This window comes from Gymnodraco acuticeps, unplaced genomic scaffold (assembly GCF_902827175.1).
Source record: "Gymnodraco acuticeps unplaced genomic scaffold, fGymAcu1.1, whole genome shotgun sequence".
Lineage (NCBI taxonomy): Eukaryota > Metazoa > Chordata > Actinopteri > Perciformes > Bathydraconidae > Gymnodraco > Gymnodraco acuticeps.
The window spans coordinates 76,280-147,956 of NW_022989879.1; the positions used below are offsets into that span (position 1 = coordinate 76,280).

The following is a 71,677-nucleotide window of genomic DNA, read 5'->3' on the forward strand; positions in this document are numbered from 1 at the left end:
CAGCATGGCACAGAAAGGGAGCAGGATCTGAGGTAGCACTAGTATAGGATAGCCTAAGAGCAGATACTTTTTCGATAAACATTTTAAGAAATGTATCGCAGAGAGTAGTTGATGGCACAATTGGAGAAGCATCACAAGGATTAATGATCGAATTAAGGACATTAAAAAGAACTTGAGGTTTATGGCTGTTTTTGGAGATTAACAGAGAAATATACTCTGTTTTGGCTGCTTTAACTGCCGTCTGATAATCGGAAAGGCAAGCACGAAGAATTTCTAAGGAGACATGAAGTTTATCCTTTTTCCATTTTCTCTCAGCACGCCTACAAGCGCGTCTAAAAGCACGAGTACAATCATTGAGCCACGGCTCTAAGAGAACTTTGTTGCGTCTAAGCGTAAAAGTAGCAACAGAATCCAGTATTAGTGTGCATGTCGAATCAAACAAAGAGATAAGCTCATCCGCACTAAAAGCACAGTTCACCTCTAATTTACAAATCGGATTGTATTAAAAGCATCTGAAAACTGTGAGGCAGTCAAGGGGTTAATTTCGTAGAGAAAGCTCTGTGTTTATCAATCAAGTCCTGCAGAAATGACAAAATCACACCGACAGGACATTGAAAAGAGACGTGTCCCTTTTGGAGCCACCACTCCTCAAACACCCTCCAATTACAGTCATAAAGAGACCTTCTGAGGAAGCACCACTGTACTCAAATTATACCACTCACGGGCCAGGCCCATAGTACCAAGCGTTTTGGGTGTGAGTGAAAAATCGCCCCCCCCCCCACGGTAATTTTGAGGCTGCACATGGGTAGACTTTGCGTCCTTAAAATCCCCACAATGCTTTGCGCACGGACCAATTTCAAAAACCCTTGCGGAGAATTGCTGAACCGACGCAGCGTGTTTATTATGGGGCTATGTATTGAAGTCAATGGAGAGAGAAAGATTATCTTTCGACCCCGTTTGAATTGTGCCACGAATTACACATATGATATTTGCCAATTTAAAAGATAATTTTGCCAGTAAAAAAAAAAAAAATGTGTCGTAAAACTGTGAAGTAACACATTTTTTTGTGTGAAACGCTCAATGAACTACATCTCTGCTCTCGCACAACAACACAGACGTCACCAAGATGGCCGTCACTACTGTCTTGCTAAACAAGGTATTAACTACCCTCACTATCACCACAATGAAACACGTCCAGAAGAATGTCATGCATAGCTGCCTGCCTGCCTTCCTTTGATTCTCTCTGAACTGCCTGATCTTTTTGAAGTTGAATGTCAACCATTTGTGCAGATAGCATGAAGTAGAAAAGATCACCAATGCTAATGTAGCGTTAGCATTTCTCCCCCGGGCTTAAATGGTGTATTATAGAATGATCACACCGGTGTGACAGTACTCTTCAAAGGGTTCACCAAATATGACTACTACTCTTACTGTTTAACATTTTGGGTTACTTAATCTCACTTCATGTTAAGGCCAGGGGCGTCGCCTGGGGTTTTTTCTTTAGCCCCGGACAAATTCTCCCTCAATAATATAATACATTAACCTACTTTACCTATAGGACGGACGGTAGAATTGTAATTTCCCATGTTCAGTGAATGCAACACAGAGGCAAGACGACGCCACCAGACCAATCAGGGAGTTATATGGAAATAAACGTGTTTTATTGGCTGACAGGTACCTTACCTCTCCTCTGTGACAATGTTTAAACTTTAAACTGTCAGCCCCGGACGCGGAGATTCTGAAGATGGACATTAGACATTTCTTTAATAAAAAAGACGGCAATTCTCAAGTGGTGGGTCACACAACAACCCCAGAGCCACCACCTGAGCCAGATGAACAAGGTGTCAGTAAACTTACAAGTTATGCGAACATGTAAGCAAAGCATAAATTATAGCTACGTTGACGTTATTTTGAATCGCGCGGGTAAGCTAAACCGTTAGCAAGTAGCTATAGCTAGCCAGATATATTAAATAAACACTTTGTCATACAATCTAAATGTTGTGTTTTTTTAGCGTTACTTGGTGATTTCAAAGAAAGCTCTCTGGGAAATGTTGACTTACTGTCTGTGTTCGACATGAAGCTAGAAGCTACCTTACAGTAGTACACAGTTGATCCTGAGTCCTGTCAGTTAAAGTGTTTCATAGTTAGCTTAGCTAAGCATCAACCTAGCACTGAAATATATATGGATGTTATGTGACAGTATTTCTGAGAAAAAGTCAGCTGAAATGGTGGCATAGTTGCCACTGCTTTACGTGTCGACAGCATGTTTGAACGTATTTGCAGCAGTAAATGTGGCTGTCTGGCCACTGACGTTGCCATAACAACACCTGCATTTAAATGTGCAACCTCTTTTTGTGACAGATTTTGCATGAAAATATAATTCTTCTGATTTATATTTCCTATTGACAGCTAGTTTCTATGTGAACATTATGAGATGGACAGCCAGCTAACAAGCTTTTTATACAAATATTTCAGATCAAAGCCAATCCAGTGGGGCTCCTGAAAGGGAGCAAGGGACATATGCTCCCAAATATTAAGCCTTGACCCGCATCTTAAAATTGATATGATCAAAAAATGATCTGCATTGTCAGAGGCCTTTTTTCCTCATTATCATGTCAAATTGTACAGCTTTCCTTAGTGTTGAATGCAGAAAGATGACTATATTAGAGTATTAAGTGAAAATGACTATATTAAAGTTTTAAGTAAATATATTAAGTGAATTACTCAAACTGCATTTGTATAGGAATGATTCTGTCCTATTGGCAGACAACTACTCTTAACAGTGATATCTACAAGAGATGTAAATTTAACTATTTTCAATTGGTTAGTATTACATTTTGTGACAGTGTGGTGACACTCATTTTAATGAAGACAAATGTGTGTATCTTGAAATTCATTTATTTGACAGAGCTGGAAACTGATTGACTTACATACTTGTTTGTGTTTACCAACACAGTCATCACAGATGAGCCAAACAGAGTAGAGGATGAAGAAAGGGGAACAGGAGAAAGGGACACACAAGAAGGAGATACAACAGACAAGAACAACAATGGAGACAACAATGAACAGGAACACCAGAACAGACAAGAGTCAATGGGTAACATGACTGATTTAGGGACTGCAGATACAGGGCCAAGGCAAGTGAGACATCACTGCTTTCCATTTGGCCAGCAAAAGAGATCATTTCAAACGGAAACAGCAAGAGATGAGGGATTATTATTTCCTCCTTCCATCCCTTTTTTCTGTTTAATCTGATTACTAACAACTTCTAATAATTTGACATAGTTTATGATTTAATTGGAAAATGAAGTGTTTTTAAATAATAAACCCGTTTCTGATTCTGATTCTTTGATTTATTTTTGACATATGGGTGTTGAGAGATGTATCATATCTCTTAATGTTGCTCTCAAAGTGCACAAGATTGATGCTTTTAACTTCAATATTTAAAAAAAGTCTTCCTGGGGGACCCCAGAGGAGGTGAGTTCCCTCAAAATAGCACTTTATCTCTGCTTATGTAACTCCGGTGTAGTGTCCCCTCGGCAACAGATCACTCAGAGCTGGTGATTACTTTCCTGCATTTCAATGGACAGCATATAAAAAGGACACGTAAGCTGCATTGCTTAAGAGATCCTCTCATGCTATCTCTTTTACAAAATAAGTGTCCAGTCAACAACAAAACATCAGTGATCGTATAGTGGTAGTATAGTTTTCACAAGCAATGTGAAACATTAAACTTATACAAACTGGTGTACAAAACTCACATACCTGCGTTGATCTCCTGGAGTGTCTCTACTCTTTCTTCTCCACATCTCTTGTCCACCATCAGAGATTGCAAACATTTCAGAAACAGCTAGAGGTAGGGGACAAACAACTTGTTCGCTGGGCATGTCAAAAACCTCCTACTTTGATCAAGACTTTAGGGAGCCTTTCAGCCCCTCTAGTAAAGGGACTGGAAAGCAAGCTTTGAAAATGCAGTACCATCTACATGCTGTCATGTTCCAGACACTGCTCTCAACCACTCAGGGCCTGCTTAAATACCTGCAGAAAGAAACAATTGACTTGGTGCAGGCAGTAGATTACAAAACAGCAGTTGAGAACACACTGAAAAGTTACCGAAGTAACGAGAAAGCACATGAGGTCTATGACAAGACCAAGGCCCTGTGCAATGATCGTGATATTCCCGAAACTGTGACACAGAGGAAGAAGCATAGAAACATGGAAGACTTTGTAGTCAAGGCATCATGTGGAGCAATGTGAAACATTACACATAAATACACTGGTGTACAAAACTCACATACCTGCATTTCAATGGACAGCATAAAAGGACACGTGAGCTGGGTTCTGGTGCTCAGATTAGCTATTGATGATCACGTTGATAAATCATATAAAACAAATAGCCAATCACTAGGGGTGTAATGGTACACGTACCCGTACCGAAATTATTCGGTACGGGCCCTTCGGTTCGGTACAGGTGTGTACCGAAGTGTACCGAACGAATATAACGTTAAACGTAAAAAATTGAGAACGTGAATAACTTTTGGAAGTAATCTCAGGTGCTGCGTCGCAGCATTCAGAGTAATTTGCTCACATTGGGTTCAACGCGTCATAGAGCGAGCAAGTCATTTCATTGGATGAGAGGCATACTATGAGAGCTGGTCAGAGGGATGCGTTCAAATGTAGTCAGTAATTTGAGGAACTGTCGAAATGGCGAAAGCAGATAAAGTTGAGCTCGAAAATCCTCCAGCATCATTGAAGTCTCCGGTTTGGGAACATTTTGGTTTCGCAGTTACGAACAAGGATGACGGACAAAGACAGGTGGACTGAACCAAAGCTGTTTGTCGGCATTGTTCAACTAAAATTGGTTACGCGGCTGGCAATACATCAAACTTGCACACTCTTGAAAAGGCATCACCCGAACGTGAATATCACCGGTACCAAAAGAAAAAATGACTGAAGTGCAAACCCAACTCCCACTAGCATTTAAGCCTCCACCACTCGCAGAGAGTTCAGACCGAGCCAAAGCTATTACAAACGCCAAATATCCTTATGTTGCCATGTTAGCAAAGCGCTACCTGGCTGTGTCTGCTACCTCTGTCCCTAGAGAGGGTGTTCTCCACAGCAGGAGACATTGTTAGTGCCAGCAGATCTGCCCTTTCGGCAAGCAATGTGGACAAGTTCATCTTTCTTTAAACAACATGAAAATACAATGACAAGCAAGTCATAATGTCAAACTGGCTGCTTAGGTGCTAGTACAGTTCAGTTCAAATACAGATTATTTCAGTTCATCGACATGCTGCACCTTAATGTTCATTTTATTATATTTTGTATTTATTTGAGTGAATACATTATTCACAGTTTAATAATAATAATAAAAATATATATATATATATATGTTTTGTTTTGTGAAAAAAAATTCTGCTGTACCGAACCGAACCGTGACCAAAAAACCGAGGTACGTACCGAACCGAAATGTTTGTGAACCGTTACACCCCTACCAATCACACAAAAAACATGTTGCTGTGACTGTGAGCATTAAACAATTAACATTAAACTAAACAAACACAACAGTACGTTATTGTCCTTATAAAATAAAAACATACATTTTGTCCACCGAGATAATACAGGCACCTTACCCTCAAGAGATCCTCACATGCTATGAGAATCTCCCACAATCCATTGCCGTAACAAAGCTAATGCAGGCACACGTTTGTGACACCAGATGGCGCAATTGTGTATGTGCGTGTGGGGAGTCTTGCAGTAGAACATTTGACTGTAGCGCCGCCACTGTGGGCTAAGCCCCGAATGTTTCCAGGTCCAGGCGACGCCCCTGGTTAAGGCTAATAAAAATGACAAGGCTAAGGCTGTAATGCTAACTAACGTGCTTGCTACTAGCTAGGTAGCTAACTTGATCCAGCCACTGCACTAAGCTGGTTCAGGTCTTATCTATCAAAACGGTCTCAGTTTGTATCTGTCAACGATGAACCCTCATTACAAACTACAGTCAGTCATGGAGTACCGCAAGGGTCTGTTGGACCCATCCTGTTCATCATATATATGCTACCATTGGGCAATATCATAAGGAATAACTCCATCAATTTTCATTGTTTTGCAGATGATACATTGTATCTATCTATTAAACCAGATGTACAATTTCCATTAGTTAAACTGCAAGAATGCCTCACAGACATAAAGGCATGGATGACAAGCAACTTTCTATTATTAAACTCCGACAAAACAGAAGTCATTATACTAGGCCCCCAGCTATGGAGGACGGAACATGACTTAAGTATAAATAAATAAATGTATGAAGAAATACAGGAATAAATAAATAAATACGTAAATAAATAAATAAATACAGGAATAAATAAATACAGGAATAAATAAATGACGAAATAAATACAGAAATAAATAAATGTTGAAATGAATACACAAATAAATAAATAAAAGAATAAATGCATACATAAATGCATAAATAAATATGGAAATAAATACATCAATGTATAAATAAATAAATCCTAGCCGAAGTTTCAAGACTGTTTGGCCCCTACATGGGAGGGAGGAGGATGGCAGGGCGGCAAACCCTTTCTGGTCCTGCACACCTGCATTCTTATACCCATTTATTCTGTTGCCTTGAGGACAAGAATGCAGCCTTAGTCCCCAACCGATACGCCAAAGAAAGACTCGCTGCTGCTGGCTTTGGTGAAAAACGGCTCACATTTAAAGGTTTGTCAGTCATTAGAATGACGATTATCAATCGCTCTTTTCTTTTCTGTCTATTTTTTATGGTAAATGTACATTTGTGATATATAAATATATTGAGTTACCCTTACAATCATAACATTATCTTTATGTTAGATCTCTTATGTGTATCATCTATTTCTAGGCAGCCATACAGATTCAAATGAATTCCTCGAATTCTTGATGGATGCCTATCCAAAACTGCGGAACGGTGGCGGTTTCGAGTTGCTAAAAATATCTGGCACTACGAGAAGTCGCCACTTGATTGTGATCCCCTGTCCCAATGAGGGTTACTATGTCAGATATTTGAAGGACCCTCAGACCCAGATTGGCCATTCTACGGTTTTCATTAGACCAATGCAAAGAACCCTGAATTTGGACCCTGTAAGTTCCTCACATCTATAGTGGTGTCACAATATTAAAGTGGAACCTGTGACTTACAGTAACATAATTGTTCGCTTGTGATGTAGTTTAAAACTATTTTGTTTACAGGCATGTCGATCAGAAGGCGACAACGTGTTAATTGGACCAAATCAGAAATGTGTCATCTGTGGAGAGGAGTTCCCCTTTTCCAGAATCAAGGATCACAGCAATAACGGCATGAGGTATTACTCTCTACAGAACTAAACATCACATTCGCCAGGCACACTGCAACTGCATGTGTATACACACAATAACCAATAAGCATAAGGCTGTGGGATGCTGCAAATGGATGTAAAATATTTTGACATATCAGCACATCTGAGGTGTTATAATTATGGGGCCAGATATTAGTACTTTTTGTTCCAACAATCCCTCTGTAACACCATATTCTGCTGTCCTCTATAATACATTTAAATATGAAAGATATACATTCTGGATGTTAGTTTTGAGGAAAAGTAACATTTGGTTTACTTGTCATTCTATTTATATGCCCATCTTTTTCTAGAGTGTGATATGTAATGTAAAGTATACTAGACCGAATAACAGAAATAACCTCTTTTTACACTAGACCATCACAGAGCAGCGGTGAGGTACAGATTGAGTTGACAACTGAAAGGGCCTCCGGAAGTCAAGTTAGATTTGAAAGCACGTTCACAGGAGCACAGGGAAATGAGACAACAAGGGCCAGGAACACAAGACACTTGGTGCCACCTCAGGAAATGTTGCCTTCTCCTGAGGTAGTTGACATCGATCCCACTGAGGAAAGTGGCTTCTCTGGTGTGTAACATCCTTTATTAAGTACATCATGTATTGCAATAAGTTGTTGCTCTCTACATTTCACTTGATCCAATATTAATTTGGAAACCTTTTAAACTATTTTTAGATTGGAGAATAGCGCCAGATCCCACAGAGGCAGCAAAGATGTTTAAAGAAGACATTTTAAGCCAGCATGCAACTGGAAAATCCTTGTGTCTTACTATGGATCTTGGAGACAGTGCAGAGGAAAAGGAAAGAGCAGTCCTTACTTTTTATAAGAAGGCAAATGTTGAGTGGGCTTGCCCCTTGACATGCACACTTAAGGGTAATTCGGTTACAAACAAAATCCAAGATAAAAAAATGAACAAACCATATTTTTGTTAAACTGATGTCTGTAGTGTGTGTGTTTACATTTTTAAGGAGATCCAGCCATTGGTGATGGTGTGACTCGGCATTTCTTTGCAACCATCATGTCAAAACTTCAGGCTGGTTTTGAGATGAAGTTTGGTAAGTAAATATTTACTATGGCTGATCGCTGGGTCTCAGCCACTAAGTTATGTGTATTTTTGTACCAGTTCCAGGCTGAAAACAGATCTGTCCCTTAACCCCAGAAAACAAAACGTATTCCTAAAACCTGATGTGATTGTAGCTGCTGTGAACATGTAGGTTTCTACAGGATCAACCACTATCCAGTGGCGGTTTGATAATTCCTTTACTAATGCTTTGTGATAGTTGAATATTTATGTCCTTTACTTTACTATCAATTTACTTTGACTGTTTTCCTATATTTGCAGTGCCTGGAGGAACTCTTCTTTTTGAAGGTGTTTAGAGTATTGAGAGGTCCTGATAATTTATTCCGGCAAATTATTCTGACCTCCTAATTGACCTTTCCGAAGATTATTGAGTCTATGTAAGTTTGCTGCGTGGCTCAGATCCACCAACGTCAGCAAGATCTCACCTCTACTAACTTCCCGAAGAACCAAGGTTTCAATTAACTGCTGTTTCAATTCAGACAACTCTTTTTTAATCTGTTTAAGCAATCCCGAAGGATTTTGATATCAGTAAATGGAGTGTGCTCCTACCTAAGTGTGTGTGGCAGGGTGCAATCTTACCTTTGACGCAGGAGAGGAGGGCACAGGTGTCTTTTAAAGGATCCCAATCCAACAGGTGGGATTCAGTTTATTTGAAGAAAAATAGGTCCAAACTAATACAGGGTTTTTACCTTCTCTCTCACAACATTATAATCATACTAACAAAAACACCGTGCTGTGATCATGTTCAAATGAAACTTTAATTCACAGTCTTACATTTATTACCAAAATGTTTTAATTTCAACTGCCCATTTCAGTTGTGACATTTTAAAATTCTCCCGATAGAATTTAGAGGTATTTCCTCGTAAAAAGACCGGTGACAATAAAAAGCGCATTCAACTTTTCATTCACCCATTTATTCACATCAGTTTTCATACACTTTTTCCGACACAGACGGCGGATTAACACTCAAAAACCCATTCCTATCCGCAAAATTCGAAGGAAGGTCCTTACAGGTCGCGGTATTTATAATTTTCAAACACTTTTTCCGACACAGACGGCGGATTAACCTTTCAAAAACACATTCCTATCCGCAAAATTCGGGGGACCAGATGTTTTCCCCACAGGTCGCGGTATTTATAAAGGTTCACACACTTTCTCTCATCAAATCATTCCACTCAGCCAACAACCAATAAATTCGAGAGATATTTACCCCGTCTAGAAGGACCTTACCGAGAGCTATTAACCCAGCTCTGAAGCACACAGCCTACCCGAAGAGAGTCTACCAGGGGTCACCCCCCCTCTCTCGCGCTCTCTCAAAAAACCAGTCTCTTTATGCTAAAAAAACTGGATCCTAAACCCAAAAAAAACAAACTCCTCCTCTTACACCCAATTCAGTTGAAAACCGCGCATGCGCATAATGTACAAGGCTGAACATGTCCCAACATGTTCCACAGCTGTTATGGGATAAGACACCCTTTCATATGAGGTAAAAAGGACATGAACTCTCTTTGGCCTCTTAATGTTTCTCCCCTTAGTGTGAAGCCCCCCCCCCCCCCCCTCTCTCTGGACTGCTGCCAGAGGAGAGGAAGAAAACTCAACCTAAACAACCCACTTGGTTTTGTTTATACTGTAACTATAGAAAACCTAAAATATGAAGCATTTTCATTGTGAGTTATACAAGAATATAATTGATTATATTTGATTATAACTAACTTTCGTTTTTAAGTATTAAACATACTATGAAAACTCACAACACCCTCTTTTCAAAACGCAAAGTTCTCAAATAGCAACAGAAAAAATTGTAAGCATAGATACATATTCAAAAACCGTCAAGAAGCATTCTCATTATGGGTTTATACAAGAATATGATTGATCATGTATGATTTATAATTAACTTTCGTTTTTAAGTATTCACTTCATTCCATGATCTCAATTAACTTTCGTTTTAAGTATTCACTTCATATGAAGATCTCAACAAGGGGAACAAGATCATCTGATTCCCTCCACTTCTCATCTCCTTTTGGAGAGTGACTTCTTTGTTGTTGCTGGCCGAATGATTGGATATTCATTCCTCCATGATGGGCCATGCCTAGGTGGACTGAGCCCAGCTGTCCTGCATGTGCTCTTTGGTGGATCCCCGGAAGAAGCCACAATATATATTAAGGACTGTGTTGACCTTGATATCCGTGAGACAATCAAGTTGGTATGGTCAATTTTTTTCTAACCTATTTTATTATTCAACCTTTGGATATTATTTATTTAGCTGATCTACTTTCAGATACTGTTAACATCAAGTGGCTACACTTTGCACCAGCAGGGGTTACTGAAGCATTATAAAACACCATGCACTGATATATTAAATATCATTAGAACACTTACAGATGTCCTCCTATAAGATGTTTTTTGACAAAACATAGCTTTTACAGGTTACCAACTAACATGCTGATTATAAGTTAAACTTCTTATGTTGTATCAAAGTTGAATGTTTATACAAGTATTGAGAAATTAACGATTCTTATCAAATTCATTCTACTTGCCATTATTAGCTGGAGGGAACAGCAGAGTTATCATCAGAAGAAAAAAAGCTCATCAATGAGTTGGCACTGTCCTGGGATTTGCCTCTAGTCACATGTGACAACAGGAGATGGCTATTTGATAAACTGATCCTCCATGCTGTGAGTATTCTTAACAGGTCATATGAATCAGACTGACTAATCAGAGTTGAAGTTTTGAAGTAGGACCTCATTTTGGCATATCACATTTGAGCTTTTTTGTTAAATACATATTTGGATGTTAATAGTGTATTAAAACATGCTTATTGGGCTATTAGATCAATCAGGCTGCTTTGCTTTTCTACTGTGATGCAAATATTGTGCAGGTCCTTGGAAGAACCTCCAGACAAGTCAAGCAGTTACGAAGGGGTTTAAAAGAGACACTGATCTGGCCTCTGCTGACGGAGAGGAAAGACACGATTCCCCTTCTTTCCAAGAGCATCTGATTTGCAGTGCACACCACGGGTAAGTGATCTCATGCTGCTCAGTCAAATCCTTCCTCCTAACTCACAGGAGTTAGAAATTGGGTTTATTTACTACTCTCAGACCTACATTGCTTTAAGTTTATTAAAACAAACATTCACCTACGCAAACATATTTTGAAATGAAATGATGCTACTTGCTGCTTAAAAGGAGCTAAACCAATAGAACAACTGTATCTTTAGACTACTCTGCTGCTACACAGCAAAACCTGCAGTTTCTTGTATGTTCTGTTTATTATTGTGCTTTCACTGGGCTCCTTTCAAAACGAAATCTGTCAGATGGTGTTGGAGAAGATAAACTGGCCCACACAGGATGAGGATGAAGACAGTGAAGTCTCTTTGGAGGATTCCTGTAGGCTCACAGGATTCCTGCGCACATTTATTGAGATGGGTAAAACAACGTCTTCAAGCTTTGTTTACTGAAAGTTTGTAATTATTATAACGAAAGCTGCGCTTCCTCTGTTTTTATCTTTAAAGATACAGTAACAATCCAAGGCGTAATTTAAGTAACATTATTGTTATTTAACTATTAACTGAAAGCAATTATAATAAAATGAATTTATTCTCTGTTTTATAAAGCATCTCCCGTTATCCTTGGGAAACTTGTGCAGTTCTGGATAGGATGGAATGTGCTTCCTAGACATGGCCTGGATGTGACCGTGGTGGAGAGCAACTTCCCCAGCTCTTCCACATGCTTTCACCAGCTGAAACTTCCAGGACATTACAAAGAGTACTGTATGTTTGAAAGGGACATTCTTGCTGCTATTTGGAGCACTGAAACTGGGTTCGGGATGGTCTGAAGAGACGGACACACCTTAGTACTAGATTTGTTGTCTTTTGTTTGGCCGGCCAAAAATTTATGTTTTCAGAGAGGAAAACAAACTCAGTTAATGCCTATACTCCGGCCAGTTTGTGTAACACTGAAAATATATAAAGATAAACATGCTTTCCTTGTTATTGCACATAACAAAGAAAGCATGTTTATCTTTATATATTTTCAAAGTTTTCAATTGATATTCGTTACAAAATGTTCATTAACTGTAACAAATGTATATTTCTTGATGCATTACAGTAAGTGTTGATTCACAACAAGCATATGGTTCAGTGCAACACATGTTTCAAATGACTACTGAACGTAACTTCATTACCATCTAATTTTTATTGTATTAAAATCGAAATATACTGAATCTTGGTACCAGCGTCTTCATGTAACTCAGTCAAATATTGTCACCTAATCGTCCTAGTCGAAACTTTAAAAGACTACATTTCCCACAGCAACAGACTTTTGATACACACACACATTTACTGTAGCATTTCAGTCAATAAGCCCACAGTTTGTACATAGACATTCCACACATTGGACAGAGGGCCATCAGGGTCTGGAAGTCTTTCCACTTCCTGGTCAGTCAGTGAACGTTGCAGCTGAACTTCAGGAACCATAACATGAGGCAGGCGATGAGCACATGGTCCAGTCCAGTCAACTCCAAACTCAATGTCAACCTGCAATTGCAAGAGCTAAAGTTAGAGTCAACCAAAATCAAAGTTTTAATATATTTGTCAGTTAATTCATTTTATATAACCTAACGTTTTGTATCATCTCCTGGAATTCCTGATTAATGTCTCATGAACAGCTATGACATCAATCAAATAATTAGAGAGAGCAGAAAGCCCTGATGTATCATTATCTTCCTTAACCGCTTGTTCTGGTTGATCACAGCATTTTAGGAATACCTCATAGAAGTGTTTAAAGTGCCGATGATATGCAGAATAAAATAATTCCATCACATTCAGTTTCCTCGACAACAGGCCACTATTTGTTACATTGTGCAACTATATGCACTTTGGAATGGACCTCACTTTTATTATTTGTTTTAAACAGTTTGTGTAATGACAGAAAAAGTGGGTATTAGTGTTAACATGGTCCCATGTAGGAAAGTAAAGTAAAAGTCAAAATAAAACTATTGAATACAATCAAACCTGTATATGTTCCTGCTGGGCCTCACGCTCATGGCGAGTCCACAGTTGCAGTGGGGACCGGTTTCCCTCAGTGCTTAGTCGGTGGCAGTTCCAGCCTTGCTGGAAAAACTGCAGGTGCTTCTGTATGTGGGGCACAAAGCACCAGTGCAGAGCATAGAGATGCACTTCACAGTCAGGATTGAGAAGGCCTTCTCTCTCTAGGTTGAAAAACATTGTGTAGAAGAGATCCAGCACTCCCACATAAACGTCTCTCCAGAGCCTTTCTATCCTTTTGAGGAAAAAGGAAGGAAAATATTTAGTCTGCTAAGTGAACAAAAAAAAATAACTTACAAATATCACCTTTCACCTACCATAAATGGTAAGTAAATTTAGAATTGAATTACATTAATTAGAAGCTAAGTATTAACATTTTTGCCGATTTCAATAGGAAAATGTTCCTGATTAAGTGGCAAGTGCACAATAATGCCTCTGGAAAAAAGCTGGAAATTGGATTTAGCAAACAACATTTTGCTTGAGCAAAGTTCATCAAACTTGGGTGAGGTTTTTATACTGTAAGCTTTGTTGAAACTGGATCAGGAAATATATCAGCTGAACATACTATGGATGTATAAAAAAAGACGGACTAATGCCATATTTATGCCACATTAACTGTTGTTGTTCAATATTAATGTAAGGTTCTCTTGACTGGAAAATACATTCAAAATCCAAGTTCCAACAGTAATTTGCCCGGTCATGCAACGTGCTGGGACTTCCACTAAATAGATGTTTGAAAAATATTGTTATCCTTCTTGTCAAATTATACAGTTGGTGTCATAATTATAGTGTTTGTATTATAGAAATATAACTTTTTTATTTCTATGGTTTTATCTCACAGAGGAAGACGAACAAAAATAAAATTAATAATAGCTAAAAGACATATAGTTGACATTGCAATCTTTACCAAAGACTTAATTTGATAAAAGTTTGACTTGAAGTTTAAGGTACCTTTGATTATGGACACTCCTGCCAGCAATGTGTGAATTCCTGTTCTCTCCTCGGTTTGCCACCATGTAGCGTGCAACGTCAACATTTTCTCCACCTTTATCTGACCTCACACGTGATGGCACACCGTAGACATTGGCGGCTTCCAAAAAGCTTCTTAAAACTGTTGCTGCCCGATTGTTGGTGGCAGCACTCAAGTACACGATGAGACGACTAAAGCCGTCAATACCACCATGCACAACAAAACGCCACCTAAAGGGATATGTATAGGCACACATTAAGGTCAATCCACTAATGTATGTACAGACATTTACACATTTAAAAAGGTGCCTTATCCTACTAAAAGTTATAATTACAAAACATAAATCATCTTAATTTTGATAGTAAAAGTAATTTGCATGCAGAGGAATTTGGTGCAATTAATCATTTGATACATTTCATTTATATTTCTTCTTGCAGTGTTTTAACTTGTTTTTATGTCTACAGAATATTGTATGTTGCATTGTTAGAGGAGACTGAGACTTCAGATTTTCCTAACCAACCAATAAAAAAAGCTATCATGCATATGACAATAAAGCCTTTGAATCTTGAAGTCTGGTTTGCATTGAAGCTGATTGATTATAAGAACACTTTAGATGGGCCCATCTTTTGTAACTGTAGTGAAGCGGATGTTTGAGCAATGCTTGAGAGTGTTAATGATTATACTATACCTAATCAGTTTGTGATTTCCGTCGATGTGCCATAAACTGTTCGGTGCTGGTACAAAGTACTTCCTACGCCTTCTTGGGTTCAGCTGCAGAGTGCGAATCAAAACTCCACCTGGATCAACACGCCGCATGGATTCCTGGACACGCTGTCCTGATATATTCGGGAAAATGCAGAGATATGGTGTACTGCAAGTAACATAATGAAAAGTAAAGCATTCCTAAATATGCCAGAATAATGTGATTCATTATCAAGTAGTAAAAAAAAAACACTGCATGGAGGATTATTATAATAATAACAATCCCTTACTTTGTATGCGTATCCCTCGTGCATTCAGGTACCCCACCATCATTTTGTATCCAGAGTTGGGATGATGCTGTAGAATTTGGGTAACAGTTTCATCTAAACTGTTGCCATCTAACAGAGTTAATAGATCTTGGACCCTGATCATCAAAAATAACGAAACAATAGTAAGTCACAATAAACAATAGTCACCTTGTAAGTGCAGCCTTTACATGTTCATAATTTAACTGTAATGTGTATTTTCTAAGTGTACTAATTATTATTGTTGTAATGTTTCATGCGTGCAATATTTCGTCTTTTATTTTGAAGTCCAAGCTCACATCTCGTTATGCTGTTCTCGCGTGAGTTAGAGAGCGAGAACATGAGAAGCACCCTCAGAGTAAGATGCACGGATACTTAAAGCTCCGTTAGTTGTGTATTCTTATACATATAAGTTGTGAAGAGAACTGAAGAATACTTCCCTCTGTTTACAGAGCATGCAGCCCAACGAGTTTTCATGGTGGATTCGGAGGAATAAACCCGTTATGAGAAAGCCACTTGTGTCTGCCTGTGCTTCGAGGGAATTACGCACCTTTTGCACTGTACAATCAAAACACATCAGAATGAGTGTGTTGCTCTGTACTAACCTGCATTGAAAGATTTAAGTGTCATCTGAAACAAATTAGCTGGTCTCTTAAACCTCATTACTATTATTAGGCCTACATCATGTCTGAGGTAATGGTACCTTTGTTTTGTGTACAAAGCATGTTTGTATCTTTGCCCCGACACATGTCTATCTGATGTATTGGTTTCAACATATAAATTGCCTATTACCATTTTAATAAATATGTAAACAATCTATAAACAAGTAGGCTAATTTGGATGGAGAAAATGTAGGCTAATGAAACGTTATCATTACTAAACACAAGTTAATGCGTCTAACAAATGTGTACACTGATATGGCCTACGCCAAAACAATAAAAGTAAGGAAATCCAGACAAAAAACGTGAAAGAATGCGGATTAAACCTACCGTATCCCGTTCTGTGTCATCCTCCGACGAATTGTTCTTTCGCACACCCCGAACACCTGCGCGATGTCCCCAGCGGTGTGGCCCCAACGAAGATGTGCTTCAATAACGTTTAGGGGCAACATGTAAGATGGACGCCCAAGGGGCGCCTCCTCTGTTTCCGAGAAGATTTCAAGTTGGCGGGCAACCTCTTGAAGACTCTCAAACACAGCTGGGTTAACATCCACATCCATGTCGAGCTGAGCCAAGTCCTCTATACATCGTTCCACACGAAACTGGACATAGTCTTTTGGTTCTCCGTTCTCTAAATGGTCCGCTAATGATCGTAAATGATCTCCAATGGCTCTTAAATCAATATCCATAAATAAACCTTACAACTGTGGATAAACCATGGATGTATAAAGATAAGGGCTAAACAGTAAAGCTCCTGCATTCGAATAAGCGCGGTTATCCAGGCGTTAGTAGTAGAGCCCTCTGCCAGAAATGATCACACACTCCTGTAACCAATCCTGCTTCAGACTGAGGTTAGGACCGCCCACCTCATTAGCATACGGACACATAAATACATAAACAAATAAATGTATGTCTCGTAAATGTAGAAATAAATGAAAGATATATAATAACGTGTGTTCTGTTTTATTTTCGACTTTTATTTATTTATTTATACATTGATGTATTTATTTCCATATTTATTTATGCATTTATTCTTTTATTTATTTATTTGTGTATTCATTTCAACATTTATTTATTTCTGTATTTATTTCGTCATTTATTTATTCCTGTATTTATTTATTTATTTACGTATTTATTTATTTATTCCTGTATTTCTTCATACATTTATTTATTTATACTTAAGTCATGTTCCGTCCTCCATACCCAGCACCTTCGGAACGAACTGTCCAACAACAAAAGTTCTTCGAATTGTATTACCATGACCTCCAGCACCACGGTAAAAAATCGTGGTGTTATTTGTGACGAGGATTTGTCTTTTAAATCCCATATAAAGCAAATTTCAAGGACTGCCTACTTCCATCTACGGAATATTACATTACATTACATTACATTGCATTTAGCTGACGCTTTTGTCCAAAGCGACTTACAATAAGTACATTCGACCAGGAAGACACAACCTTGAAGAAAACAGAATCATATAAGTACATCAGGTTTCATAGAGCCAAACATTTCAAGTACTACTCAACTGGCTTTAGGTAAGCCAGTCCTTTATTAGTATAAAAGTGCTTTGTTAATAGTTCTAACGCTCGAAGTGGAGTCGAAAGAGATGAGTTTTCAGTTTGCGCCGGAAGATGTGCAAGCTATCTGCCGTACTGATGTCAATGGGGAGCTCATTCCACCATCTTGGAGCCAGGACAGCAAACCCACGTGTTTTTGCCGATGGGAACTTGGGTCCCCCTCGCAGCGAGGGCGCAGCGAGTCGTTTGGCTGTTGCAGAGCGTAGTGCACGCGCTGGGGTGTACGGTTTAACCATGTCCTGGATGTAGGAAGGGCCAGATCCATTCGCAGTATGGTAAGCAAGTACCAGTGTCTTGAAGTGGATTCTAGCAGTTATCGGAAGCCAGTGAAGGGAGCGGAGGAGCGGAGTGGTGTGGGAAAATTTAGGAAGGTTGAAGACCAGACGAGCCGCTGCATTCTGGATGAGCTGCAGAGGTCGGATGGCACATGCAGGTAGACCAGCCAGGAGGGAGTTGCAGTAGTCTAGGCGTGAGATGACGAGAGCCTGGACCAGAACCTGAGTCGCTTTCTGTGTCAGCTGGGGACGTATCTTCCTGATGTTGTAAAGCGTGTATCTGCAGCAACGGGTTGTAGCAGCGATGTTTGCAGTGAAGGACAGGTTGTTATCTAGGATCACACCCAGATTCCTTGCAGTCTGAGTCGGGGAAACAACTGAGGTGCCGATGTTGATTGTTAGGTCAAGAGTGGGACAATCTTTTCCCGGGAGGTAGAGCAGCTCAGTCTTGTCAAGGTTGAGCTTGAGGTGGTGAGCAGACATCCACTGAGAGATGTCAGCTAGACAAGCAGAGATGCGTGCAACGACCTGGGTCTCTGAGCGGGGAAAGGACAGAATTAATTGGGTGTCATCAGCGTAGCAGTGGTATGAAAAACCATGCGGGCTAATGACTGATCCGAGCGAGTTTGTGTACAGGGAGAATAGGAGGGGACCAAGAACAGAGCCCTGAGGGACCTCTGTAGTTAATTGACAAGGGTCGGACTCAGACCCTCTCCAAGTCACCCTGTAGGTACGGTCTTTCAGGTATGAGGTGAGGAGGGAAAGAGCAGAGCCTGAAACTCCATGTTTTTGGAGAGTGCGAAGGAGGATCTGATGATTCACCGTGTCGAATGCAGCAGACAGGTCCAACAGGATGATGACAGAGGAGAGGGATGCAGTTTTGGCAGTGTGCAGTTCCTCCGTGACAGCAATGAGAGCAGTTTCTGTGGAGTGACCTGCCTTGAAACCAGACTGGTGCGGATCCAGAAGGTTGTTCTGATTGAGATAACAGGAGAGTTGTTTAAAGACAGCGCGTTCAAGTGATTTAGACAGGAACGGGAGGAGAGAGACAGGCCTGTAGTTTATAACATCAGACGGGTTGAGAGTGGGTTTCTTTAGGAGAGGGTTTACTCTTGCCTCCTTGAGACTGTTTGGAAAGTGACCAGAAGTTAGAGAAGTGTTGATGAAATGGGTGAGAAACGGTAGAATATCAGGAGCGATAGTCTGAAGGAGGTTTGAAGGGATAGGGTCCAGAGGACAGGTGGTAGGGCGGGCAGAAGTAATGAGGGTAAGAACCTCACTTGGAGAGAGAGGGGAAAAGGAGGTTAGTGTGTTGGTGGAAGGAAGGTCTGGTGACCCAGCGGTGAGTATAGGTGAGTCAGAAAAAGAAGAGCGAATATCATCAACCTTTTTTTCAAAGTGGGTAACAAAGTCGCTTGACAGAAGTGAGGAGGGGGGAGGGGCTTTTGGAGGGTCCAAGAGGGTGGAGAAGATGGAAAATAGTTTTTTAGGATTGGAATAGGACGATTGGATCTTATCTTGAAAGAAAGTGCTTTTTGCCTGAGAGATCGAAGCAGAGAAAGAGGAGAGGAGAGCCTGATAGGTTAGGAGGTCGTCACGGTGTTTGGATTTCCACCGTTTCCGCTCTGCTGCCCTAAGGACGGTTCTATTAGCACGCAGTGCATCATTTAGCCAGGGAGCAGGAGGGGACTGACGAGCCTGCCGAGATGTGAGAGGACAGAGAGAGTCCAGAGAGGATGAGAGAGTAGAGAGGAGAGTTTCTGCAGCAGAGTTTGGTGGCAGGAGTTGGAACGAGTCAGAGGAAGGGAGGGCTGAGAGCACCGACGAGGCAAAGGTAGAGGGGGAGAGGGAGCGAAGGTTACGGCGGACAAGTGCAGGATGAGAAGAGATTAGTTTGTTATGTTTCGAAAGGGGTAGAGAGAATGAAATGAAGAAGTGATCGGATGTGTGGAGCGGGTTTACAGAGAGGTTAGAAGTAGCGCAGTTCCTTGAGAATATGAGATCAAGGACATTGCCAGCTTTATGAGTCGGTGGGGACGGAGACAGTGAGAAAGCAAAGGCGGTTAACAGAGATGTTAGTTCGTCTATCTTCCCCGTCTGGAGGTTGAAGTCTCCGAGAAGTACAGCGGGAGGGCCAGTTTCAGGGATATGTGAGAGGAGATTATCTAATTCCTCCAAGAAGTCCCCCAAGGCGCCTGGTGGATGGTAGAGAACAACAATGGTTAACTGTATAGGATGGGTTACTGTGACGGCATGGAATTCAAAGGTGGAAGGAGTGAAATTAGGTAGTTTGAAGAGGGAAAAGCTCCATTTGGGAGAGAGCAGGAGACCAGTGCCACCTCCTCTGCCAGTGAGTCTGGGTGTATGGGAGAAGGAATATACAGTGGAGAGAGCTGCTGGGGTGGATGTGTTGGATGGAGTAATCCAGGTCTCAGTGAGAGCAAGGAAATCCAGAGACTGCAGGGAGGCGTAGCCAGAGATGAAGTCAGCCTTAGGAACAGCTGACTGGCAATTCCACAGGCCACCAGAAACTAGATGTTGGATCTCAGTGGAGCACGTGGGATAGACGAGAGCAGGCCGGTTATATCGATTAGGAGATACACGGGGCCAGTGATAATTGCGAGAAGACACATGAACAGGAATGGAGAAAATACACATGATTATGGCATGAGGGGCTAGAAAACTAAAGAAAACAATAATGCAGAAACACTAATCCATGCTTTTATCACCTCCAGGCTGGATTATTGCAATTCCCTTTTATCAGGCTGTCCGAACTCATCATTAAAGACCCTTCAATTAATACAAAATGCTGCAGCACAGGATTTAACAGGAACAAAGAAGATGGACCACATCACTCCTGTTTTAGCAGCATTGCACTGGCTACCAGTTAAGTCCAGGATTGATTTTAAAATACCTTTACTCACATACAAAGCGCTAAATGGTCAGGGACCATCCTACCTACTGTACAGGATCTTTTAATCTCCTATTGCCCCTCTAGGGCATTAAGATCCCAGAGTGCAGGTCTGTTGGTGGTTCCCAGAGTCCACAAAAAAAGGTCAGGTGCTAGATCATTCGGCTACCAAGCCCCGTTCCTCTGGAATCAACTTCCAGTGACCATTAGGGAGGCAGACAGTGTCCACACATTTAAGAGTAGGTTAAAGACTTTCCTTTTTAGTACAGCGTACAGTTAAGACTGGTTTTAAAACCCCCTTTTATACATCCTCATGGACCCTTCGTTTTATGGAATTTTATTTATTGTACTCTCACTGTATTTGTGTCATTGTGTTATGTTTCTTTTTAAATTGGTATTACTATTTTCACATTGATTAGTAATTGATAAGATACGTTTGTTGTTTTTACATTGTTTTACATTGCCAATTGTGTTTGTTGACTTGTGAAGCCCTCTGAGACAAATAGGATTTGTGATTTTGGGCTATATAAATAAACTTGAATTGAATTGAATCACGCGACTTTGGGATTTGTAGTCTTTCTAGTTGCGTATTTTTCATAGTCTTATATTTCAACAGTTTTACGAAAAACTGTGACTTTTTTGACATGGAAATTATTTTTTAAATTGACAAACGTCATATGTGTAATTCGTGGCACAATTCAAACGGGATCGAAAGATAAGTTTTCTCTCTCCATTGACTTCAATTCATAATTTTTCCGAAATAAGGTCCCATGGACCGGAAGTAAATGGGCTTGACTTTGCCACTCTATTCACCTGCAAGACTAGGCGCTGGTGCGGGACTGTAGCAGGATGTGGCGCATATTTTAGTTGACCTAATTAAAACCGTTTTGTTTTTTATTTATGTGTCACAGTATCACCTCAAAATACAAGATACGAAACATTTTCAACCGTGCAACAAAATATAAATAGTCCTTCAAATACTTTTATTTTATTTCCTTCTTATTTTTGACTAAGCTCAAGGGAGCCAGAGCAGAGGGCTTAAAGAGCCGCATGCTGCTCGAGAGCCGCGGGTTGGCGACCCCTGCCCTAGACATAGCTGTCAGGGAAACAATCATGTATAAACTATAAACAAGATACCCTTATAGTACTTGTAATGAAAAGATCGCAATGTAGATCAAGTCAATCAAGTCAGGAAGTTCTCCCAGCAACATTGTTGTTCTTTTTTGAGTTCTTTATTGCATTTACAGGACATATATTCCAAAGGTTAAACAAAGATATTGATAACAGATCCAATAGCTTTTTGAAAAAGCAGTATGGTGTCACAACAAACATGCCAACTGTGCAATATTTGTCTATAGTGAACATGTTGTGCTTTTCAATGTTGTTCAAAAAGAAAATAGTGCAGTGTTTTAATATTAAAGCTCTGTTTTGATATTTGTAATTTTACTTAGCTTGCAAAGAGTGCACGCACAATTTAATTTGTTCCAAAATTATTAAGGCCATATTTGTATCATACTGCTCCATTATGCTAATTATCAATGTAAAAAATGATGTGCTGACCAGCCATATTAATTATTATGATACTTGACCTTATACATGATAAAAGGCTTCATAGCCTTCTATGATTTTGTGATAAAATAAGATAGAGCTTTATTGTCTCCCTTAGGAGAAATGTGTCTTGGGCATCGAGATAATAAACATAAAACATTCAGGTCAATCAATCATAGATACAGAACAGAGATCACATATCACCTGGCAAAGAAACAAACAAGAAACATATAGGTACAGCACTGTCCCTTTTGCACATATCCCTATTGCACATACACAATCCATTTTCACTTTCCCTATTGCATTTATACATAATCAAATATTGTACTTTTCCCTATTGTATTTATACATTAATCAAATATTGCACCTTCCCTACTGTATTCATACACAAATTAATATTGTACTTTCCCTATTGCACCTATGCACAGTGTCCGTAAAATTGCACATATCCCTATTGTGTCCATACCTATTTACACATAATGCACTTTCCCTATTTAACCTTCTCGATTGCACATACTACACTGTAAACATTTCACCTCCAGATAAAGCAATCTGAATATTTGTGAGCGCTTGTAATTGTGATAAAAGCCTTCAAACTATTAAAATTATGTTCGTAAGGCATTATAAACAACAGTGTTATCAGAACCGTATACAGTAGTATAATACTTATGAATAACTCATTCATGTTTGACAATCAGAGTCTACTTTCCAAATGCACCACAGGTTTCAAATGTTCTTTTCTTGTGATGCATGGGCACTTCATGCTGGAGTGATGAAAGACAACAAAGATAAAACAATAATTAGCTTTTAAAAAGGAACACAAAATAAAAATAAATAGACTGATGACCATCATAACATCCTCTCAGATTGACATGGATAATGACAATGAGAGATGCTGGGTTTTGGTGGTTATATTAAAGGTACCATGAGATTTTTTGCTGAAGTTTTCTTTGTTCTAATTCATTGCTATAAGTGAATACATATATTCAAACACTGCTTTCTCGGTATGAATGTGTCAACAAGGACAGTTTAAGTATTGAGAGTGTTTTGCACGTTTCTTTAACTCTAAAAAGTGAATTATTTTTCAGCTATAGTAAGTGTATTTAATACTCAGTGTAATTTCTGTGTTTTATAATGTTGATGAAGAAATAGTTAATGCAAGATACCCACCTTTCTCTCTTTTGCATTTGCTGAATAGATTGAGGTAGAGGTTTTCCAAAACTCTCTGGCAGGAAAAAAGCTGCAAAGGCGGAAACAACAGCCAGAGTCCCCAGTATGATATAAGGCAGGTACTCAAAAGATTCCCCTGTATAAGGAGAAGGCAAAATCAGGAAGAGGAAGATCTGGGGTCCTACACATGTGCATTGTAAACATTTACAGGATGTGAAATCAGAGCATCCAAACTATTAAAATGGCAGGTTATCTTCACAAATTCAATATGTTAAGATAGGATCAAACAAATATCTACCATTGAAGACGAGTTTACTCACTCAGCTGTAACAAAAAAGGAGCAAGGCAGCTTCCTATTCTTGAAACAGTAATGCAAACGCCTTCCGCTGTGTTCCTGAGCACTGTTGGGTAAAGCTCTGCAGTGTAGGCGTACATCAGGGATGTTCCGTTGGTGATAACAAGTTTACCCAGCATCTCCAGAGCGACAGCCAGCTCTGATAAAGCTGAAACATAAGAAATGGATGGATTAACAACAGAATGTGAGTGTTTTTTTATCAAATGTTCTCCAACGCTTTATTCAAGTCCTCCTCTTTCTCTTAGCAATTATTCCACTTACAAAGCCTTCTTAAAAAGGAACTCTCTCTCATTGAGACCTTGTGTCTCAATGAGATCTACACCTGTATAAATAAAGGCTAAATAAAAAATACATATATATATATATCTGGTAATATCAATAAGTATGGTTTTAAGTTCTAAGTGATGGCACGAGAAGTAAGTGGGAGGGAAGTGACCCCTAAGTCCCTTTCTTAATTTGGCATCATTGCTGGTGTGATCCCACTCTGAAGAAAATCTCTCATTGAGGAAAAAGAAGGACAGCCGGGTCCATATGTATGTCATCATGTAATATAAAAATCACTGGCTGGGAAAATCGACGAGCTAACGGCGTTAGCCTGGAGTCAGATGTAATATTTGGAGTGCAGTTTAATTTGATAATGAGAACATGGCTGTACCAGGATATATCTAATGAGAACATTTCCATCGAGCTTCACCACGTCTTCACCATGAGCCTGAGTGATCAGAGGGTCTCTGTGCTGTGGAGGACGCTCTACCTTGTTCCTGTGCTTAAGACGTCCCAGTGGCTACTCTCATTGCACATTTTTACTCTTACTTCCTATGTTTGTATAAATAGTTATTGACTTTAGTCCAATATGGTGCACCTGTAATAAAACAGAGCTGTGTCCGGGTCCTCGGCAGTAAATCGGACCCATTTCCGGTGAGGGTTGGCCTCCGCCAGGGCTGCGCTTTGTCACCAATCCTGTTTGTAATATACATGGATCGGATTTCGAGGCGTAGTCATGGGGGAGGGGGTCTGCAGTTTGGTGGACTAAGGATTGCAACACTGCTTTTTGCAGATGATGTGGTTCTAATGGCTTCATCGGTCTGCGACCTTCAGCACTCACTGGATCGGTTCGCAACCGAGTGTGAAGCGGCTGGGATGAGGATCAGCACCTCCAAATCTGAGGCCATGGTTCTCAGCAGGAAACCGATGGACTGTCCACTTCAAGTAGGGAATGAGTCCTTACCCCAAGTGAAGGAGTTCAAGTATCTCGGGGTCTTGTTCTCGAGTGAGGGAACAATGGAGCGTGAGATGGGCCGGAGAATCGGAGCAGCGGGAGCGGTACTGCAGTCGCTTTACCGCACCGTTGTGACAAAAAGGGAGCTGAGCCAGAAGGCAAAGCTCTCTGTCTACCGGGCCATTTTCGTTCCTACCCTCACCTATGGTCATGAAGGATGGGTCATGACCGAAAGAACGAGATCGCGGATACAAGCGGCCGAGATGGGTTTTCTCCGCAGGGTGGCTGGTGTCTCCCTTAGGGATAAGGTGAGAAGTTCGGTCATCAGGGAGGGACTCGGAGTTGAGCCGCTCCTCCTTCGCGTCGAAAGGAGCCAGTTGAGGTGGTTCGGGCACCTAGTTAGGATGCCACCTGGGCGCCTCCCTAGGGAGGTGTTCCAGGCACGTCCAGCTGGGAAGAGACCAAGGGGTAGACCTAGGACCAGGTGGAGGGATTATATCTCTTCGCTGGCCTGGGAGCGCCTTGGGATCCCCCAGTCAGAGCTGGTTGATGTCGCCAGGGAAAAGAAAGTTTGGGGCTCTCTGCTGGAACTGCTACCCCCGCGACCCGACCACGGATAAGCGGAAGAAGATGGATGGATGGATGGATGGATGGATGGATGTAATAAAACATAATTTCCCCCCGGATAAATTAAGCATTCTGATTGATTGATTGATTGATTGAACCAGGTAGTGACTGCTTACTTTCAGGCACCAGTTGAATGAGATACAGTGACACTCCACCAAGGAGTAAGATACAGATGACAGAGAGTCGGCGTGGGAAGTATTTCAGTGTCAGCCAGCAGAACATGTAGGCTGGTACCTCTACAGCTGCTGAGATGAAGCAGCTGATGTAGGGGTTAGCATGAAGCCGGGATGTGTTCAGGGACAGGCCAAAGTACCCAATACTCAAAGAGAACCTGGACATACACAGACCAAAGAGATGTTTGTTATTAGGTTATGAATATATTGAAAATGTATGATCCAATATGGTTATACAGCTTTGTCAAATGGGGCAACTTCAATCATTAAAGCAGAATATGTTCAAAACCAATGAGCAGGTTTTGGAAAAAGAACACCATTGTAGGAAGTTGTAGCCATGACAGTAGACATAGCTACAAATATAGATGTTGCAGCTAATGGTATGAGTTTATGTTGTGATTTTCTAGTCTACCAACCACTAAAAAGGATGTAACCCCACATAGCATCATTCTTCCATTTGCACACACAATAAAACACAAAAACAGTAATGGCAAGAGCTGAAATGCCAGATGCCAACCTACTCATCAGGACCGTTTAAGGGCCAAGTGCTTTGGAGGAGCCGAGGAGTTGTACCTGCATTCCAACCGTGGGTATTGTCAGAGAATATTTTAATCCGATCTCTTTGTGTCTTGAGGTTCTCAGCTATTCTGAGAAACTGTTAATTTACAAAGATATGCTTTTCGTTAAATCGCATATACTCCTGCCTGTAATGTGAGGAGAACACAGGTCAAGAGGTCCTCCGTCTTCCTGTGGGTGAGGGGTTTGGCACATGTGGGTTTGTAATACAAACGGGTTCTTTGTTCCAATGTCTGGTAATGATTAAGGTAGTAAAGGCGGGCTATCTAGGTCCCTCCTTTTGGGGATATACAGATCCATGTTTAGCTTTCTGTCTTTAGAGTGTTGCTAGGTGGCTCACATGAAAGTGTGATATACTTTGTGATCTCTCCGGCCGTATTCTACTCTCAATAAAGAACAGTGTTTGACTAAAGCCGCTCCAGCTTCCATCCTTTCCTGAGCCTTGGCTCTGCATTGCTGCAAAGAAGTTTCACTCACAGGTATGAATTTAAATCTCATTATCTTTCTTAATAAGGCATACATCTGTAAGAATCATCTGCTAAACTACTTTAATAGGTATGCCGGTGTGATCTAAAATTCAATATGATGGCTGGGGAGTTGTAATAAAGAACACTACTCATCACAGTAATGTGATAACTTCTTCTGCTAATGCATTACCTATTGAGTACATTCTGCTGTCTTTCCCCAATTGCTTCTCTTTACCAAGGAGCTTCATTTGGACGTTTGGAACCAACTACTAGGAGTTACAAGTTCAGTAAAAAGGACATGAACCCTGTTCAGAGTGGATACTCACCACACCAGGCAGAGAATGACAGTTGTGCTTCTGACGCTTTGTGTCTTCACCAGGCTGATAACATTGAGGTGTTCCTGAGGGTGCATGTCATCATCCTGCAAGATAATACAAAAATATAATAATATCAGTCTTACCAGCAGCTAGTTATGTTTTAGCTAGTCTATAACCTACCACTTTGGTGAAGAAGTAAAAATGTCGAACTGTAGGAAAAATAGCTATGAAATTTGAAAAAGGACTGCTCTTTACAGAATAAATAGTACTATTAAAGTTGGCCTTAAGCATATCAATTGGCTCCTATGTCTTTACAATCCTATTCAAGCCAGACTCACATGTGCCCTGTAATCTTTAAAGATGACCGTTGGAGCCTCAACTCTGTTTGTCTTAGCCGCCTTTCTCACTATGGCCTCGGCCTCCTCCACTCTTCCCTGAGAGAGCAGCCAGCGAGGAGACTCCGGGATTAACCTTCCTCAGCATTAAAGAGAGAACACATTTTTAACCAGTGGGTTTATAAAACAAAAAAGAAGATGAATGCAAGTTAGAATATTTCAGGGAAATAGCCAAATTGTTGTTACTCTCTCCTGACATTTTGCTGTTAGAAGTACAACTTACCACCAGAGAGGGATGTAGAGCACGCCAGGTAGAGAGATAGCTAGAGAGAGAGATTTCCAGTCCCTTAAACAAAAAGCTATGAGAGGCAGAATCATGTAGCCAATGGCAAAGCCCAGACACACACCCATAGATGAGAATATGAGCCGAACATCGCCAGTCAAGATCTCAGTGCCTGAAGACAAAGAGAAATGTATGATAGAAGCAAGATGTACATGCAAATATATGCATATCATTCAGAATCAGACATATCTTTAAATAGTACTTTTCTTTGTTACAAGAGCATTTACCCAAAACAAAACCAGATACATAGTTGGATATCTGTCCCAAACCATTGAAGAAAATGAGGATGGTGAAAACCGTCCAAGAAGGTGAAAAAGCTTGACAGAAGGAAAAAATTGTCTGAACTGCCATGGTGGCGAAGAAAACAGGCTTTCTTCCAAACCTAGAGTGACAAATCAAGGAAATACAGATGACAGAATACAAATTATACAAAATAACATACTAAATATAAACAAGAAATGTTTCATCAACTGTATGGATCAGAGATCATCCAGCATTATGTACCAACATAAAATGTTACAATAAGTGACGTAATACTGAGGGAAACGCCTGTTGGATTTGTAGACTTAAATATTTTCAGTGATTTCTGTACCTGTCTGAGAGCTGTCCTGAGATGAAGGATCCAACAAGAATTCCCAGGAAGCAAGCTGTGGAGGTGAACGGTTGCTTCCACTGTTCACTGCACACCAGGTCAAACTGGAATATCCATACATGAAAAATGTAGCAATGAATGCAATGACCAAAGGAATCCATGTCAAAAACAACCTGATGAATATAAGTACAATATTCAGTTGCTGACTAGCCTGGATGCTATACTTAACAGCTCCGTGATATAATGGTTTATCTGATTGAATGTATAACCATTTTGTCAAAGCTGCAAACGGTAGTATGTGAATGAGCATCGTATTTGTAGAATTGTATCCTTTTATCAAAAGGAATTCTCTATCATAGCATAGGAAATGAAGAAAAACAACAGCTCAAACATCCTCTAAACAGGGTTAACTGGGAACATGTTATTCTTATCACCAGTGGCGGCCGGCCCATATAGGGGCGCTAGGGGCGCCGCCCCCCCTCTTCCCACATATTTGATTGTCATTAAAAATAAATAAAAAAATATATTTAAAAAATATATATATATATTTTTATTGAACAAGGTAAATATTATATAGTTGGTATCAGTAAAATGTATAATCTACAATAAAATCTCGTTTAAAATTGTTTTACGATGTCTAAAGTTACTGATAAGTCACATGTTTCCTGCCTGGCCGCAGCGTATACCTCTCTCGTCCGGGCGGTAAGAAAGAGCCCTCAGCCAGAGCAGCAGCAGCCAACAAGCTGACTGTTGCTATCTGTAAACTATGCTGCCGAAACATCATTTCAGCCAATCAGCGTTGTCAGATCTGATGCTCAAAGGGCGCCCTGTCAGCACCCTGGCCTGTGTGTCTGTGAGTTGTTTAGACTCGTATCCAAGGTGACGCTACAGTAGTTGTCGAGGTTGTCTGCAGGTGGAGACTACGGTGCTAGTGGGTCGCCGGAGCTGTAGATTAACATTTACATGCTTATTGTAGTTGTAAGGGCAATGCCTGTAGCACCATGAAGCATATGTGTGGGCTGGACCTGTATTTTACAAGAAAGGAGTGAGCAGAGGGTCGAGTTGTCAATTCTTGTTCAGTTTTCATCTTCCTTACCCTCTCAAACTTTGAGTTGCGCGCGCTGCTAAAGAGACGCGCTACCATGGAAACCAAACAATGGTGTAGCTGTATTAAAGTCTGAATGGAAACAGTCGTGAGTAAATCTGATTTTGTCAGAAATCGGGAGAAATGCGGGAGTTTCCCGCGAAAATCGGGAGGGTTGGCAAGTATCATACACACACGCACACACACACCCACACACACACACACACACACACATAATGTTCCTATTTAGTCTCCTGATTTTACATGGGAATTAAATAATTTGAGTGTTCCCAAAGCACCAGTGTTCTGCAGTTTGTGTGGGCCTACTGTACTGTTGCACAGTTTTGGAAGATTCATAGCTAACCACACTGAAGATTATGGATTATCTCATATTTTTAAGCCTCAATTTGTCGTCCGTCGCCCCCCCCCAGCTAGCTAGCACCAGATGCTAACAACAACAATGCACGTAAGGTCTCTCCCTCGCTCGCTCGGGCCACACATACACACACCCTCCCGGTCCTCCCAATAGCTAGTCGGTGCCTGCCGGTGAGCGTGGAAGTGTGGTCTGCCACAAGCGGGCGGTAGGAGCGGGGCTGTCAGCATCAGCTTGTAGATGGTATTTTAAACTCGATGCGCTCTGAAACTACGGGGCGGCCGAGGAAAAAAAATACACATGCGTTAATCGCGTTAAAATAATTAGTGGCGTTAAAAAATTGTTGCGTTAACACGTTATTAACGCGTTAACTTGACAGCCCTAGTTTAAACAGGTTATTATTTTACATTTTGAATGGCCTTTTCAGCTTCCGTTGGTGAGTTCAGCCCATCTTTTTTTAAATTAGCAAATAGTCTTAGAGAACATGACTAGCCCTTCATATCAAATCAAATCAAGTTTTATTTATATAGCACATTTATAAACGATTTTTGGTCGAGCCAAAGTGCTGTACATAAAATAAAAATAGCCTACAGTAGAGACACTTTACAGTAAATACAACAGCACAGAGTGTTCAGAATATCAGTATGAGAAAAACGACACCCTCTATCCTTAGACAGAGATGTGTACAGAGATCACCTTGTAACTTGTCACCTATTTAGTCCATAGATCTAACATTCTAGAAATGTTAAGAATAGAGTCTGCTCTCTACAGCTTAAACTATATAGGGACACACACCTCAGAGACTACGGTAGACTGGTAGATGTCTTTGCTGTAGCTCCACCCGTCCACACAGCCCTCCTGTTCCAGTTCGGTGAGGTTGACGTCCCTGCCAGGAATGAAGCCCTGAGCAGAGAGGTTTCTGACAACATCCAGCCTGTACCTGCTGCACCTGCTCTGCTCCTGTTTCCCATTCACCACCTAACAGTCACATTAACATTATTAGAGTTAAAAGCAAAAATTCAATCAAAACGAACTTGCCCATGTCAAGTGTGGTGCCATACCGTGTAATAAAAAAGTAGAAATTGTGAAATGTGATCAAGTACTGTACTTAAAGAGCAACTTGCAGGTTAGACACACCAGTGAATAAATGTGTAAGAAAATGATCAATACACTAGATTTTCAAAAACATATACAGAAATATACACTACAGTGACATCTGGGGGCGTTTTAGTAAGACATTTTTACTTCCGCATAAACAAGCCTCCGCACGTGACCTCCCGCGTGTGACGTAACATGGGGGAGAACGGCCGGTCTAACGTATAGTAATGGGCATTTAGATTCCCTTCGGGGACACGAATCTTTTGATTCAGTTCACTTGAAAGATTCGTTCATTGATTCGTTCACCGGTTCGCGAACGACTTCTGGTGATTTGCACATTCGCGAACGATTCGTCTTTGTACTTACTGCCTTATCTTTCTTACAGTGCAGACGCTTTTCTGCTTGCTCCTGCCTCTGCTCCTGCCTCTGCTTACTTTTTATGCTGATTTTCCTATTCTTATTCTCTGAAAACTTCGAACAGCGGCTCCTGGACATTAACTTATCACTGGGACAGTTCATCTTCGTAAATAGACGAAGGGTTTCAGCCATATTTCAACATTTTTACGACGACCTCAGTCTTACAGTAGCGTGGCCTAGCAACAGCTAAAGCCTGGTAGGCTACTGCATGCTATTTAGCTTAAGCTAGTTGGTAGCAAAATGCCTCCGTTCTCTACAGATGACTTCCACAAACTTATACAGAAGATAGCTGTGTTGGAAATGAAAATGCAACGGTTGGAAGTTAACGTGGAAGTGAATGGACTATGTCATGGGAATGACACCACTTTACCAGTGTTGCAAAAATAATGGAGAAGGGTATGCTAACTCACAGCTAGTTAGCAGCTACAAGGATTCCAAGGAACAGGAGGGCTGTGTACCGGGTAATAAATCTACAAGTGGTAGTCCTCCCTGGAACTCTCTGGGTGCAAAGCCTAAGAGTAAATCATTTCCATGGGATTTGGGAGGACGGATAACAGGCAGAGCCCAGCGCTCTGAAATCTGTGATGCGACCGGCTGGCCTGCATTGTTATCACCCAGGAAGAGCGCCTCTTCAACCCCTATTCATACTAGGAAACAGCAGTGGACAGCTGCTAAAGGGAGAATTACAAACAATCCTCCTAAACCACCAAGTGTGCCAATCCAGAACAGATACGCTCCGCTGACCGAGAACCGGAGATCTGATGACCTGGATAACCTGTCCTCTTCACACAGCAGGGTAAGGACCAATAGCTACTCCAAAAGTAAAAGGCTAGAGGGAAAGCTAACGACTGGGCCTGAAACTCTGATTGTGGGTGACTCTGCTGTAAGAGATGTAAAAGGTCTGTGTAATAAGAACAACACCAAAGTACTCTTCCAAGGATGTGGTCTCTGACTTGGCTGAGAAGATCCTGCATATTGGGGCTGAACATCCGACTGTGAAGAATGTCTTACTACACATTGGAACAAATGATGTTGTGAAACAAGAGTCAGAAGTGCTGAAAGAAGACTTTAAATGTTTGTTGGAAACTGCCAGCTCTCTAAATGCAGAGGTGTTCATCAGTGGCCCTCTACCGCCAGTCAGAAGAGGAGTGGAGAGATTCAGCAGATTGTTTGCACTGAACACCTGGCTTTCAACTGTCTGTACTGACCATTCTGTTCATTTTATTGACAATTTTAACTTTTTCTGGGATCGCAGACATCTTTTCAAGGCAAATGGAGTTTGCCTGAACAAGTCAGGAGTGAAATTGTTTATCTCTAACTTATTCAACTGCCTGCGTTATCAATCTGTTCCCTCTGCCAAGGACAAGCGGCAAGAGGAATCAAAACAGGAGAAAGACAACACATCGCGCAGAAAACCCTGAAGAATTATCACTGCATCCGCCTGAGGAATGTTCTGATTATGGGAGACCTATGAGACACATGGAGGAGTCTCCACTGCCAGTCAACCCCCCCCCAGAGGTTTGGCAACGATTCCTTCCTGGAGTTCAAAGACCAAACTAAGGCGATACGCAGGATTGGCAGCATATCCTTTACCCCCGCTCCTCAACGACGCCCACCAAAATCACCGCAGAGACGCGCACCATCTCCCCCGTCTTCATCCCTGTGCCTACGTCAACCACCTCCCCCCCCTGGCAGCATGTCCTCTACACCCGCACCATCTCCCCCGTCTCCATCACCGTGCCTACGTCAACCACCTCCCCTCCCTTCAAGAAAGCATCTGCAGTCTCCGAAGCCTGATAAGGATGTGTTGGTACTAAACGCTGCAAACTGATATTTGTTGGGTCCAGGCTCAAGGGCGTATGGTACTCTCAACTCTTTCCAGGACATGCTGGGGCCCTGCCTGCCAGTAGCTTTGCCGATATCTGTGTTGATAGGTAATAGATTAAGAGCGGTGAATCATCTTAGAAACAGGAAGCGCTCAAACGTTTGTGTGAGTTTATCTAATTTAGCAGTGATTCCATGTCAGCCACAGCTTGTTACAAAAAACATGACTGATAGTGTGTTTAACAAACTTAAACTAGCTTTATTAAATGTCAGGTCTTTGGCAGGAAAAACATTTTTAATCAATGATTTTATCACTGAGCACAATCTCGATTTTATGTTTTTAACAGAAACTTGAATTGAACAAAATAACAGTGCAGCTGTTTTTATCGAATCAACCCCTCCCAACTTTAGTTTTATGAGTAAGGAAAGAATGCATAAGAAAGGGGGTGGAGTTGCTATTCTGTTCAATGATTCGCTTCAATGCAGGGAGACATCGTATGGAAACTTTGATTATTTTGAATATGTGGCCCTTCAGCTGAAATGCTCCTCTCGAGCTCTGTTCCTAAATATCTATAGACCACCCAAATACTGTGCAAGCTTTTTTGATGACTTTACTGAACTGCTGTCTATAGTGTGTATTGACTTTGACCGTCTAGTCATTGTTGGTGATTTTAACATCCATGTTGACAACCCCCAGGACAGAGGGGCAAAATAACTGTTTTGTGTTCTTGATAGCTATGGACTAACTCAGCATGTGACGGAGCCCACGCACAATAAGGGGCACACTCTGGACTTAATTATCTCAAAGGGTCTGAATATCTCTAAGGTTGTGGTGACTGATGTTGCACTCTCTGACCATTCCTGTGTTTTTTTTGAGAGCTCTATTTCTGTTCACAAAAATGTTCAAAAAGAGGTAACCACAAAGCGATATTTAACTGAAAATACTAAGGAAATGTTTACTCAGAATAAAAAAAAAAATGAGCTAGTAGATCATTTTAATTCAAAAATTAAAAATGTTATAGATGCCATTGCTCCAACTAAGGAAAAGGAAGTGTCTGGCAAGAAAATATCTCCATGGAGAAAGGCCATGACCGTGAGAGCAGAAAAAAGAGAATGTCGAAAAGCTGAACGCAGGTGGCGAAAAACAAATCTCCAGGTTCACTTTGAAATCTATAAAGAGAGACTTGGCCTTTATAATTTGGAATTGAAAAACGCACGACAATCGTTCTTCTTTGACATCATTACCAAAAACAAAAACAACGCACGTGCCTTGTTTGCTACCGTCGACAGACTAACTAACCCCCCAGTGTCAGTAGCCTCTGAATTTCTATCCACCAGGGCGTGCAATGATTTTGTCTCCTTTTTCACTGACAAAATTCAGAAAATCAGACAAGCAGTCAGTGCCTCTGTATCAGGAACAGCAAATGTGTTGTCTCTGTGTCCACTTAACATCAATTCAAACACCATGACACAATTCCATCAGATTAATGATAAAAACCTAGAGGACATTATACAACTTCTGAAATCCTCCTCCTGCTGCCTTGATATTATTCCAACAGGATTTTTTAAAGATGTTTTGCCTTGCATGGCCTCAGATCTACTTCATATAGTAAACAAATCTCTTCACTCAGGTATTTTTCCACAGGCCCTGAAAACTGCAGTCATTTAACCGCTCTTAAAAAAGAATAATCTAGATGCTTCATTAATGAACAATTACAGGCCCATATCAAATCTCCCATTTCTAGGTAAAATCATTGAAAAAGTTGTTTTTCAACAGTTGAGTAATTTCTTGCATTTAAATAATTGTTTCGATGTGTTCCAGTCAGGCTTTCGTCCAAACCACAGCACTGAGACTGCTCTTGTAAAGGTCTTTAATGACATCCACTTAAACACAGACAGTGGCAGAACTTCAGTGTTAGTATTATTAGATCTCAGTGCTGCGTTTGACACTGTTGACCACAGCATATTACTAGACCGACTGGAAAACTGGGTGGGACTTTCGGAAACAGTTCTAAATTGGTTTGAATCCTACTTAAAGGACAGAAACAACTTTGTTTCTATAGGTAAATACACATCTGAGTTGACAAATATGTCATGTGGGGTTCCTCAAGGCTCCATCTTGGGACCTCTTCTCTTTAACATCTACATGCTACCACTGGCTCAGATAATGAAAAACAACAAAATAAGTTACCATAGCTATGCAGATGATACACAAATGTACGTAACAATTTCACCAGGAGACTATGTTCCAATTCAAACACTGAGTAAGTGCATTGAACAAATCAATGACTGGATGTGTCAGAACTTTCTCCAATTAAACAAAGATAAAACTGAGGTAATGGTTTTTGGAGCCAAGGCAGAACGTATAAAAGTTAGCGCTGAGCTTCAGTCTGCAATGTTCAAAACAACAGATAAAGCCAGAAATCTAGGTGTAGTCATGGACTCTGACCTGAGTTTCAACAGTCACATTAAAACAGTTACTAAATCAGCCTACGATCACCTAAAGAATATATCTAGGATTAAAAGACTAATGTCACAGCAGGATTTGGAAAAACTTGTCCATGCTTTTATCTTCAGTAGACTCGACTACTGCAATGGTGTCTTCACAGGTCTCACTAAAAAATCTATTAGAAAGCTGCAGCTGATTCAGAACGCCGCTGCTCGAGTCCTCACTAACACTAAGAAAGTGGATCACATCACTCCTGTTCTGAAGTCTTTACACTGGCTTCCTGTGTGTCAAAGAATAGATTTCAAAATACTGCTGCTGGTTTATAAAGCACTGAATGGTTTAGGCCCAAAATACATTTCTGACCTCCTGCTAAATTATGAACCATCCAGATCTCCTAGGTCTTCAGGGACTGGTCAGCTTTCTGTCCCCAGAGTCAGAACTAAACATGGTAAAGCAGCGTTCAGTTATTATGCTCCAAATATCTGGAACAAACTCCCAGAAACCTGCAGGTCCGCTGCAACTCTGACTACTTTTAAATCCAGGCTGAAGACTTTTCTTTTTGTCGCTGCTTTTAATTGAACTATTCATATCTTAGACTGCACTGTAACTTTTATCCATGTACTTTTTCTTTTAATGTTTAATTGAACTATTCATATCTTAGACTGCACTGTAACTTTTATCCATGTATTTTTTCTTTTAATGTTTATTTTATTAGCTTTTATTTTTAATGACTGATTTTAAATGCCATTTTCTTAATGTCTTTCATTTTTTGTAAAGCACTTTGAATTGCCTTGTGTTGAAAGTGCTATATAAATTGCCTTGCCTTGCCTTGGCTTGGCTTGCCTTGCCTTGCATTGCCTTGCCTTGCCTTAACTTAACTTAACTTAACTGAATTCGTTCAGTGAGTCTTCACTACTGCCGAAGTCCGTACAAGAAGTTTGCTGGCGTAAAATGTATGATATTAAAACTCATTTTACACCTCACCTTGTTGCCCCATAAATTATGCTCTGGGAATAGGCTACATATTATTTAAGAAATATAATTGGCCATTGTTAAATCTCATACATTGTTAAATCTCATAAATGTGTGCCTGACAGCAGGCTATCACGTTATACTTTCAAACCCATGCACGTACTATGTGGCCTAACTTAAATCCCAAAGCATTAAACTCCATTTGGCCGAGTTCAAAGTGAATAAAAAAATATATCCTCTACATCGGTGACGATTTATTCATATTCTATGTACCCATCTATGTTTACCTTTAGCTAGCGGCTAAGCTAGTGGGACGCTACGGAGCCCAGCTATCCGCCCTCTGAAGCTTTTAGGGCCGACAGGGGGAGGAGAATGTCCCGCTAACGCTGTGTGTGTGTGTTTCACATTAGCGGGACGCTATGGAGCTCAGGTATCCGCCCTCTGAAGCTTTTAGGGCCGACAGGGGGATGAGAATACAACGCTGTGTATTTATCCCTAAGTTAGCGGCTAAGCTAGCTGGACGCTACGGAGCCCAGCTATCCACCCTCTGAAGCTTTTAGGGCCGTCAGGGGGAGGAGAATGTCCCGCTAACGCTGTGCAGAGCCGGACTGGGACAATAGAGAGGCGAAGTCCCTCCCCTTCCGAAAGCCTCCATGGGACCCCGGAAGCGGAAAATTATACATTGAAGTTAATGGAGAGAGAAAGGTTATCTTTTGATCCCGTTTGAATTGTGCCACGAATGACACATATGATGTTTGTCAATTTAAAAGAACATTTTGCAAGTCAAAAAAATAAAAATGTGTCGTAAAACTGTGAAGTTACACATTTTTTCGTGTGAAACCGCTCAGTGAACTACAGGTCTCTCGTCTCGCACAATACGCGTCACCAACATAAAGATGGCCGTCACGTTAGCACATTTCACCACATTCTTTCAGAATGAGAATAAAAGTATTTTACGAGGTGAAAATCACTACAAGTTTGGGCACGTTGAGAGCTGTACCTATATGAAAGGGGAGTTAGTCGGTTCTGTAAGAGCCAGCATGCGGGACCGGCTTTACAAGGTTTCGGTGAGTAATATGAGTGCAATGTGTAACGTTAATGTCAGCTAGCTAACATTAGCTAACAAGGTACACTAACGTGTTTTGTTTTAGCAACTAGTTTTCTCCTTAAGAACTTCGTGGTCTCTGTGTATGCTGTGGATAACATTAGTGTTCACAAGAACAAGGTACACTCCCGTGTTTTGTTTTAGTTGCTCTTCAGATTGAAGCGGCCAGTTTTATATCGACTATACTGTATGTGTGATCTCCTTTTTCTCGTTGTGTCATTTGAGTTTATTTGCTGTGTGTCGATTCAAGGATTTTGGTTATCTAGTCACAGCTGTGTGTGACTCCCTCTGGTACACTGGTATGTGTTTTCCTAATGTAGAGAGCATTGATTAATTAATAAACTACACACTGAGTCTAGATCCTGACCAAATCCTTTTTTATTGTTGATCAAATGTTTTTCAAAAATGTATTCATAGACATTTAGAAAAATACAATGTACAATCACAACCAATACAACACAAATTACAAAAAATACAGAAAAAACAAACAATAACAACAGACAAGAGGACAAAACTATGGAAAAATAAACCCTCCCACCCCCAGATCCGGACCATCCTTGTATTATTGCTCAGTCAATCTATTATAGCATGCTAACAAATGGTACTTACTTTATTTGTACAGATCTGCATGGGAGACGATGGCGCGATGCAGAGCGCTGTCTGTGATTGTGCACAGGAGATGTACAAATGCAGCCACGCTGCAGCATTGGCAATATTTGCCATGTGGCAGATCAGCTTCACAGATGTTGAGTGCCAGTGGAGGAAGCCTGGCACTTCCAAAGTAGTCCAGCCGGTGTCTCAACTTTACCAACAGCGAGAGGAGACATACAACCCACTGGCCAGAGACATCGCCAACTGTCAACTGGGGGGTTTGTAAACGAGGCCGAAGGGGTGAAGGCTTTTGTGGAGGCCTATCAAGTGACAGTGTTCGAATCGAGTCTGGTCTCTTTGTGAGTGAGTCGGGTGTTCTGGGAGCATCACCCGATGGACTTGTGCAGCCATCTGCCCTGCTGGAGGTGAAGTGTCCACACAGCCAGAGGAACATGACCATCACGGAGGCAGTCCAGTTACCATCCTTCTGTCTCCGTGAGGAGGGTGGGTCATATATTCTCAAGGAGAATCACCCATACTGGCACCAGGTCCAAGGGCAGCTGCACATCACAGACCGGAGTCTCTGCTACTTTGTTGTGTGGACCACGAAGGAGGCGATCATCATCCCCATCCCCAAAGACCCTGCATGGCATGGAAATCTCCTCCTCCTGGAACAATTCTACACCCAGCATATGCTCCCTGTGTTGGCCAGTAGAGAGGAGGACATTTGCTTGTGTTTACACTGACCTGTTACTCATATATTAATGTCTTTGTAACTTCAGTAAACCACTACCTCACTAATTTCTTTCATTCATCACGGTTCAGTAAACTAAGTGATACATGAACCAGTTTAATCATTATAATAACGTAGGATTGCAACTCTTTGAAAATGTATGTGGCTCTTAAAAGAGCTGTTGTGTTTGGGTGTGCTGGTCTCAGGTCAGTCTAAGCCCTCTCTCCGCGGATGCGGCGGGCCAGCTGGATGTCCTTGGGCATGATGGGGACCCTCTTTGCTTGGTTCATCTTACTGGGGGGCAGCTACATGGATGTCGGTGCAGTCCACAATCATTGCGCAGTTGAAGGCAGAATGAATTTATTATTGACTCCGAATGAAGCACAACTTCATGTCATACAATGCAATGACTTTATTTGTAATTGTGTAAAAAAATATGAGCATTGATTAGCAAGCAGGACCTGCAGGAACAGAGAATGGTGATGGAGCTGGGAAGAGAGAAGAATAAAGAAAACAGATCAACTTTATTATCGGATATTAAAAATTCAATTTCAAAACAAGTTGCCGCTCCTACAGTTTTCTAGTATGTAAAGATGATTTCACATCCATCCATCCATCCATCTTCTCCCGCTTATCCGTGGTCGGGTCGCGGGGGTAGCAGTTCCAGCAGAGAGCCCCAAACTTTCTTTTCCCTGGCGACATCAACCAGCTCTGACTGGGGGATCCCAAGGCGCTCCCAGGCCAGCGAAGAGATATAATCCCTCCACCTGGTCCTAGGTCTACCCCTTGGTCTCTTCCCAGCTGGACGTGCCTGGAACACCTCCCTAGGGAGGCGCCCAGGTGGCATCCTAACTAGGTGCCCGAACCACCTCAACTGGCTCCTTTCGACCTATGCAAAATATCACACTCAATACATGTGTGTCTCTGGGGGGTGCATTGTGCCTTTGATGTATATAAATAATATACCATAACCAAATACTATTACGTACAGTGGAAATCAGGTTGCCAGAGCAGGTCAGTGTGCATGTTCCTCAACGTCTCAGCAGTTACAGGTGAGGTAAAGAAAATAAAAGAGAAAAAGGTCAGTAACAACACTTTAAAGTAACAACACTTTGAATAATTATCTCTTCTAACAATTTTCTCTCAATAAGCACACGACGACTGTCTTTCCAACAAACAGATTGTCATCACAATGAAACACGTCCAGAAGAATGTCATGCAAAGCTCCCTGCCTGCCTTCGACTCTCCCTGAACTGCTTCCTTAGCACCCGGTGGAGGGCGCAGTAGGCTACTCTTCAAAAGTTTCACGAAATACTTACCATCATGTTTGGTTACTGTTTAACATTTTGGTTTACTTCATGTAATAAAATAATAACTTCATGGTAAGGCTACTAAAAATGACAAGGCTAAGTAATGTAATGCTAACTAACGTGCTCGCTACTCGTCGCTACTAGCTAGGTAGCTAACTTGACTATGTTCCATGCACAACATGTATATTACCTATGATATTACCTGATATGTCTGATCCAGCGACTCCTGGTCCTTTCATCAGACGGGAATCGATAGAAGGAGCAAGTGGTATGATCACTTTTATGACTACAACCTGGTACAAAGCACACAGGCATCTTGTAAAAGTGAATTTATTTTTAGCGATCTATCATTTATTGGAGGGAATAAATCAGTTATGAGATCTTCTTCTTCTTCGCTTTAATTACGAGTCTTATTATAAATCACCGAGCATGCCTGTGACATCACTTACGCGACCCAGAATGGGATTTGGGATTTGTAGTCTTTGTAGTAGCGTATTTTTCATAGTCTTATATTTCAGCAGTTTTACGACAAAATGTGACTTTTTTGACATGGAAATTATTGTTTAAGATTGACAAACATCATATGTGTAGTTCGTGGCACAATTCAAACGGGATCAAAAGATACGTGTTCTCTCTCCATTGAATTCAATGTAAATTTTTCGCTTCCGGGGTCCCATGGTCCGGAAGTAGATGGGCGTGACTTCGCCTCTCCATAAGTCAGGCCGGGAATTATACACCCAACCAGGCCACTACCAGTTTTCTTTTGTGTAATTTTCCTGGATTTATTTGTCAATATCTGCCCGTAGTGATAGCCATAAACTTTAAAACTACCCCAGAATAAACATATGGACATGGGTTACTATTTTTTTTTTAAAAGTGCAAATCTATTTAGGAACCTATCCATGTGAACATATTTTAAGTGGAGGTGGACCTCAAATCCTCTAGGGGGGTCGGGGGGCATGCTCCACGCGGAAGATTTTTTTTTTTAAATGTTGGACTTAAATGCATCAATCTGGTTCACTTTGAGGGGGAAATAAAGAGACTACACCCATATGAAACAGAACTGTATACATTTAAATAATCATAAAATCATAAGAACATGGCTATAACCAATAACATACCATATCCAATATGAAAAAACATTGACACTTGTTTATTTATTTGTTTTTGGTTCATTTATAGTTGTGAGTGTGTGTGTGCTCCTGAACCAGCCTCTCCTGTCTCCCTCCTCTCCCCCTGCTCCTCTTTGAGGCAGCAGCAAAGACTAGTTTTAGCTCTCAACAAGTTTTAAAAGTTTATCTTACCTTTTTTCACCTAGTTAACTTTTTTTTCTCAGTCTGACAGGAGAGGACTCTCCTCCACCTTGTTGACAGCTCATTCCGTTAGCGCCGCTAGCTAGCACCAGATGCTAACAACAACAATACACGTAACCAGTTCACGCGCTTTCTCTCTCGCTTGCTCGCGCCACACATACACACCCTCCCGAGCTTGATCTGTATGAAAGTGGCCATGTCGGCAGGCCACATCATGTAGACAGCCAGTCACCCTCTGTGAGGCAGAGTCAGACCCACATTTGCGCAGCGTTGCGTTCACAATACATACCAAAAAAAATCCTCAGGCCAGCAGGCCACTTAACAGGCCAGGCCATCGGGAAACCTCCCGGTCCTCCCGATGGCCAGTCCGGGCCTGACGCTGTGTGTGTGTGTTTCACATTAGCGGGACGCTATGGAGCTCATGTATCCGCCCTCTGAAGCTTTTCGGACCGACAGGGGGAGGAGAATACAACGCTGTGTGTATTTATCGCTAAGCTAGCTGGACGCTAAGGAGCCCAGCTATCCGCCCTCTGAAGCTTTTATGGCGGACAGGTTGAGGAGGATGTCCCGCTCCTGTGTGTGTGTAACGGAGCTCAGATGAGAGGGCTCTGATTACAGTTTTAATCCTCTGTCAAACTGCATGTTTTCTGCTATATTTGATGAGAGATAAAGTGATTTTCTGCCACAGGAGTTTGACAGAGAATAACTGAAAGTACACAGTAAAATAACTTCATAGCAGTGTTGCCAACTCCATAGTAAGGAAAGTAGCTATTGGCTGTCTGAAAAGTCGCCAGAAGTCACTAAATGACGTCATCGCCTAATTTGCATATCATGTTATCGCGGTAAAAAAACGTTCTTCCACTCCCTTCAAGGATCAAAACTTGAAACCACCAGAGTAGATCCAGAGGACAGTAGATCAGAAATGTCTCTATTAGAAAAAGTAGAAAGTAGAAATCGTTTTAGTAGTTTTTAATAGAAATCTCCCTTACAATAAAGGCAGTATAGTATGCCCGTGTGTCATCTCCAATAAATGGCTTCAACCATCCTTTAAACTCAGGGTTTGATTCCCACTCCTTTCTGTACTTTTGTGAATACAGTTTAGACTGTGACATGATGACCTACGTGGATGTTTAGCTTGTCACAGAGAGGCACACACACAGTGGACGAGGTGATTAAGTGACTGAAGCTGTCTCGACCATAGACTGTATATATAAAGGTCTCGACGCGGGAGTGTGGCTGTCTCCTCTCTGCTCTGACTGCAGCTGAGCTGCTGCGGGAGGCAACTGTGAGTCTGCGCACCTGTGAGTACTATGGGAGGGCTGAGGGGCTCACGGCAGCTCGTTAACTGCAGAACAATACGTGAGTCTCCAAACACCAGAAAAGTCCCTAATAACACCATTACAAGTCGTTAGATTAGTCGTTAGTCGCTTTTGACAAAAATAAGTAGCCGGAGGGTTTGGAAAGCCGCCAAATTTAACGACAAAGTCGCCAAGTTGGCAACACTGCTTCATAGTAGCCTACTTGTGGTAGAATTCCAACTAGTACTGAGTCCAACAGTAAAGTACTTCATTGTATTTGTGGTAGTTGTCTAACTGAGTCTAACTCTGTGTAGATGGAACATCCAGTATTTCGGAGGGGCCCTAACGGTACCATCCTCTTGAAAGAAAGGGATATAAGATAGAAGAACTGTAGGAAACAGTTCTGAACTGTTTCCGCCAGTTCTTTAAGTTCGTCGTTCGCGAACAGCTTCTCTTTAGCTTTTGGCGGAAGGCGGCGACTCAAACAAACAAATCGTTTTGTGGGAGGAATCAGTTCATCTCGTTCACTTCAAAGATTCGTTCAAAAAGAAGGAATCGTTCGCAAACGACCCATCACTACTAATGTATGATTAAACATGGATCACAATGCTAGTTTTGACACAGAAGAGGTTGAAAATATATATTCGAATGCATATGATTATAATTATGAGCCTGCTATGCGTCCAAGAGACCAGGAGCAGCCAAGGATTAGAAGAAATAACGGCCATCGGCGAGAAATGGAGCTGTGGTGTGAGGAGAACCAGTGGAGAACAGGGCAGCTGTCTTGGTGAGTGACCGGCGTTAGCTACAGACAGTTAATGTTAGCTAACGTCAGTCACATCACAACATTGGAAAGTTAGATATCATATATCAGGCTATAACTAAAGTAGTATTGATTATATAGTAACGTTACTGGCAGGACTGTTGATACTGATCCAAAACAGAAACTAATGCGCAAGTATCAGCCGTATCTTGCATTACCTAATGCAACTCAACACTACGTCTTACGGCGCTGTGTACCGGACGGGAGATACGGCTGATACTTGCCGATCTGGCGGAGAAAGGTTGTGGAGTCTCCGTTGATATGCCGTTGTAAATGGCTTGATGGTGTGTAGTCGGGGAGGGTGCACAGCTGATTGCAGCAGGTGAGTGGAGGTTGAGCCGGGAGCCAGGAGTGACAGCCACCATGCCCACAAAAACAACACAGACAGGGGGAAACAAACAAACAAACAAACACACACAAAGGAGACGGCTGAAGCAGTACAGCCACCACAGCGTTACCTAATGCAACTCCACACTACGTCTAGCCGCCGTTACAGTGCTGTGTACCGGAGGGGAGAGAGAGAGCAGCGAAGGGGGGGAGAGAGAGATGTAATACGGTTTCCTGTGCTGCAGGAAGGTGGATGCACCTCGCACAACGCACCCAGGAACGAAAGCTAGCTCCGGTCCTTTTCCTGTTAGGGAAACTGTGGACTCGATGTCCTGACAGGCTGGAGTTTGTGCAACCTGCACAAACACAAGGTCACCATGATTACAAATGGTGAAATGTAATGTAAAATTACCGAAACAATACCAGCTCACTAAATCACAACCGCTCAAAACTACAAACTACTACCGCGGATTGGGCAAAAGGAAGGAGTCCGAGAAAGTTGCTCCCCCATGTGACGTAATATGACGCGTTTGACGTATAACGTTAAAAAAAAGCAGTTTTTAGTAGCAGAGCTCAAAACGGCTCCTTTCCCTCTGAATTCCTGCCCTGCCCTTAAGACGTAAAACATATCAAATCCTGCATTAACTTTTTTAATTGTAATTTTCAGGCAAGGTTAAGCATAAATGTAGTAACAAAAAAAACCTGCAAGTTGCTCTTTAACCCTCTGGAGTCTAAGGGTATTTTCTCGATTTTTAGATGTTTTCTTAAATCACCTTTTAAATGTATTTCTTCTAACATGGCACCCATGTGTTACATATCAAAATGTTCAGGACAATCTCTGAGATTGCTATATATGCAAATTACTCACCTTAGAGCACTGTTTGATGAGATAAGTAGCTCAAAAGCTTACATTTTGACATCTGATTTTCGGAAAATCTTCAAAACTTTTGTGAAAACACAAATTTACTCATGTGATCGAATTGTTTTGGTGTTTTAGATTTGGTTACCAAAGTCTTAGGATCACAAAAGCAGTGAAATATTTGAATTACACTGTATATAAATGTGTAATTCATGTCTAAAATGAATTAAATTCGAATTTTGAGTAAAATAGGTGTTTATCACTCTACTTTCACCACAGCAGGGACTGAGATACATTAGGACTGAATAATTACTTCATATTACATACCAAGGTTCATGTGATGTGTACAAATAGAAATTGAGCATTCAACCTTTTTTTTCAACCAACAATTTATTATAAATATGTTTTTTTCAACCAACTATTTATATAAATATAAGAAACTGGAAAATCTAACTATTTACAATATTGAACATCAGAACTTTCAACCAACTATTCATTATAAATGTCAAGACAGTGTCAAGGTCTTTGTCTGTCTTCCAAGACAGTGGGTCTGGCTGCTGTGAAGATGGGGGTGATGGTGGCTGCTGTGTAGGTGGGGTGTACAAGTGCTATACGAGACCTCCACGAGACCTCCTTGCTGGCTGGGTTGAAGGTGGGGGCAGGCACAGATGGATGTTCTGGCTGCTGGATAAAACGCCGGCCCAGGCAGCTGTGAAACATCTCTGTAAAACAAATTAAAAATGTAGAACAATAATTACAACTAATTCATTGAAATAAAGTTCAAGTAAAATGTTGCTCAAGCACAAATAACAATGCACACATAAAAAGAAAGTTTGGGAGGTTGGAGAAGGAGTCTCTCGCTCACACACACCACACACACACACACACACACACACACCACACACACACACACACACACACATCACCACACACACACACACACACACACACACACAACACACACACACACACACACACCACAACACACACACCCACACACACACACACACACACACACACACACTTCCAGTTACTTTACATGCTACGGTGGCCCTGAAGTGCAAGACACTGCAGCATTTCACAAAACGCTACAGCATTTCAGAAAACACAACAGCATTTCACAAAACACAACAGCATTTCAGAAAACACCACAGCATTTCACAAAACACAACAGCATTTCAGAAAACACCACCGCATTTCAGAAAACACCACAGCATTTCACAAAACAGAACAGCATTTCAGAAAACACCACAGCATTTCAGAAAACACAAAAATAACGTTAACACAGAGTAAACGTTTGCTAATGGAGAGTCTATTTTGTCCAATAAAAAGTTCATGACTATCGATAACAAATATATATCAATAAACCTATTGTTCATTTTCGCGGTATTCCCCACACATTGCCAGTACACTATTACTGTAATATTTACACTTACTCATGTCCAAATGGATCCTTGTTGTTGTCTTTGTATTCTTCTTCTTCTTCAGAAGAGTCGAAGACTTCAGGTTCTGAGGCTCTATCTTCATTGCTGCTAGCGAAAAAAATCTCTAGCGAAGTCGGCAATTGTAAAGTTTTTTTTAGCCATTTTCTGTGTCTCTCTCTCTCTCTCTCCTCACAGACCTAAACTGATGGGAGACACGTGGTTTGGGTTTTGTTTACTTGGTGGGTAGGTCCTTAGTGATTTCTCGATGTCCATTGGTCATTTCAGACCATGATGGCTGCCGGTCGAGATTTCCTTGACGGACACACGAATCCACCAATCCCACACAGTGTAAAGTCAAGCTGCTTTGAGCGGCCATATTGGCTGATGTGCCCTGGTTACAGTCTCACAGGAGATACCACTGGAAAGCTACTCTTTCAGAAATTCCGCGGATATCTGAATCATATTTCTACTCCTTATAATCGAAAATATATTATTAATTACGTAAAATTATGTGCACCTGGACGCACTGGCGTCCACCGACTCCGCCAGCGCGTAAGCACATATTGTATACTTAAGTATTTTCACATGTTGCCATTTTATACTTTTTACTCAATACATTTCTTTTTACAGACTTAGTTACTGGTCTCTTTGCAGATTTAGTTTTAAATTAATATATGTTATTATAGGTTAAGTTAGCCAGCCCAGTGTGTGTATAAAACAATTCAAATAAACCCCACCTTTATCAAGTCCAACATTGAAGTTATGAACATATCAATACATGAATAATTACAATATCAATCAATCAATGTTTATTTGTATAGCCCAATATCACAAATGTTACATTTGTCTCGGTGGACTTCACAGTTTGTACAGAATATCAGTATGACAATACAATGATAAACAATATGGTGCTTATTTGTGTCATTCTGTATGGAGGAGTACTTTTACTTTTGGTATTAAAAGTATATTTTGATGCTAATACTTCTGTAGTTTCACTGAATGCAGCCCTGCAGAGTATTTGTATTTGTTTACTTCAGTAAATCATCTGATTTATTTGTCCTAACCCTAACCCTGCTACATTCTTCATTTTGTATTACCTCTATCGGGATTATTGCATCGCGCCAATCTTGAGTCAGGTTTTCCTCAGGAATCAGGCAGTGGTGTCTGGGAATGTCTGTCAGAAAGACAACAGAGAAAACGCCAACTCCATTGGGCACGATGCTGGCACAGAGCAGGAAGAAGACAACCTGCTGGAAACGTCCCCACTGACCCAGAAAAGCAGTGGACTCATCGTAATCCTTCATAGCCTGAGTATTAACTGTCTCCTCCCAAGCTTGCAGACAAATTCCTTTTCCAACTCAACAGAATGAAGACATACAGTTTGCAGTCTCTTAAACTGTGAGATAGCCACACCCTTTACAACCATGCATACCAACAAAGACATAAAAAGGAAGAATTTTACAGCATTTCTCGAGCAATAATTTCCTCTTAGGTCTGCTGTTTAATATCTCAATCTTTATTTATTTATATAGTACATTTAGAACAACCTTCAGTTGACCAAAGTGCTGTACAGGCAATAACTACAATATTAAATAACAATAATAATAATTGAATTGCCTTGTGTTGAAAGGTGCTATATAAATAAACTTGCCTTGCCTTGAAAGTATGAATGAACAGTTAGCAGTTGCAGTCGCATGAAGATTTGTTGAAGTCTTAAGATTTCCTCCATTTCAATGTTAAAAATGTGATGTATTATGGGATATATCTCTGGAATTATGAAAGTTATGAATGAGAAAAGTAATAGCCATCGATTCCCGACCGAGCTGAACGTTTTGATGTTTGAACGGAGTTTCTGCGATGTTCAATGCGGGAGGAGAAGAGGGCCAAAATACCGGCATAATAATACACTTTTCGTCCGTAGAATCAGTTAGTTGGAATGCTGTTAACAGCATTCCCACTAAATTAAAAACATAATAAAAAGCACAATAACTAGAAACATTGTTACGCCCCTCTCTAGAGGTAGAGAGAAACAACATACACCAGTGTGGAATTGGTAAATATTATATGTATTTATTATAATAATAGTGGTAACCAAAATAATAAAGGCGTGCAGCCTGGCACAAAATGCCAAATACTGTTGGCTAACAATCAATGTTTATTTATATAGCCCAATATCACAAATGTTACATTTGTCTCAGTGGTCTTCACAATGTGTACAGAATATCAGTATGACAATACGACACCCTCTGTCCTTAGACCTTCACATCGTACAAGGAAAAACTTCCGTAGAAAACCCACAGTTTAAAGGGAAAAATGGGAGAAACCTCAGGGAGAGCAACAGAGGAGGGATCCCTCTCCCAGGACGGACAGACGTGCAATAGATGCCGTGTGTAAATTGAAAAGATAATACATTTGCAACATAGGTAGTCCAAATGTTTGGAAATGCATGTGTGTATAATAGGAAGATGAATCCACGAGGATATCCATCCAGAACCTATGATCCAAGACCACAGCCACGACTCAAGATCCAGGGTTCGCGATCCAGGTCACAGGACCGCAGCAACAGGATCATCCATGACTCCGGATCCCGGCGTATAAAGACACCAAAAAGAAAGAAATTTGGGGAAGCTGGGTTAATCGGAACATGAGAGTACACAGGTATAGACAGAGAGAAGGAAGAAGTAAGATGTCCCCCGACAAACTAAGCCTATATCAGCTAAACTAGGGGCTGAATCTAATCTAACTATAAGCTTTTATTGAGATTTGTTCTCAATCAACAGAAAGAGAACTCCAAAAGAGAGTTTCACAGGTTGTACGCAGCATAGAGTAATACACAAAAGGAAAACAAAAACCTCACTTCTAAAGTGGTATACGTAAACGAAAAAAGGCTGTACAAAAACACAGCTGCTTGTAATCAACAGGCGCTAACCGCTAAGCTACCCTGGATCCTACTCACACAATTATACGGCAATATCTTACTAAGTACAGAAGCACAGATTGAACATGCTGCTAAACAGTATAGCTTTAACACATAACACAACAGCACTAAACGTCAACCAAACGAGTAAATGCACCAAGAGGCTAGACGCGTCTGTCCCACATCACAGAGCCTCCCGAATGATCTCAGTCCACGGCCTTTGTACTCCTCCCCCGGAAGATGTGCCGGATGCAGGCAGGGATTGGAGGACGTCGATGATCGATCCAATCACCTCTTCGGATACGAGGGCGGGACAGCCAATGACATCGAGGGAACCGCACAGCTCATTTACATACACACACACACAAATATTATTAATAGCACCAGGAAGCCAGCGGCTGTAACAAACATATAAAAAACACATACAAATATAAAAATGTAATGTTCAACTAGTATTAAAAGCCAGTGCAAAGAGGTGAGTTTTTAGCTGAGATTTAAAAAGTTCAATAGACTCAGCAGTCCGGATATGTGCTGGGAGGCTGTTCTACAGTCTGGGAGCTACAACACTGAAAGCCCTGTCACCTCTGGGTTTTTTCCTGCAGCGAGGAACCACCAACATATTCTGCTGAGCTGAGCGCAATGCTCTAGCTGGAGCATGGCGGTGCAACAACTCAGACAGTTGTTTAATGTTGTTATAACTTGCTTTTATCACTGGCTACTAGGCTAGTACAGTAAAAGTTATTTTGCCTTTCATCTGAAACATTCCTTTGCTGCAACACTATTCATTTTCCTAGCCATAGCTGACAGGAATCAAGCACATATAAGCAAGTCACTCTTAAGTCAGTTGTAATAAAATGCAAAGCAATAATTATCAAGTCAATCCAGTCGGAAGGGTTCTCCAAGCCACATTGCTACACATACTCCAATTACTTGTTATAGACTCTCCTTGCAGTATTTATATTCTATTGCATTTGTATTTATTTGCACTATTTTATCTGTTTTATTGTGTTGCACTGTTGGAGGAGCCTGTGACCTAAGATTTTCATTGACATATCTACACTATGTACAAATGACAAAAAAAGCCTTGAATCTTGAATCTGTTTTTTTATTATCCTTATCAGGTTATATATTACAAAGGTTGAAAACGGTATAGTTTATGGATGACATTTTTTGCTGACAAAGCAACCCAACAACAAACATGTGAACTGTGCAACTTTTGTCAAGTGAACATGTTGTGCTGTTCTCTGATGTTAGGTTAATCTTTCACGGCAACACATTAATTAACATTTAACAGGTCACCCTTATAACAGTAATAACAGAAACCTGTCTGTCTCTAGACAAATGCCAGAAATTACTTTAGCCATATCCAGTCTGAAAGTTCAGTCAGGTTATTTATTACCATGGCTAAACATTTTTGGGGAATGCAAAAACTTGTTGACTGGTCACTTGCATTTCCACAATACACAGCGTTTATTAAATGTTTGGGGTTTTTTTTGCATTAAAAAAGGAAACACACCTGTTGCATTCTATCATGAAATTAATGTATGTAATGAAAAAAAAGTTGCAACAGTTATTTGACATTTGACAAAACTTGTGTTATTAAATATTATTGTAAGGATATTTTCTGGTTCCCTTTTAAGCTAACATACATATCCACAAGCAGATTTAAACTTCAAGTTTTCATTCAACCATTTCAGTTACAAAATAGATGTTTGGGAAAATGAAAGAGTGATGTTTTCAAATGGCAAAAAATGTGTTAAACAATGAGAAATGTTAACAATACTAACACAATTCAAAAGCGATATTCACATAATATAACTTTCATTAATGAAGTGCTAGATTGTCAAAGTGGACTTTCAAGATGTTCCAATCGTATTGTTGTTTATTTTCCAGTGCATTGACACTTAAACCTGTTATAAAGCAATAAAAAGGAAGAAAAACATTACTGGCTGCATGGTAAGGACTGTGATTTCAAGGCAAGACATTCATGCTGTGTGATAATAGTGCTCAAACTACAGTTAATGTATTAAGATAATCTCAATCCTACTGGAATCAATAATTATTTGGCATTTTTGCATTAAAACGCTTTTTATTAATTTTCTGTTCATCTTTTTGTCAGTATAGCATGCCAAGTAAAAAGGAACATATTTAAGAGTAACAGAAAGTCAAATGAATAATGTTTTAAAATGTGAATTCTGTTTAAGAAGTACCCCATAGTTATTAAATATGTTAACCATCATTTATTACTTTATATCTAAAAATGAGGTTGGCATTAAAGAAGCTTCATAACTATTTCCTAAGGTACCCACCTTTCTCTCTTATGCATCTGTGTCATAGTTTCAGGTAGAGGTTTTCCAAAACTCTCCGGCAGGAAATAAGCAGCGATGGCAGCCACAACAGCCAGAGTCGACAGTATAATATAAGGAAGATATAATATGTATGTATCTAAAAATTGAAAGGGTAAGGTTTAGATTGGAGAAAAGTCTGGGGGCTTTAGATGAAGTTATGTCAGAGTGTGTGTAAGGCTCTCAAACTTGCTGAAGATATAACAAACTGGACGTGCATTAATGCAGCAAATGCAAATGTACTCACTCAGCTTTATTACAAAAGGTGCTATACATGATCCCACTCTGGAGACAGTCGTGCACGTCCCTATTGCTGTGTTCCTTAGCACTGTTGGGTAAAGCTCTGTCAAGTATGTGAACATCAGGGAGAAAGTAGCGGTAAAAGCATATTTACCGAACATCTCCAGTGCAATACAGAGATTGGGTAGACCTACAGAATAAAGAAATTGTTTGTCAACTGTTGTTTTTCGTTAATAAGATACACAACTGTAGCACTTGATTTTACCCATGTTTGTACCATGAAGCCATTTTCTCCTACAATACAATAACAAAGGTTACAAACCTGATAATTTAAAGTAAAGCATAACTAATTCCTGACTCATGATGAGTAAATGCACAAATCAATGCAAGAGTTATTTCCCTTGTTCACCATTAAATACAAAATCCAGTAATTGAGTTTGTGAGAAGTTCCTATATAATTGTAACAGAGGTAAATATAAAGTATGTTTGGTGAATAGCTTGAATAAATAACAATTGTGAATTTTCTTAAAGATATAAAGCGTTCTCTATATTAAACCTTTGTTCTGAGACTCCCCCCATATTTGTTTTGGGCTTACTTTGAGGCACCAATAGTATGAGGTAAAGCGGCATTGCTCCAAGAAGCAAAGAGGAGATGACAGACGGTCGGCGGGGAAGGTAGTGCAGAATCAGCCAGCTAGAAATGTAGGCTGGTACCTCTACAGCTGCTGAGATGAAGCAGCTGATGTAGGGGTTAGCATGAAGCTGAGCTGTGTTCAGGGACAGGCCAAAGTATCCTGTTGTTGAACAGAAGCTGGGTAAGACAAAGACACCAACGGATCGGAGATGATTGAATATATCAAAAAAAGAACTGTTAAGAAAATAGAATGAATGTATATTTGAGTGATTAGAGAAAACAGATTGTTATTGTGTTGAATATGTGTTGTGTAATAAGTGATAATTATAATGGGTTTTTATTATGTGAATGTGCATTTACATGTACATGAGTTTGAGTGGGATGAGCCCTCTCAGACATCATAGTAACTGTTAATAATGCAGAAAAATCTCATTGTAAGTAAATGAAATAAAAAGCAGCATACTTACAACACAAAGCAGAAGATAAGTGTTGTGGTTCTCATGCTGCTTTTCCTCAGCAGGTCGAGGACATTGGCTTTTTTTATAGGCTGTGCGTTTTTCTCATCACCCTGCAGAATTGAAAACAAAATGAAACCCTGTGTTGTGGTTTCTTTCCTCAGTGGCCTAATATCTATATGAAAACAACAACATGCATTTTTATAATTTAAATACAAATGTGTCCATCCAGAAAATGACAAATGGATATATCATATGGCGCTATGATGAGACAACATGGTAATGTTTGTTTAAAATGAGATTATGTACTAGTGCTAGCAGTGGGTTATATGATTTAAACCCCTTGCTCTGGGGTACATTTTGTGAATGGTCCTGCTAGCGTCTCTCCCTGCTCTGGATTTTTGGCTAGAACCCCTTCTCTTTTTAACGTGTGTGGTTGTGTACTGTATTTGTATTATTTAAAATTAGGACTAATTTCAAGGCTAATCGAGATGTTTTTGACCATTCATTTTTACAGACATATAACACATATGTTGCTTGTGAAATTACTAAATCACTTTAGATGTGTTAATACCCTGGCCTACAACATTCCTGACAATGATACACATAAGAAAAGTATTATAAAATGGAGTACCAACAACAGGAAAAGCAGATAAACTTACACTGTAATCTCGAAAGATGATATTCGGAACCTTAACTTTGTTCCACTTAGCAGCCTTTCTCACTATGGCCTCAGCCTCCTCCACTTTTCCCTGAGAGAGCAGCCAGCGAGGAGACTCTGGGATGAACCTGTGTCAGTGTTTCAGATAGACAGAAAGCAAGACTCGGGCTGGATCAGAGAGACTTTAAAGACAAAGTATAAAACATTTTGTATTGATAGTACAGCTGAATATAGACAGGAAAGAGGGAGAGCGACGGGAGAATTACACAGACATGTATTCATCTTGTACTTTAGTGTGACTATGGGAATACCTCTATAGGGAATGTATGTAAAACAGGCACAGCCATTGATTTACATTTATACTTTCATGTAATGCAACATACGTCCAGAGAGGGAGGTAAAGCAGGCCGGGTAAAGACGAAGCCAACATGAGAGATTTCCAATCCCTCAAAAAGTAAGCAGCAAGAGGTAGAATCATGTAACCAATGGCAAAGCCTAAACACGAGCCCAACGATGAGTAAAGGACTCGCACATTGCCAGTCAAGATCTCAGCGCCTGTGTGCAGAGATAAGAGAGAGAAGTTTTAACACATTCCTGCATTGTGTTTTATTTACGACAGAGGCACTATTATAGACTGTGACATGTACCCAGCACTAAAGCAGCCACAAAGTTGGACATCTGTCCCAAACCATTGAAGAAGAGGAGGATAGTAAACATAGTCCACGAAGTAGAGAAGACCTGAATGAAGGAAAATAACGTCTGAACTGCCATGGTTGCAAAGAGCACAGGTTTTCTTCCAAACCTATGAGACACAAGTAAACATAATAAGAAAAACAAATGCATAACCTAGTATATACTATATACACATATATGAACATAATAGTTTTTCTGTCGAAGATTTGAGTGTAGATGTGCTCCACACAAACATGTGTGTTTACAGTTTTTGTGACATAAAAGAAAAAAAACCACTTAAAGTTACGTTATATACTATATCACGGCATTATTGAGCACCATGTAATCTGATGCTGGAAAAGCTTTTTATAATCTGTAAAACACAATAACACAAAATCCAACATAATGGGTTTTAGTAGCTGTGTATAAAATCATGCTCCATGTGTCTTATGCGTCAGTTGGAGTAGGCCACAGCAATGCTAGTAATGTATACATCACATGGTTCTGGTGTTTTATAGTACCGGTCTGACAGCTGTCCTGAGAAAAAGGATCCAAAAAGAACTCCAATGAAGTAAACTGTGGCGGTGAACGGCTGCTTCCACTCATCACTGCACACCAGGTCGAACTGGAATATCCAAACAATACCATGTTTAAAAATGACATTGTTGGCATTGTTCAGGGTATTTCCCCGGTAATGTTATGATCTCTCTGCAACTGGTTCTTTAAGACACTTGTTCGATGTCTGATTATATTTCGATGATGCTAAGTCTGTGTGGTCAAATGTGCCCCTGTAAATAACTACTGTAGCGGCAAGTGACACAGGGGACTTTTTTAGTACTTTTAATAATTATGTGACAATGATGCAGTGATCTTGCAGAGATACAGTCACAAAACTTGACAGATATGTAGTTTAGATTTTTTTTAAATTTTTTTTTTTTACATTTAACGAAGATATTCACTTTATAATCACAAGAATGAAACCATCTATCTGAAAGAGAGAGAATATTCTAATCTGGAGACAAACAGGCTGAACTTGCCAGTCTTGACTAGCAGGCGGAAAAACAAGACAATTTGCACAGCAGTCAAAGGGCACGCCTCGGGAAGAGAGTAGATCCCTATCTAGCACATTGAACTTCAGATGTTTATGTGAATTCCTAATACATTTAATACTCAGTACCTCGCCCAAGTTAGGCAAACAATATTGTATTAAAGTCAAAAATAGAAGAAAACTGTTAAACATTAAGCTTGTTAACATTCTATGCTTACATTGTTCTGTGGAGGGATTATTAGTATAGGTAGTATAAGCAAGCATTAACATGTCTATTGACTGACAACAGCTGTGTTCACTCCGCTGTGCCAGGTGTGCTAAGGCACAGAGGTTTTAGACACATCCAAATGATATGAATATAACATTTAGAAAGTACTTAGCTGATTTAGTACACATTAAGAGAAAATGAAAAAAGCTTGCACTGAAGCACTATAGTATCAACAATGGGATACAAAATGCAAGACATAAAATAAACTGACTGCGAAGGTTGGGTAAATGGTTTGGCACGCACACACACCTCAGAGACTACGGTAGACTGGTAGATGTCTTTGCTGTAGCTCCACCCGTCCACACAGCCCTCCTGTTCCAGTTCGGTGACGTTGACGTCCCTGCCAGGAATGAAGCCCTGAGCAGAGAGGTTTCTGACAACATCCAGCCTGTACCTGCTGCACCTGCTCTGCTCCTGTTTCCCATTCACCACCTAACAGTCACAGTGATACAAAATGTGTTAGTGTTATCAGAAAGGTTGATTTTTCAGTGAAAGTATGCTTTTACTGTGTAATGTGTTATAGCGTGTAACACATTACACAGTAAAAGCCCCACCCCCCCGGAAACACAGAGGGCCTCATCACATAACTTTGCGTGGCCAGGGGCAGCCCTGCGTGTAAGGACATGTGGGAAATAAACGTTGGGCAATATAGCTGTGCACTAACAATACTCGTGATTGTCTCTACAGTGTACTATCACATAAGCATAGAGTGTAGCCACATTTAGTTTAAAAAGATAAATACATAGATATTTGTATCCCTTGTCTTTTTACAAGAAACCATCCCAGTAGATGCGCCATCCCGTGCATGCTTAAACTATTAAGGGTAACCTTTTGCTGGTTGCAAATGATGTGCAAATAGTCTATCATTGAAAATACAAATAGGTTATGTAGGACACAGTTGTACATTTTCTCTAAGAAGATGCATTCAATGACAGAAAACCTGTATATGTTTCATTCTGGATATTAGGCTTTACACTTCATAAAGATATAATCCAAAAGTTTGTGTACAAAAAATGAAATCATGTTTCCAGAAAAGCTTTAGCAGATTCACCTTTATTGGTATGATGGTTGTATTCCAGTCTTCTGTAAGGTTGAAACCAGGAACAACACAGTGATGTCCTGGCACATCCGTCAGGAAAACGAGAATGAAAGTACTAAATCCATTCGGCACGAGGCTCACACAAAGCAGGAAGAAGACAACCTGCTGGAAACGTCCCCACTGACCAAGAAAAGAGATGGAGTCAGCAAAGTCCTTCATAGTGTAACAATATCTAGGATGACGTTGACATCATCTGTCTTCCTGGAAATGTAATATAGGTAGTGATAGAGCCAGGCTGTGGCATACAAGAGAGTTAGAAAAAAACCTAAACTCGGATGGGACATTCCTATTCAGCCACCACCTTGTCTTGGCATGACAGACAGCAAGCCATGCAACACAATAACTTGATCCTCAACTGCACTGTCAGTACACAGCCTCTGTCAACCATTATTTGCATGATTCAAACTATATTTATACATAGCAGGTTCAGCGAGTGATATGCTCCTCCTTCTAGGAACGCCCTGATTATTTTGTTTGTTCCTCCCCTTTAAGAAAGACAGTGCTAACCACAAATGCAGGTCACCCTGTACAGATGCATACAGAAAACACTTTTTCTACCAGCATTTCAAGTGACTACGATCACTTTTGTAAAATTATATTTAAGCAATAATATGTCCAGTGTTTTGCAATATATCACGAGATAATGAATTAAAACCCCTGTATTATGATACATATCACATTACCAGAGTTGTCAATAAAGTAAACAACTGTTTCAACCTTTAGAAGCAATAGTTGTCAAAGTCAAAAAGCGATGGATAAATACAGTTATTTTTATTAAGATCTTCACTGAACATATTTGAAATTACACAATGCTCAGTGCTGTAATAATTCATTTTTAAGTAATTCTAAACTTGTGTATACCAATAATACTACAGTCTGAGACAGTTTTTATTTTTTTTATAGAGACTCTATAAAAAAACGTAATCATACATATAATATATAAAATATATGCTTTGTAACTTTTCAAATACGTGTTTGTTTTTGTTATGAACCCAAACAACAAATATATTTGTTCACTCTAGTTGTTTTGTTTCCTGTCTGCGCTTCACCACAAACCATCAGATCAAAAATGCAGATAAACCTTAAGACGACTAGTTTCCACAGAACTGGTGAAAGAAAGCGGAGAAAATGAGGAGATATCTTTAAAGTCAAATTGAATTTTTATCCGGTCAAGTCATCCAACAGTTCTGGTCAATGCATTATAATCCCCTCTTAGTTGCAAAAGATACTGAAAAGAACATGTATTCTTTAAAAAAAAAAATACAAATAGGAATTGGTTCAGCTAATGACTTCACGGTTAAAAGAGTTGGTATTGGACTTTACTTAGCAACTTGTTCTGTAAATAAATGTATATGTTACTCCATGTTTCTTTCAGCTCCAGTGTCAAAGCCAGCTGTTTCTCAAATGTGTTTGTCACCAGAGCTGATGAACATCAGCTGCTCCTCTGAGGGAGACGAGGTAGAGTTCATGTTGACCTTGAACGGTCTCGTACTGATGCAGACCAGAGCTCACATCCAGTCCCCGTCGGGCTACAGGACAGCAAACATGGAGGCAGTGGCTGATAGTTTAGCTATCCAAAGTGAAACAAGTGTTTCAAATATGACCATCAGCATGCAGTGTCAGCAGACCCGGCATCATGGGCGGGCCTCATGGGGCCAGGGCCCGCCCATCCAGGATTTGGGCCCGGGTTGCGTTCCAATAGTCCATTTAGCTTAGGAACCTTCCTAACGGAATGAAATGACCCGGAAGTACGTCACTGGCAGCCATGATAAGTGCCGTTCCAATTCTCCAAATGAAAGGAAAGGAGGTTTCAAACTTCTTTTATAACCTTATTTACATAAAAGGGAAAATAGGCCAAAAGCACCACATGTCATAGCAGCTTTTTCAAATAAAATACAACAGTTACTTTCAACAATATTTGTGCTATAAATGCAAAAGAATGAGTGTTGTGTAATGACAAACACTGAATGCAAAGTAACAGACCCACTCCAGTGAAATTTATCAGCCAAATGTTTATTTAACAACCAAAAACTTGCCTCAGGGGGCTTTCTAATGTGTACAGTGTACGACACCCTCTGTCCTTAGATCCTTGCAGCCAATGAGGAACAACTCCCAAAAAAAAAAACCTTTTAACAGGGGAAAAAATGGAAGAAACCTCAGGGAGAGCAACAGAGCAGGGATCCCTCTCCCAGGACGGACAGACGTGCAATAGGTGTCGTATGTACAAATAAACATGACAAAAATACAACATAACGGGGTGAACATCAATGAAAAAGATGGAGCTTAGTTGCTTCCAACTGGAAAATGCTGCTGCAGCAGGAGTAGGAACAATCCAAGCAACCTGCACCACAAGAGACACAATAACGTGCATTAGTAACATGTATTCATGGGGAATGATTGCATATTAAAAAAATGAATGATGTAAGAAAGCCATTAATATACTTACTATATAAGGAAATAGTCATGGTCATTTAGGTGTGGAGGACACTGATGTGGGGCTGAGACGTGTGCTGCCAGTCTGTCCCTATAGTGCTAACCAGCATGTTCATCCCTCTGCACAGGTCCCTGTGGAGGTAGCGGCACTGGATCCTCTCCCTCAGTTGGCTCCAGGATGTCTCCAGCAGTGAGGCCGATGTTGTGGAGCACTGCACACACTGCTATCACCGTGGGGGAAAAGCTGTGATCCACTTCCAGGGCCTTGAAGAAGATCCCTCTCCACCGTGCCTTCACCATCCCAAAAGCCCTCTCTATAACCGATCGGGCTCTGGCATGTTGTCGGTTGAAGCGCGCCTCCACTCTACCCCTCAACGGTTCCCGGTACGGTGTAATGAGGTTAAGAGGTTCCCTCAGGCACGGGTAACCTCCATCCCCCACAATGTAATGGCCAGCTGGTGGGTAACAGCCCCTCACAAACACTGGACTGTTCCTGAGCACCCTGGTGTCGTGGACCGAACCAGGGAAGCCAACAAAAATGTCCAGGAATTTGCCAAAGCTGTCACAGATTCCCTGAAGCTGGACAGAGAAGAACAGCTTCCTGTTCAGGTAATCCTGGGCATGGGGGCTATTGGAAGCCTTGATGCGGATGTGGCATCCATCTATAGCTCCCACACAGTGTCTGAAGGCTGGGCTGTTGGCAAGGCGATGAAAGCCATTGCCAACTTCAGCACACTGTGCCTGTGTGGGGAAATGGATGACCTTCTCCAACAGACACAATATTGCCTCACACATCCTGTGGACAATATTGAAAACTGTGGTCTTGGGCACATCAAAGACCCTGGAGACAACAGAATAAGACAACCCATGTGCCAGCCAGTAGACCACCAGAAGGACCTCCACATGCTGAACCCAGCCATGGGTCTTCTCCCTCCTGAGAAGGGTCATCAGGGCCTCGATGGATTCCTTCGACAGGCGGTAATCAAATCGAAGATCTTTGGACTGATCCATATAGATCTGTACCACAGGGACATGGTGGTTGAGGTTGGCGTAGGTGTTGATCCTCTCCTGTAGGAGGAGAGGTGTAAATAGTAAAATGTTGAAATACATCAATATTGTCGCTTTCCTTTTTTTTTTTTTAAACAATGATGCATATTTGTTGTGTAAGGCAAGCACATGGGAGGAGATAGCCTTCAAGTTTGCTATACATAACCAATACTGGAAATATGTTTGTTGGCTAAACCATAAGACAATTTTCTGTCAGAAAGCCCTCAAAGCTAACTTCACCCAGGTACACAGAAACACATGAAATATACAGGAACAGTTTCAGCTATACTCTTGATAGTATGTGCAATGTAAGCATGCTCTGTAATCTATCATTAAAACCAGTATCATAATCCACTTACCCTTTGTAAACACACTGCCAGCCTCTGCAGTCGTGCTCTCCTCCTCTGAATATTTTCTCTGTTGTTTTGCAACACAGCAGCCACAAGCTCAATTTCTGCCATTTTGCTCTGAAACAGTGATACTGCCCACCTGCTCTTATATAGGACACTAATAGGGTAATTGAGCAACATACTATTCAGCTGGGTGATTCTTGGTTATTCATTGCGTGCAACAGCGTTGGGCCTGTGGTCATTTGATAGTAATATCTTTGGGTAAACAACTATTTTGTCCCATAACACATCAATAAGCCAATACAGCTTCAAATGTAATTGAGACTTTTGGCCATATTTTAATTCAACATGTTATAAACTTAAGAATGGTGATATGTACAGCAATACATAGGTCTAACACGGTTGCCATCAATTGTGTTGTATGTTGCCAGGAGGGTGAGGTGAGTGTGAGCAACAATTATCAATGTGACAACGATTTTCTTTCACTTTACTTATTTGTTTTAATTTCAACCTTAATGAACAACATACTGTTCGCTGTTGCACACGTTCATAAAGCATAAAACAACACAATAACAGCGCTTATTAATGATGCGCTTATAGTAGTCCACTTTCGGAAAGTTGTAGTTCAGCAGACGCACATTTATGACATCCGCTGGCGCATCATAAACACGTCGGATAGTGAAAGTGCATTCGGATTCTCTAAAGTACCGCAGTCTCTTCTCCTAAATCCTTTTGAATTCTCCTATCCACTATCCCTTAACCCCGTGACGTTTCACTCAGAGGTCAAGGAATAGGAGATAGGGTTAGAATTTAGGAGCTGATTTTTGGATTATCGGAACGCAACCCCGCTGTTTTAATCAGGGCTGAATACAACATTTTAATTGTTTTATTATTATGTTCAGTGGCGGTGCCAGGGTATACTGGGGTAGGCTACAGCCATACCAATAAATGGCTTAGCCCCACCATGAAAAATGATTTTAAAGTAAGCAAAATAAAGTCCGCCAACTCGCACAGAGTAAATTGCACAGACAGCAGTACATTTACCGAAGACTAGAAACGGTTTGAAAACTTTTGTCACGTAGTGATCATCATCTCAATAGAACATCTTTGATAATGTCTTCTGGCCAATCAGAATCACGATAACGACGTGGTGTTGTTGCAGGAAGTCCTCCCGACGGAGAATACTTTTGCTGTAGTACATATACAGGGCTGCATATAACTGGTGCGCAGGTGCGCATGTGCACCTCGGCCAAAAAAAGAGCACCGGGTCATTTGAAAAAAGGCGCATTTGCGTACCAACATTGAGAGAGAGGGAGAGAGAAGGGAGAAGAGAAAAGAGAGAAGAGAGGAGAGAGGAGAGAGAAGAGAGAGAGAGAGAGAAAGATATTTGCGAGTTGCATATGAACTCAGGGCCTCCTCGCAATTGTATGCACATTATTTATTCAGCCGTTTGCTGTTTAATCTGATGGGAAATATATCATTCAAAAGAGAGAGAAAAGCTTATTAAACTAGACGAACGCTCAATACAGGCGATGACGTCACGTTTGCGCGTCCCCGCGAACAGGGCTTCAATCTACGGCAAGGCTTCAATCTACAGCACAACACCGGCCCGTCGCACTGGCGTTGATTTTCGCCTAGGGCGCCAGATCTGTGGAGGCGCTGCGCTGGTAGTTCTGGGAGGGAAAAAAACTAGGGCCGGGACTCGATTAAAAAAATTCATCTAATTAATTAGAGGCTTTGTAATTAATTAATCGAAATTAATCGCATTTTTAATCACATATAAATATTTGACCTGAGAACAGTGAGAAGCAATTTTTTTCACATGGATTTTAGTATACCATTAGGCGCATTCACACCGCAGTACATTTCCCACAAAGGTTCATGAGAATTTAGTTCATGAGAACTCTTTGAACCTGGGGGTGGATTAGGCAAATGAAGCCGCTGACGTCACTTCTTCTTCTTTGGGTTTACTGGCAGGCCGAAAACCACTTCACGGCGTATACTGCCACCCAAAGTCCCCGGCCGGAAGTCCCCGGAGTTGGGGACTGGCTTCAGTAGAAGCTGCTGGGACTCCCAGCAGCCTTCCGAGTAAATCGCCAGAACACCGACACCTCCTCATCTCCACCGCTCCCATGTTTTATTTTGTGTTGCCATAAGTTAGTCTCTCTGCGTTTCTGCGCTGCGATAATGCTAATGCTAATAATGCTAATGCGAGGATAATAAAATGGCGGCTTCACAAAACTTTTTGGGAGTTTTACGGGGCGTGGTTTGCAATCTGCCCAGCCAATCAGACATATAGCTCTTTTCTCACAAGAGAGCCGTACGAAAGTCCCTGCTCTCTAGCAGCTCTCTGCTCTCTAGCAGGGACTTTCGTGGGGGTAAAAAGGTTCTCATGAACTAATTTTAGTACCGGCTCTTTTTGGTGTGAACGCGATAAAAGACGCTAACGTCCACGCTAGCTTCCACGCTAGCTGCTATATGTTTTGCATTGAGGTGATACTTGAGGCTTGATGTGCTGCGGTGATATGCAAATTCCTTTTTGCATAATTTGCACACAACCGTGCTCTTATCGACGCTACCATCCATCCGTTTTTTTAAAACAACATTTCCCACTGTTGTTCACTGTGGTTTGTTGTTGTCTGAAGTCATGAACGTTAGTTGGTGCTCCAGTATAATCGGTACGCCTGAAACTCATCCAGTGAGAAACGTTCCGCGGTGCAAAAATAAGTGCGATTAAAATCCGTTAATTTTTGTGTAATTAATTAATCTTAATTAACGCGTTAAAGTCCCGGCCCTAAAAAAAACATTTTTGACCGTTGGTGCTCATCCTAATTTTCGGCCTTGATGTAACAACATTATAATTAAATAAATGTAACACCCTTTTCACCTCGGTTACACTTTTCATTTGCCCTGTACGATGGGTGCTGTAAGTGATGAAAATGGGGGATGTTGGCTTATCTGGCGCCCGCAGCTCACAGCCAAAGTGCGAGTGAGCGTGAGAGTGAGCGAGGGAGAAAGGGAGGGCGCTGTTGTTATTAGAATCTGGTGCTAGCTGCTCTAACGGAAGAAGAAGATGTTTCTACAATGATGTGGAGGGAGAGTCCTCTCCAGTCAGACTGATAGGCTGATACTACAGCTCAGTGAGGTAAAGGACTCTGAGTGTTTAGATAGTTCACTTTAGTCTAAGTTCAAATGGTTTGGTCACAATTTATGTAAACACATATTTTCAAGAAACTCCTTTATAATTATTGGGATAAACAGGTTTGAAATCATTCCAATGTATACTATAGGACAGTAACCAAACATATCCTTTTAAAACTGGACTTTCGACCCAAACCCAGCTGTTGACTTGTGGATGCAAGCAGCTAATCGCAGACTCAACCAGAGAGAAAGTAGTAGGCCTACATCATCAGCTACCATGTCTGACAGAGAGGAAAACAGTGAGGAGAACAGTCAGGAGGGTAGTGATGACAGCTTGTAGGATTACTGGTCGTGCTAATGTTGTCTTGTGTTCGCCTCTGCATGTGTGTTCTGTGTTCACCTCTGCATGTGTGTTCTGTGTTCACCTCTGTGTGTTCTGTGCCGTGTGTCTGACAAATAAAGACCGGTTTATTTATTTCAATTTAAGGATGAGCACCAAGCAACATCTCCAGGTGCTCCTTTGAGAACCAGGGCCAGGGCCGGACTGGGACAATAAATCAGGCCGGGAATTATACACCCAGCCAGGCCACTACCAGTTTTCTTTTGTGCCATTTTCCTGGATTTATTTGTCAATATTTACAGCGTTGCTGCCCATAGTGATAGCCCTAAACTTTAAATACCCCAGAATAAACATATGGAGATGGGTTACTATTTAAAAAAAAATGTGCCACGCTATTTAGGAACCTATCCATGTGAACATATTTTAAGTGGAGGTGGACCTCAAATCTTCTAGGGGGGTCCAGGGGCATGCACCCCCAGTAAATGCATCAATCTGGTGCATTTTGAGGGGGAAATAAAGAGACTACACCCATATGAAACAGAAGTGTATACATTTAAATAATCATAAGAACATGGCCATAACCAATAACATACCATATCCAATATGAAAAAACATTGAAACTTGTTTATTTATTTGTTTTTGGTTCATTTATAGTTGTGAGTGTGTCTGGGCTCCTGAACCAGCCTCTCCTGTCTCCCCCCTGCTCCTCTTTGAGGCAGCAGCAAAGACTAGTTTTAGCTCTCAACAAGTTTTTAAAGTTTATCTTACCTTTTGTAGTGGCAATTTCTTATATTACTTTATATGGTAAAACCAAATGATGATATTATGCTTAGAAACTGTTTGGTCAACTCGACCTGTTGTAGGCTACCACACGGTAGCTTCCTGCGAAGGTCGTACCTGGAGAATGCGGCTCTCCCTATGAGAGCATTGTAAGATAACAGTCAGGAGAGAGTCTTATCTCTTTTCCTTTCTGCACAGCAACAGTCATCTATAAAACACACACACACACACACACACACACACACACACACACACACACACACACACACACACACACACACACACACACACACACACACACACACACACACACACACACACACACACACACACACACACACACACACACACACACACACACACACACACACACACACTATACCATGTGCACACTCCTGCAGACTATACTCTGTGAGACCTGTGCCTTTGAAGCTTCAAATAAATAACCAACAAGACAACGCTGTTTGCTTTCACCAGTTTATTATTGATTATTCTTATTGTACATCTTTGCAGTATTGACGAGTCTAAAATATCCACAACACTTTTTTCACCTAGTTAAAATGTTTTTGTTATTATTCATGCATATTTTACTAATCACTCCCCCCTCAAATGGAAATATGTGTTTACATAAATGGTGACAAAACCGTTTAAGACCCACAGAGAACTTAGACTATGTTAACTATCTAAACACTCAGAGAGTCCTTTACCTCACCTGAGCTGAGGTTATCAGTCTCTCAGTCTGACAGCAGAGGACTCTCCTCCACCTTGTTGACAGCTCATTATATATCCGTTAGCGCAGCTAGCTAGCACCAGATGCTAACAACAACAATACACGTAACCGGTGCGCGCGCTTTCTCTCTCGCTCGCGCCACACACACACACCCTCCCGATCTTGAATGACACACAGAGACCAATCGAGGGCATTAGTATGATCTGTATGAAAGTGGCCATGTCGGCAGGCCACATCATGTAGACAGCCAGTCACCCTCTGTGAGGGAGAGTCAGACCCACATTTGCGCAGCGTTGCGTTCACAATACATACATTTAAAAATAAAATCCTCAGGCCATCAGGCCACTTAGCAGGCCAGGCCATCGGGAAACCTCCCGGTCCTCCCGATGGCCAGTCCGGGCCTGACCAGGGCAAACAAGTTATGTGCACCCCTGTCTATATAAATCGATACAACATTACGTGTTGATAGAAATCCACACATAATGATATAAGACCCCACCGTTTGATGATTGATAGGTGTGTGGTGGGCTGTCTTTCATTTTGACACACAGAACAATGGGGGCTATCCACCCTTATCCACAATGTAAAGTAATTCACACAGTCTCTTCTCTCTGTTACCCTCATTCACACCAACGCAACTCCGGTTCAAGCTTCGTGCTAGAGCTTTTCAGATTCAGAACCAGTTCTTCGGTTTATCTCTGGCTTTTTTCACACCGCCCAGAGTCCGACTGGTAATGCGTCGTTGCGTCATCGTTTGCGTCATGGCGTAACCGTTTGCGTGCCTGCTTCATAAAGCCAAACCGCGCGGATGAAATCAGTTGCATTCATTTCTTATGGCTCTATCTGCAGCTTTTCCGGAGTCATTTCTGTGGTTTAGTTATATTCTTATAAAAAAGTGTACTCGTGTCAATAAAGGTTTTTTTAAAACACAACTGCTTCCGAGGTCGGTCTTATTTCTTAAGGTGGAGTGAACCATGAGTGTGGAGTAACTTTGTATCTTTCATTTAAATGAACTGTAACCTTCACCCAGGTATGCAACAGCTGCTCTCAAATGAACACGTGAAGTAAAGTTTAATATGTATAGTTTTATAGATTTATAATGAGTTATAATGAGAGGTGATCAACGTGAATGCTCAGGTTCCACCTTAACAGGCAGACACGTTGCTTCACCATGAGCAGAAACCTTTATATATACAGTCTATGGCAGAAACACTGAAACTCTGAAACTCTTGTTAAAGATCAAATGCAAAGCTTCCAAATATGCTACATTTTTATAGAAATGTTGTTTTTAAGACTGCCTGTATTTTTTATTTTATTTAAATCGAGATAATACACCCAAAAAAAAGCTTTTTATTGATCCAAAACTCGACCCAAAGCCGTCTGAATTTCTGACATGTAATTCCCAGCAGCCTCCGCGCGCGTGACGTAATAGTGGCCAAACAGTCTCTGGACCAAATATCCCGACTCGGCAGTCTCGGTCACATGTTTTTCGAAAATAAAACTGAATTAACATGGGTTATTGTTGAGCTTTTTGTTGTACGAACGGTGCGGGATCTGGGAGAGTTTTACATGCATTTCCCAAAGACCAAATCATCCGCAAAAAATGGATTTTTTTAGTGAATCGTGTTGGATGGCAACCGACAAAATGGAGCAAGTTGTGTTCTGACCACTTCGCGTGTGATGCATACGACGTTGATCCTGCTATCATGAAGTCTGTTGGTGGAGAAGCATTAATAGCACGTCGGAGGCTGAAACCCGGAGCCGTCCCCTCCATATTTCAGCACAAGAAACCACTGAAAGAACGAAAGAGCCGGGCGATGCAGAAACGCCAAAGAATTGAGGTAAACAACTTTTGATTAGATTTCAAAGCGCACGGAGCACAGCAGATAACGCAGATAACGGAATTGCAGTATTGCTTATAGTGGTGGGCACCGTTAGATTCTGTGTCTTTACGATCATAAACAATGTGTTGGATGTGGAGCTAGGATAAGTAATAAGGGCGCTAGGAGTGATAGGTTAGCATTTTTCGCTCGGGGCTAATTCACTGTTAGCATTGTAGTTTATCTGCAGCTCATTCATCGCTCCTCCACTCATAACGGAAAATGTCGAACGTCCTACAGTCGGTGATGCGGACTTCTTCTCCCATCTCTTCCTTCACTTTCCCATAGTTGTGGCAGCACTTGTTTTCTCGGCTTGTAGGCATGGTCTGGCAGTTTCCACATCTACACCAATTCTCAGCACCCTCGGCCTCTTCCTCAGATGGCGAACTTGAATCATCGCCATCAGCACTTTCATCGGTGATATCAGGTGACGTTTCCTTGTATTTCCTCTTCGACATCAGAGGCTCGTATATATATGGTTGGATGTCGACAACATACTCCAGATATTGGGTGGCCTCCGACTCAGAATCAGACATGATAGACGAAACTAAGTTGTACTATCGGCGGAAGCCGCTGCGAGCATTTTTCGCTCGGGGCTAATTCAGAGGCTCACTCAGAGCGCCTGGACTTTATTTTTCTAAACCTCTCTAAAAAGGTCAAATTTCACTTGTTTTGCATCAATCTTGATACAGGGTACTTATTATATGTTATAGTTTGGATTCCTAAAGCTTTTAGTCTATAGTCTACTCAGAATCAGACATGATAGACGAAACTAGTTGTACTATCGGCGGAAGCCGCTGTGATTGATAAGCCAGGTGGAAATATGTTTGGCACATCTGACGTCACGCGCCGCCATCTTGCGGAGGAGCGGCGGAGAAAATAAATCGTCGGACTTGGTGTTGGGGGTTGAACAAAATTAATATTGCGCATTGCCAGACTCATATTATCTCCGATTTTAATACTGCAATATCTTAGATAGTGTTGTAGCTATATGATTTCGATTTTACTGGCAATTATACAAAAAGCTTTGCATTTGATCTTTTAAGTTTCTCCATCGTGGTGTACAAACTGGATAAAACGCGGGCTTTTTGTTGTTGTTCAGGAGTTGATCTGTCTCTGCCCCTGCCCCCGCCTCGACGTAAGCGTGAGGTATGTGGTGCTTTTGCTCTGGCCGGACAATTTGTTGGTGCTTGAAACGAACAGCAGCAGGTTCAGCTTTCAGAACAAAGTAACAACAAATTAAAACGACATTCATTTTTTTAAATATGTCGTGGAGTAATAGATTTATTTATTTTTCTTCTCAATAGAGTACCAGAATGTGTATGTTATGTTAATATTTCAAAAAATCTCCTGGGGGAGAATCCCCCCAGACCCCCCTGCAGGGGTTGGGTTTTCAGCATGTCAACTCTTTCACCTGTGGAGAAATTGCAGGATTGGCTCCAGGTCGCCCTTTTTATTTACTACAAGACAAATGTGCCTTTTTATTTCATACAGTTCAATTTGGATTGAGACAGGGAAATAATCTAAACCTCCCGCGTGGCGTTTCACTGTCAAGGGGAGCGTGTATGTAATTACATTGCAAATACTGACTTGAGCCCCACCACTCAGAGATTTTCTCTAGGGGGTGCTGTGGGGTAGCTTGACGTTTCATAGAGGGTGCTCAAACATTAAGGGTTTCCCATTAATGCACCATGGCGCTACAGTTGAATTTTCTACTGCAACACTCCCCACACACACACACACACACACACACACACACACACACACACACCACACACACACACACACACACACACACACACACACACACACACACACACACACACACACACACACACACACACACACACACACACACACACACACACACACACACACACACACACACACACGACTGTTACAATGAAGGTTTGGTAATCAGCTCACGGCATATAGGCTAGGTGTAAGCAGTGCTATTTTTACAAGTGGGGAGTGGACCTAACATCCTCTAGGAGGGTCCTCACCTCCTCTAGGGGGGAAGATTTTTTTTTAAATATTGAAGTTAAAAGCATCAATCTGGTGCACTTTGAGAGCAAAATGAAGAGATCTTCGCCGCCCCTGCCACCACTGTATGGGTTAGCCCTAGATTACCCAACACAAATACTCTGGAGCCGCCACTGATTATGTTTATTGTTGTTATTTGTAGGGCTTTGTCCTAATATTTATTTTTGTTTTAAACTATGTTGAAAGATTAGTTTAATATCATTTTTTTAATTTTGCTATGAAATTCTGAATGAAAGGCTGCGCGCGAGACTGGTTTTTCGCTGGGTTGAGTCGTGTGGGTTTTTGAGTGAGATGCGGGACAGCAGCCTGTCAGTTTACTCTGGCTAGGTTAGTTTGGCTATTATCATTTATATTTATCTGCAACAATGGATATCAGGAAGCGGTTCACACTTATACACTTGAAAGGAATATGGCAACTCAGCGCCAGCACATTAGAAGACATCAGTTACGTTACCAACGAGCTAGCAAGCCAGCCAGGGATAAGGGAGGCTGGCAATCAATTATATTTTGAAGAGAAATTGACTCTCAAGCCAGCTCTCTCACAAACTCCTGCTCTGTGCGCAAGCAGACCGCTGCACATGCTCACTGCCTCGCTCAATATCTCTCTCTCTCCCTTTCTCTCCATCGCTCAACCTTACTCCACCTCTCCACCCTGTGTGCACACTCAAGTTTGCCTGCATGCTTGCCCAAGTTGGCACAGCGTTACAAATGTGCCACAAAACCAACCAATGGATGTAGCCTATAATAAGACCGTCAACAGCCTTATGGCCTAAACCCCCCCCCCCCCTTGACAAATCTCGAGATTTCCCGGGAAATGTAAGTTTCGGGGTGGGCCCGCCCTGGTAAATCAAATGCCCGCCCAGAGACGTATGTCTGCCGCCGGGTCTGAGTGTCAGCAAACAGGAGACTTGGTGTGTCGTGTTTCAAACAACGTTAGCAGAGATGAAACTGTTATTCACCTAAAGAACTGCCAAGGTAAAGTATTTTAAACGGATGATCGCTTTTTTTATTTCAACATCAGCTCGTTACAAATATTTTATATTTGTTATAAATACAAAGAAAAAAGAAAATATATAGATAAAAAGAATCCACATACTTATAAATAATTTAACAAATAAATGGAGACACTGTTTTCCTACTGTGGCACGGGACTGCTTAGCTTTTCAATAGTAGAATTAAAGGAATAATAGTTTGTTTTTGCTTTCTGATATTATTCATACATCTCTTAACCCCCTGATCCCACCGGAAGCGTCTGCGCTGCGGCTGCACCGCGCTGCGACCTCCTCCTGCGTCATAGCCCACCAGGCGCGTTTCAAAACGTTGCGGAAGCGGAGCGTCGTGTGTGCAGCCTCGCAGTTGTTGGATGAACGTTCCACTTCCTGCCTGCGCCGCGTCAAAAATAGGATTCATCCTATATTTTAGAAATTCCTTGCGGCGAGGAGCTTCTGGGACGCTTCGAGCCGCGGCGCAGCGGGTCTGGTGGAATAGCACCCATTGACTAGAGTGGCCGCGATCGCTAAAAACGCCGCAGACGCTCCTGGTGGGATTAGGGGTCGTCTAGGTGGTAGGCATACCTGGAATGGTCTTAACTGTTTGCCGTTTCATTGTTTTGCAATCCTCTCATATCCATTGCTAATAAAACTGGTACTATAGTTAAAATATCAGATGGAAAACAACAAGGCATATATTTGTATCCAATATATTTGGTTGGGAATTCTTAAATGAATGTTATTATAATATATCATCTGGTTTGATATCTGTTTTTTTCTAGATTGTGTTCCTTCCTTCCCTGTTGTGGCTTTGGCTGTGGCTGGGACTGCTATCACTTTCCTTCTTCTTCTTGTGACTTTGTTTCTTTATGGAATAAAAAGGCATTACCTACCAAGACCCGCAACTCTTAATGATGGTAAGTATGTGTTTAACTGTTACCATAGCCTTTCTATATTCTAAATGATTTTTTTTTTGTAAAATTTTAAAAG

General features: G+C 41.1%; 4 protein-coding genes across 6 annotated transcripts; 1 reads left to right on the forward strand and 3 right to left on the reverse strand.

The window, feature by feature from the left end:
- Positions 1-6,571: 6,571 nt before the first annotated feature.
- On the forward strand, positions 6,572-12,341 carry LOC117534245. Its single transcript, XM_034198429.1, has 12 exons — positions 6,572-6,723; positions 6,884-7,122; positions 7,231-7,343; positions 7,730-7,938; positions 8,045-8,242; positions 8,338-8,424; positions 8,712-8,738; positions 10,433-10,653; positions 10,997-11,125; positions 11,329-11,467; positions 11,764-11,875; positions 12,064-12,341. Exons 2-10 carry the CDS (start codon positions 6,922-6,924, stop codon positions 11,446-11,448), a joined length of 1,305 nt encoding a protein of 434 aa, XP_034054320.1. The 5' UTR covers positions 6,572-6,723; positions 6,884-6,921; the 3' UTR covers positions 11,449-11,467; positions 11,764-11,875; positions 12,064-12,341.
- A 279-nt stretch (positions 12,342-12,620) lies between these two features.
- Positions 12,621-16,914, reverse strand: LOC117534251. Of its 2 annotated transcripts, none has more exons than XM_034198442.1 (6): positions 16,461-16,910; positions 15,457-15,590; positions 15,153-15,300; positions 14,446-14,694; positions 13,462-13,729; positions 12,621-12,984 (listed from the first exon to the last, which is right to left on the reverse strand). In XM_034198442.1, the coding sequence occupies exons 1-6, from the start codon at positions 16,817-16,819 to the stop codon at positions 12,787-12,789; spliced, it is 1,356 nt and encodes a 451-aa protein (XP_034054333.1). In that variant the 5' UTR covers positions 16,820-16,910; the 3' UTR covers positions 12,621-12,786. The 2 variants fall into 2 exon arrangements, with proteins under 2 accessions (XP_034054333.1, XP_034054342.1); XM_034198451.1 differs by having other exon boundaries at positions 12,765-12,984; positions 13,488-13,729; positions 16,461-16,914.
- Positions 16,915-22,267: 5,353 nt separating this feature from the next.
- Positions 22,268-48,028, reverse strand: LOC117534262 (solute carrier family 22 member 5-like). Its single transcript, XM_034198460.1, has 11 exons — positions 47,713-48,028; positions 30,868-31,050; positions 28,616-28,719; positions 28,251-28,405; positions 27,964-28,135; positions 27,684-27,816; positions 27,355-27,449; positions 25,929-26,143; positions 23,932-24,114; positions 23,612-23,747; positions 22,268-23,205 (listed from the first exon to the last, which is right to left on the reverse strand). Exons 1-11 carry the CDS (start codon positions 47,917-47,919, stop codon positions 23,136-23,138), a joined length of 1,653 nt encoding a protein of 550 aa, XP_034054351.1. The 5' UTR covers positions 47,920-48,028; the 3' UTR covers positions 22,268-23,135.
- Positions 48,029-50,616: 2,588 nt separating this feature from the next.
- LOC117534270 (solute carrier family 22 member 4-like) lies at positions 50,617-57,326 on the reverse strand. Of its 2 annotated transcripts, XM_034198474.1 has the most exons (12): positions 56,907-57,326; positions 56,105-56,287; positions 55,061-55,164; positions 54,515-54,669; positions 54,251-54,422; positions 53,869-53,995; positions 53,219-53,319; positions 52,714-52,928; positions 52,272-52,307; positions 52,125-52,205; positions 51,842-51,977; positions 50,617-51,442 (listed from the first exon to the last, which is right to left on the reverse strand). In XM_034198474.1, the coding sequence occupies exons 1-12, from the start codon at positions 57,111-57,113 to the stop codon at positions 51,415-51,417; spliced, it is 1,545 nt and encodes a 514-aa protein (XP_034054365.1). In that variant the 5' UTR covers positions 57,114-57,326; the 3' UTR covers positions 50,617-51,414. The 2 variants fall into 2 exon arrangements, with proteins under 2 accessions (XP_034054365.1, XP_034054359.1); XM_034198468.1 differs by having other exon boundaries at positions 52,125-52,307.
- Positions 57,327-71,677: the final 14,351 nt, after the last annotated feature.

Coding starts and splice junctions, on each gene's coding strand:
- LOC117534251 (XM_034198442.1), bottom strand. CDS start 16,819: ATGGATATTGATTTAAGAGCCATTGGAGATCATTTACGATCATTAGCG. Junction 14,695..15,152: donor GGAAATCACAAACTGATTAG/GTATAGTATAAT, acceptor ATATCCCTTTAG/GTGGCGTTTTGTTGTGCATG. Junction 12,985..13,461: donor CCCAGCAGGAACATATACAG/GTTTGATTGTAT, acceptor TTGCAATTGCAG/GTTGACATTGAGTTTGGAGT.
- LOC117534245 (XM_034198429.1), top strand. CDS start 6,922: ATGGATGCCTATCCAAAACTGCGGAACGGTGGCGGTTTCGAGTTGCTA. Junction 7,123..7,230: donor GAACCCTGAATTTGGACCCT/GTAAGTTCCTCA, acceptor TTTTGTTTACAG/GCATGTCGATCAGAAGGCGA. Junction 11,126..11,328: donor ATAAACTGATCCTCCATGCT/GTGAGTATTCTT, acceptor AATATTGTGCAG/GTCCTTGGAAGAACCTCCAG.
- LOC117534270 (XM_034198468.1), bottom strand. CDS start 57,113: ATGAAGGACTTTGCTGACTCCATCTCTTTTCTTGGTCAGTGGGGACGT. Junction 54,423..54,514: donor TGTGGCTGCTTTAGTGCTGG/GTACATGTCACA, acceptor CTCTGCACACAG/GCGCTGAGATCTTGACTGGC. Junction 53,320..53,868: donor TCATCTTTCGAGATTACAGT/GTAAGTTTATCT, acceptor TCAATTCTGCAG/GGTGATGAGAAAAACGCACA.
- LOC117534262 (XM_034198460.1), bottom strand. CDS start 47,919: ATGAAGGATTACGATGAGTCCACTGCTTTTCTGGGTCAGTGGGGACGT. Junction 28,406..28,615: donor TCAGGACAGCTCTCAGACAG/GTACAGAAATCA, acceptor TTGTCACTCTAG/GTTTGGAAGAAAGCCTGTTT. Junction 28,136..28,250: donor TGTATCTGGTTTTGTTTTGG/GTAAATGCTCTT, acceptor CTTTGTCTTCAG/GCACTGAGATCTTGACTGGC.